Source organism: Arachis hypogaea, chromosome 20 (genome assembly GCF_003086295.3).
Source record: "Arachis hypogaea cultivar Tifrunner chromosome 20, arahy.Tifrunner.gnm2.J5K5, whole genome shotgun sequence".
NCBI classification, from domain to species: Eukaryota; Viridiplantae; Streptophyta; class Magnoliopsida; order Fabales; family Fabaceae; genus Arachis; species Arachis hypogaea.
Window position 1 is genome coordinate 3006546 of NC_092055.1, and position 71608 is coordinate 3078153.

The 71608-nt window shown below is 35.2% G+C and overlaps 9 protein-coding genes across 12 annotated transcripts; 3 read left to right on the forward strand and 6 right to left on the reverse strand.

Annotated features, from left to right (window-relative positions):
• Positions 1-387: 387 nt before the first annotated feature.
• On the forward strand, positions 388-1791 carry LOC112785249 (uncharacterized). Its single transcript, XM_025828705.3, has one exon. The coding sequence runs from the start codon at positions 687-689 to the stop codon at positions 1584-1586; it is 900 nt and encodes a 299-aa protein (XP_025684490.1). The 5' UTR covers positions 388-686; the 3' UTR covers positions 1587-1791.
• A 2306-nt stretch (positions 1792-4097) lies between these two features.
• LOC112782915 (uncharacterized) lies at positions 4098-7850 on the forward strand. Its single transcript, XM_025825586.3, has 5 exons — positions 4098-4570; positions 4883-5812; positions 6554-6754; positions 7034-7229; positions 7453-7850. Exons 1-5 carry the CDS (start codon positions 4457-4459, stop codon positions 7635-7637), a joined length of 1626 nt encoding a protein of 541 aa, XP_025681371.1. The 5' UTR covers positions 4098-4456; the 3' UTR covers positions 7638-7850.
• A 79-nt stretch (positions 7851-7929) lies between these two features.
• LOC112782914 (uncharacterized) lies at positions 7930-12205 on the reverse strand. Of its 2 annotated transcripts, XM_072230473.1 has the most exons (6): positions 10165-12205; positions 9929-10081; positions 9717-9842; positions 9534-9578; positions 8878-9425; positions 7930-8679 (listed from the first exon to the last, which is right to left on the reverse strand). In XM_072230473.1, the coding sequence occupies exons 1-6, from the start codon at positions 10670-10672 to the stop codon at positions 8017-8019; spliced, it is 2043 nt and encodes a 680-aa protein (XP_072086574.1). In that variant the 5' UTR covers positions 10673-12205; the 3' UTR covers positions 7930-8016. The 2 variants fall into 2 exon arrangements, with proteins under 2 accessions (XP_072086574.1, XP_029152137.1); XM_029296304.2 differs by lacking the exon at positions 9534-9578.
• A 70-nt stretch (positions 12206-12275) lies between these two features.
• LOC112783886 (heat stress transcription factor A-4c) lies at positions 12276-14360 on the forward strand. 2 transcript variants are annotated; one of them, XM_025826965.3, is made up of 3 exons: positions 12276-12533; positions 12776-13024; positions 13146-14360. In XM_025826965.3, exons 2-3 carry the CDS (start codon positions 12809-12811, stop codon positions 14121-14123), a joined length of 1194 nt encoding a protein of 397 aa, XP_025682750.1. In that variant the 5' UTR covers positions 12276-12533; positions 12776-12808; the 3' UTR covers positions 14124-14360. The 2 variants fall into 2 exon arrangements, with proteins under 2 accessions (XP_025682750.1, XP_025682749.1); XM_025826964.3 differs by having other exon boundaries at positions 12385-12533; positions 12721-13024.
• A 13615-nt stretch (positions 14361-27975) lies between these two features.
• Positions 27976-31196, reverse strand: LOC112782426 (U-box domain-containing protein 17). Its single transcript, XM_025824793.2, has one exon. The coding sequence runs from the start codon at positions 30301-30303 to the stop codon at positions 28159-28161; it is 2145 nt and encodes a 714-aa protein (XP_025680578.1). The 5' UTR covers positions 30304-31196; the 3' UTR covers positions 27976-28158.
• Positions 31197-43771: 12575 nt separating this feature from the next.
• LOC114926066 (uncharacterized) lies at positions 43772-44470 on the reverse strand. The gene has a single exon (XM_029296305.1). It carries the CDS (start codon positions 44468-44470, stop codon positions 43772-43774), a length of 699 nt encoding a protein of 232 aa, XP_029152138.1.
• Positions 44471-51788: 7318 nt separating this feature from the next.
• LOC112786660 (fasciclin-like arabinogalactan protein 11) lies at positions 51789-52920 on the reverse strand. Its single transcript, XM_025830024.3, has one exon. The coding sequence runs from the start codon at positions 52759-52761 to the stop codon at positions 51886-51888; it is 876 nt and encodes a 291-aa protein (XP_025685809.1). The 5' UTR covers positions 52762-52920; the 3' UTR covers positions 51789-51885.
• A 3991-nt stretch (positions 52921-56911) lies between these two features.
• On the reverse strand, positions 56912-58096 carry LOC112784877 (fasciclin-like arabinogalactan protein 11). Its single transcript, XM_025828212.3, has one exon. The coding sequence runs from the start codon at positions 57972-57974 to the stop codon at positions 57126-57128; it is 849 nt and encodes a 282-aa protein (XP_025683997.1). The 5' UTR covers positions 57975-58096; the 3' UTR covers positions 56912-57125.
• A 944-nt stretch (positions 58097-59040) lies between these two features.
• LOC112782277 (protein STICHEL-like 4) lies at positions 59041-65089 on the reverse strand. Of its 2 annotated transcripts, XM_025824623.3 has the most exons (9): positions 64816-65088; positions 64277-64542; positions 62028-64153; positions 61687-61906; positions 60849-61397; positions 60122-60504; positions 59952-60025; positions 59717-59780; positions 59041-59426 (listed from the first exon to the last, which is right to left on the reverse strand). In XM_025824623.3, the coding sequence occupies exons 3-9, from the start codon at positions 64074-64076 to the stop codon at positions 59334-59336; spliced, it is 3432 nt and encodes a 1143-aa protein (XP_025680408.1). In that variant the 5' UTR covers positions 64077-64153; positions 64277-64542; positions 64816-65088; the 3' UTR covers positions 59041-59333. The 2 variants fall into 2 exon arrangements, with proteins under 2 accessions (XP_025680408.1, XP_025680406.1); XM_025824621.3 differs by having other exon boundaries at positions 59952-60504; positions 64816-65089.
• Positions 65090-71608: the final 6519 nt, after the last annotated feature.

Genomic DNA, 71608 nt, shown 5'->3' on the forward strand with positions numbered 1-71608 from the left:
TTTGTGGCATTTCTTAGTTAGCTTAATTGTTTCAATTGATTTATGCTTGTCTGGATTCTAAGAAGATATTAACATAATCAATTTCTTGTTTAGACACATTTTCTGTTTCCTTATTTACGAAAAAAAAGCAACTTATATAACTAAGAAGATAGAAAAATTTTAAAATGTATTGATACATTTTTGTTTTAATAATTTTTAATTAATGATTAAAATTTATTAAAACAGCAGTATATTGATATACTTAAAAACTTTCAAAAAAAAGATATGGTTGTGAGAAGACACATAAAGCTACTTTAACAAAAGAAAAAACAAATTAAAGGTGACAACACAAAAGTGGTTCATAATAGTATAATACACTAATACAGTATAACAACCGCATTATAAAACCAAAAAAGAAAGAAGTAAATGTAGTAAGTTGTAACGAACGAAACAAAAATGATATCCCATAAGAATTATCCAATTAACAAACAAGAAAGGCAGTAATAATAAGCCCAAAACAACAAAAAGGGCAAGAAACGTAGCTTCGGTTCCGAACCTAGTGGTGACCGTTGCGCCGTACCAAGGTTTAAAAATCACGCTATCTAAATCAAACACATTCATCCCTCTCTTCTGTGTTTTCATCTCCAAAAGAAAAACAACCATACCAAGAAGAAGAAGAAGAAGAAGAAGAAGAAGAAATAAACACAATGGTTTCAAAGGCAAAGAAAACAACAATTAAATCGCTAAAGGACCTCCGCGGAAGCCGCCGTAGCTGGCGGAAGAAATCGCCGTTGAGAAAAGCGGTCACCGCCTCCACAGCCATCCTCGCCTCCATCCACCGCCGCATTTCCAGGCTACTCACCAAACTCACCCCAAACCACAAGATCAAAGACAACAACAAGAACGTTCCGTACAAACTCCTCAAGAAGACCAAAACAGCACCGGCGCCCAACGATTTGGACTTCCAAGTTTCCGAGGATCCCTTCGCATCCGTTCGTAAAACCTTATCCTTCCAAGACGTCGATAGCACCAAGATTTGCCACCTTCCGCCGCAGCCGTCCCACCGGAGAAGGAAGACGGTGTTCCTCGACCTGGACGAGACTCTGGTCCACTCCAAGCCCTCGCCGGCGCCGGAGCATTACGACTTCGTCGTGAGGCCGGTGATCGACGGCGCAGAGATTGAGTTCTACGTCCTTAAGCGTCCCGGCTTGGAGGAGTTTCTGTCGGCGCTGGCGGCGAAGTTCGAGGTGGTGATTTTCACGGCGGCGCTGCGGGAGTACGCGGAGCTGGTGCTTGACAGGCTTGATAAGGACAACCGGTACGTGTCGCACAGGCTTTACCGGGACTCGTGCCGGCCGGTAGACGGGAGGTTGGTGAAGGATCTGTCGGAAACGGGTCGGGAGTTGGATCGGGTTGTGATAGTAGACGATAACCCGAACTCATTCTCGAAACAACCCGAAAATGCGATCATGATAAAGCCTTTTATTGATAATCTTTGGGACACTGAGCTTTGGAAGCTTAGAAAGTTCTTTGATGCTTGCGATTGCTTTGATGATACGAGAGAGGCTATCAGTCACTACTATCCCATCAAATTGCAGCATCATTAGCAACTCCCCTTTTCTTTTTCTTTGCTTCGTTTGAGTGTCAGTTGAACAATGATTTGTTCAATGTGATTCCTGATTAGTGAGGTGAAAGTAAAAATAGGTATTGCCAAAGTGTTGTATTACCATCCTATATTTTTTCATTGTTATGTTTACTTAGCTTGTTCCATGTGTTTAAAGCTTGGAAATAAAAAATCATTACTTCGAATCATTGCAATTTATTTCAGATTTTTGCCATATTAAGTCACAACCACACTCATGACTGAAACCGAATTTGGCAGATTTTCTTGTCTATCACTGCTAAGTTGTAACTTGTTAATGTTAAGGAACATTAATCCTCTACTGTTCCGCATGATAATCCCCCAACTAGTTGAAACTGATAATCGAGTGCCTAAACGAAATTTCTTGCTGTCTTTCTCCATTGCATTGTTTTCGACTGCGCTCTTCTTGGTTGAAGAAACACCATAGCCTCCAGCACTGATAGCATAAGACAGGAAGCATGCAAAGTATTTCGTCAATGTATTAATAACCACACAGCAAGTTAGGGGGCAAAATCACACAAGTAACTATTTTGTACACTCAAGGTACCTATATAGCTAGTGAAGAAATTAAGAGGACAATTCGCTTTGGATTAGCAACATTATATTCTACCATAATGATCCACTTGGGAGGTTCAGTAAAATTCATCGTGAAGAGAGATCAATGTATCACAAAAGAGGGGAATCAGGATGAAATTCGCCAAATTTAAGTCGTGTCGAAATGTTGTAAGTCGTAACAGAAGTGATACAATTACAACAGCAGCACAGGGTAGGAGAAATATCAAGATCATAGATCATCTAAGAACTTATCCAAGAAACACGATTAGGGATAGGGATATAAGTTATAATTAGGTAGAAGCAAATATTGAACCTTCTAAGAAATCATAGACTTGTCTTAAAGATGACACATGAATAGAGAATTCTGGCACATTGATTCCAATATTGTTCAATATATCTCTGATTCTGTAACCCTGGGTTGTTGGTTTTTCATAACTTGGGACGAAGTTTTTTTATCACATGTCGCAACCACAACCTCTTTCTTATACTAACTTAAGATGAAGTTTAACAATTCGTTTACAGTTTAGACTTAACTTGAACTCCTCATGTTTACAATCATACCAAGCACTATCTGCATTCTGCACTATCAGAAAAGCAGACACTAAGAGTATGGATTTTATTTATTTGTAAACTTTAGATTACAACATATACTCACTACACTCATAGGAAACTTCACAGACTTGAATTCTCACTGCAATCACACTCACTTCAATCACGATGCACTCTCATCAGTTCACAACACTTACTATCACTTTACAGCGTGCACACAAACACACCCACGACACACCCAAATTTAGACTAACTGCACTTTCATTTACTTTTACACACATCATGCATTGTTGGTAAAGGTGTGTTTGGACTTGGTAAATCATCAGATCTAAATACAGTCAATTTCTTCTAAAATATTAAGATTTTACCGGCAACGAAATATAATACACAAATCAAAGATCAAATTTATACATCACTCCCATTATGTCAATTTGACAAATCATAGATTGAATGAATATACAACCACAATGATAAAAAATAGAAATACTGTTACAATTACAGTTACAATTACAATTACAACAAGTTACCCTTACAAATACAATTACAACAATATTTACTGTATCAATTAATAGAATAGAAAGGAGTTGCCACATCAATGGCACAATCTCGAAATGCAGATAGATAATAGGAAAAAACAGGAATGGATGTCTCACCGGATCAACCTACAAGAGTAAACTTGGTGGGGCAACCTCCACGCTTCAGCTTTAGTGAAGCACATGTCATCAAGAACCTCGCTGGTACACCAACTGCACCTTGTGTTCCGAGAACACTGAGACTGCACCACGTGCTCCCCACAGTTGCTGGTGTACCCTAATACCCCTCGAGTTTGGCAAGACGGTTTGTACATAGTACTGTGCAAGAGAAGAATAACAAGAAAAATTGAACATTGGTTGCGGTTCAAGAGAGAGAACAACGCCATGGATGATGAAAGATCAGAGCTTTGAACTCGGTGAGAGTGAGAGTATCACAGATTCATTCCGAGATTGATGGAACTGAAAAAGCTTAGTTTTCTACCGCTGGAACTTCGCTGTGTGTGTTGTCAACATCAAAAGTTGAAAACTAAACCTAACTAAATTTGTTAAACAAAAAAGAAGTTAGACTGTATCTAAGGTGAAAACTCAGGGGAAGATGGCTTGAGGTGAAGTTGATATTTAAGAGCAGTTTTATGAAAATTTAGTTAAATAAGTCAAATTATTTAATTGCTCTTAAATATCAATTTTAAGTGTGAAGTTGACTGCACTTGAGTTTTCACCAATATCTAATTGAATTTTAAACTGCTAAATATCTTATAAAAAATAAAATTACTAATTAAGATTAAATATTTTGAAACTATTTTAAATTTTTATATATTTTTAAAATTTTAAGTCAAACCAAACACACCCCTTATTTGCTAATCTCAACAAGTCAACAGAATCCTCTTCGAAACGGCGTCGTTTTGCTTGTTCCATTCTAATTGCTACGCGAAAAATAAAATAAACAGAAAGAAAACTAAAATTAGAATTGGGAAAGAAAGATTGAAAACGCAAGCAAAAGGTATCGTAAACCCCCGGGCAAATTCTCTATGATAATACTCCATTAGAGGAGAGCTCTAATTCGAGTTCTATCGGAAACCCTTTTCGTTTCTATTATCGAAGTTTCGTTCTTTTGACACGAAATTGAAATTTTCAATTCATTTTTTTTCTGGCCGATAACATGTATATGCCCTAGTTTGGTCCTGTTCTAGCTGTATCAATGGAGGGCAACGATTTGGATTCTAAGAATCAGGTTGAGGATGTAGAAACTTTATCTAAAAGGGTGTCGGGTTTTTCAGTTAGTGACCAGATATCCAATTCCAATTCTTTTAAGGTAAGTGTTCTCCTTCTTACTCCTGATTGATATGCACAAGGTACTGTTTGGTGAACTGGAAATTTTCGTAATTTGTGGATTTTGCGTTGTTTTGACTCTGTTATTTATTTGTGGGATTCGACTTTGATTGTCTTTGTAATGATTTAATTCGGTATGCTGGGATTGCATTTAAACTAGGAAATCATGGATCATTGAAAACATTTAATTAGGTTTCAATTTTTTAAATGATTATAGTTTATATTGAATTTTTTCTTCTTCTTAAAACTGGTTTATTTATGTTGTTTATTTGTTTTGATTTTATCATGATTACAGGATGATGAGGTGGATGGTAATAGGACAAATCATGTTAACAAAGAGTATTACGACTCTTTTTCCCCATCTGGCATTGAAGGTGATAGCATGAATTCATCCAGATTATATCCTAAATTATATGAGAAAACTTTGGAGAAAAGTAAAGACGAAAATGAACCTTCATCGGGTAATTTTCAGAAACGTGGAAAGTTCTTCTATTATGACACTCCACTGTGCGAAGATACTGGTGTTTGGATCCCGGTTTCCGTTCCTCCTATGTTGGAAGATGAGCACAAAGAGTGGGCCAAGGGTTTTCACTCAAATGGTGGCTACTTTCCTGATGATGACATGGGATGGAATCAATGCCTTGGAGAAGAAAGAGAATTGACTATGTGGGATGTTCTAGCAGAAATGTTACTTGCAGCTAGGGGAAAAGTGAATTCTTTAGCATCAGGAGATCTTCAGACATGTAGCTTTTCGTGGATATCCAACAATGTACTTGAACAATGTTGGAGAGAGATGGCACAAACTCTTACAGAGGCCAACTTTGGTAACGTGAAGGAATTACTTGAAGCAGAGCCCCCAAAGTGGTTGGCAGATAGTGCTGCTGCTTCTTGTATGTTGTGTGGCGTGAGGTTCCATCCCATCATGTGCACCCGACATCACTGCCGGTTTTGTGGAGGAATATTTTGTGGTGAATGTTCCAAAGGACGGAGCTTGTTGCCATCAAAGTTCCGAGTTTCTGACCCCCAAAGAGTCTGTGATGTTTGCTGTGTTCGACTCGAGTCTGTACAGCCTTATTTGATGGATCATGTAAGTAATGCTGCTCAGTTACCAACCCATGACTTGACAGACCTCAGCACTTTACGATCATGGGTTAACTTTCCTTGGGCACGGTCCATGGAGTATGAAATTTACAAAGCAACGAACACTATCAAAGCTTACAATCAGGTTGGTGCAAATTACATCATTTTTTTCAACCTTTTTCCCCCTGATTTCCCTCCAGAAGCAGAAACCATTAATAATGGGGAATGGATAATGCCACTCCTATTTTGATAATACACTCCTTTTTTTTAACAAGTTCATGCTAACTTACAATGCAAACAAATCATGTGTAGAGTGACAGTATCAAAAATAGGATTGGCAATATCATTATCCTATATAATGCATGCCTATTATTATGGGGTTTATGTCTATAATGAACTTTCTTCAATGTTGATCTGAATAAGAGTAAGACAAGCATTTTAAAATAGTCATTGCCTCTCTTTGTAAGATTCTTAGTTTCTAGAAACTGTATTCTTCTTAATTTCACACTGAACAACCGGATCTGTTGTAGTGTTGCTTTAATTAAATTAGTGATGGATGGCATAGGTTAAAGGAATAAGGCTAATCTTGCATACCGGTGGGCCAGAGTTTCTTTGTTAGCATTTGGTGACAGTTGAAAGTTATAGTTAGCCCAGCTCCCAGACTATTTGATCATATATGGTGCTATTCTCAAAGAAAAATTGCAAATCTCTGTCTCAGCCTGATTGCATATTTAGGAAGATGTTAGGTTGGACGACTATGTATATAGCTCAATGTTATCGTCATTTTATGTTTTTGAAGCTTTAAATTTTAAGCTCTTGGTGATACTATTTTTATCATCATGTCATGTCATTATGTGTTACTTAATGAAGAATTTCACGTTTGCAGATAGGTTCTTTGAAGCCTGAGAAATCAATCCCAGAGTTCATTCTAAGGCAAGCAAAAGGCCTTGCAATTATCACTGTGGTCAAAGTAGGAATGATGGTTACATATAATATTGGAACAGGACTTGTGCTTGCGCTTAGGGAAGATGGTTCATGGTCCCCACCATCTGCTATTTCCACATTTGGTGTGGGTTGGGGAGCTCAGGTGAAGTGTCTAATCTGTAACAATAGCTATGTCGTTAACAGTCTAATTAGTTATTGCTTTGCTTATAATGACGAATCAATGAAGAACCCATTACTGTTGATGTACATACTACATACTGTTGCCCAATTTTATTTTGTTGAATGAACGCTTACCAAATTAAAATTCATTCCTAGCCTCTAAAGTAGCACAGATTTTGATTTTCTGCTCCATATATATGGAGCATGCCTGAAGAATTTACTTACTGATACCCGTTTAATTGTGTAACCCCCCTAAATGTAGGCTGGAGGAGAGTTAACCGACTTCATTATTGTTCTGAGAACAACGGAAGCTGTCAAGACATTTAGTGGTAATGCGCATGTTTCTCTTGGAGCTGGTTTGAGTGCTGCATTTGGCATTGTTGGAAGGTCAGCTGAAGCTGATGTTCGCGCTGGTGATGGTGGCTATGCGGCTTGTTATACCTACAGCTGCAGTAAAGGTATATGTCTTATTTCGGTTATTTATGATCATATACTATTGGAAACCTTCATGTTTTTAACTCTGAAATTCAGAATAGAACTTCATATACTTCGACTGAACTTGTATTTACAAGATGTTAAATTTGATAGTCTAGGTAGGGTTTAAACAATCTTAGTACCACATTTAGCAGCGGAAGAGATGCCAATGCTAAGTGTTTGATAACTATATTGCTTTGCTTGCAGGCGCATTTGTTGGATGTTCACTTGAAAGCAGTATTGTGAGTACCCGTGCACAAGAAAATTCGCGATTCTATGGCAGCCAGTCCATAACTGCAACAGATATATTACTTGGCTCGTTGCCTAGACCACCTGCTGCTGCTATTCTCTACCGTGCTCTTGCAGATTTGTATTCGAAAATTAATGATTAATCGAATGTCTCAACATTGCATTTCATACCTTAATCTTTTTGGACAGTGTCATTGATGAAAGGATTATTGGATTTTCCATAATTTGTACAGCTGCAAAATCACTCTAGTGTGTAAAGGGTCCTTGTGTCATTATTTGTCATGTAAATACATGAAACGTGTAAATATTGTGTGGACCTTTGTTGAGGTTAATTTATCCAGTGGACTATTGTTCCCTCTCTCCATCTTGAAAATTTTTTAATATACCCTAAGCAAACAATCAAAATAATTATGATTAAAAATAAAAAAAGAAGAGTGAACACTATATAATGACAATATATTTCTACTCTCCAATGAAACATATGTTACATATGTTCTTGCATCTTATATTAATCTATCCAATTCAAATATCCCATATTTTCTTTCTCTTACTCCTTTTGAGGAGATTGCGGATGTAGCGAGGAGTGATCTTCTTAAGCCTCTTGAGGGTGCTCCTAAGACATCCTCTCATGGCAACATACAAAGGGAATTGCATCATTGCAAATATGCTAACAGGGAAGAAAGCTGCACTGTAAGTCAATGTTGAAGTCCATTTGTTCTTCTCCAACTTGATGTTGATAAGAACAGTTGCACTGAATGACATCATTGTTGTCGCCATTGAGAAGAACAAGAAGGCGAAACCTGCCATTAGTTTTCGCGGCAGAGAGCTCCGGAAATCCCACATCTCACAGGGAGATGTGAGGATTGAGAGGAACATAACAACCGAAGCCAATGAGCTTGCCAGAGACACAACATCCATGATTGTGAACACCAAGAAAATGGGGTGATGGAGGAACCTAGGGAGGCCATTGTCGTCTGTCCCTCCGGGGACAGTGTAGGCTGCTGCGAACACCACGGTGGCCACAAGGACAGCCACCGCAGAGCATGACTGAGCTGTTTCTTTTATCCAATTGCGAGCCTCCCTCAACAGGTCGTTATGCTTTTCCTGGAAAAGTTGCTTTGCGGTTTTGTTATCCTCCTTGTTGTAGTGGATGGTGTAATGGTAAGGCAGCCTCTTTTCTATGCGCTGTTTTGAGCATACAAAGAAAAATATTACAAACTCTCTAGTTTTAAGGAGAACAGAACCCATGTAAACACTTAATTCACTCTAAGTCTCTCACTAATTAGTGCTTACTCTGCCACTCAAATAATTTTTTCTTCAGTGATGTGTTTGATAATATCAAATAATGGTTGTATTCGTAAAGAGTCTCAAAAAGGTACTTACTTCAAACCAATGTAACTCCTCTTGTAATTGGAGAGCATAGCCAGGTTGGTGTCCCCCTTGAAACTCTGCAGTGTAATGTAGGACAGTGTTCCCTAACTTGTCTATTTTCCCTGCAAGCCTTCTCACCATCTTCAGTTTCTTCAACAGCCTGTAAACCTCCAGTTGCCGGTGTTTAACAGCCATGTACAATATATTCTGCTCGTCGTCACTAACGTGCTCGATTGACTGAGGATGAAAACGAATTATTACTTCCACTATCTCCATGATTCCATTGCAAGCAGCCATAAGCAATGGAGTATAAGCAGGTTTCTCAGCATGCTTTTGCTGATCCTTTGATTTCTCTTCTTGTTTTTCGGATGCTTGATCTTTTTTCTCTTTTCCTTTTCGTTCGTTTTTGAAAGAACCTGCGCTCCCTATGGAAACTGTCCTGTCTGTTGCAATAGAGGTCTGTTGCCATGATTTGTCTTTCTCTGCTAATAAGCGAACAAGTTCCTCTGCTAACTTGTGCATTTCTTTTTTCCTCCAAAGTTTTTCAATCCCCTTCCATTCTGAACAAGAACAGAACATGGAAGTAGCATTGGAAGAGATTATGAATGTCAAAACAGACTAAAGAGAAAATATTTAGCATTTGCGAGAATCATGATAGTTTGCACTACCTTTGGCCATAGCCTTCCACATAGAATACCACAACCAAAAGAAAGCTGTAAATTTGATTGACATAATGACATGTAACATGGTTAGATTAGATGTATCCATGTATCTAGAATGTGCACAACTTAATAATCCATATTTGTGTTCTTTGGTTGTGCATAAAATACAGTGTAGAGTGAAATAGATACCTGAGTGATTCCGTTGGTATGGGTGAGACCATTGATTTATGCCTTTCTCACCACTTTCTAAGTCTTCCCTTCTCTTAATAGATTCCTCATCTTGATAGAATTGATAATCTTGATACTTAGGAAGCACTAGGAGTCACAATATTGAATCTATCAGTGAAACATGCATGCTTGTTATTGAAATTCTAGATGGATTGAAGTTGTTAGAGACTTACTAGCATATATGAAATTTTTGAAGGCTCCCATCTGGGTTTGACTCCTAAATGTAGAAGGCATTGTTGCTAGCAATTGAAGAGTTGTTAGTCCATTGTCGTCCTTAAGATCAGCGAGCTGGTTCCCATACCTTTTCAATAGCCATAAAGCGGTGCCTGCAATTGAAATCAACAGTAGTTGGACATTGTTGCATGCATGGTGCACATTCCTAAACGAAGTTGAGGAGAGAAAGATATACCAAAGAATTGGTCAATAACAGCAGTGTGAAGAATGGACATACTATCATTTCGGTGAAAATGTGGGCTTAAGTCAATGTTCAAAACAAAGTGTTGAAGCAACTTGGTCTTGCCAAGTGCAGCAGCTCTATAAACAGGGGTCTCACCAAGGTTGTTCTTCATGAACAGCAAGGATTCAAACTGTTCACTATCATCATTGTACTTTAGTATGTGGTCAGTCATCTCCACCTCTCCGACAAAGGCCACCTCGTGAAGCGGCGTGTTCCCCATGTCATCCTGCAACCTCAGCACGTGTTGGATTCCTATTGGATCATCCACCATCTCTAGCATCTCCTTGTACATGCTTGGCATCCCGCAGTGTGCAGCATAGTGGAATGCAGTGCTCTTGTGCAGATCAATTTCCTTGTCCAATAGCTCCTTGTTTTCCCTGAAGAATTTTCCAAACTCTTCCCATTCATATCTCTTTGCCAATATATATGCCTTCTTCATCTTCTCTATTGATCCTGTCATCCTCTCTTTCTTTCCCTCACTCACTAGCTTCCCAATGTGTTAATTATTATATATTTGTGGAAAAAGAATCAGAAATGAGCAATGTGTTTGAGCATATCAGCATATGCCTTGCTTAATTAATTTATAAAGTGTATGTGTGTATAGTATATAAGCAAGAGAATAATTAAAGTTAGAGATTTGCTTTTGCTTTGGAACATGAGTGCTTGTGATTTATCCCATTTTGAAGGTTCTACTAATTCATATTCTTCTATCATCCTTCAAATCTATATGATTTGAAAGAAAATTGCATCGGAAAAGAGAATCTATCCCAGCATATTGTGTGGAGGATTAATATCTTATGTTGTGACTTGTGAAACATGCACATTTCACGAACCAAGACATAACGTGAGACTTGTTCCAAAATTTTATCCATAGTGCATCCCTTAACACCATCTCGTATATTACTCTTTAAATAATGTTACATCTACAAATGTCTGCAATGAGAAACATATCTCATTTTGATAACAAGGAAGCACTGGCCACTGTTATCACAATATATATGCTGTCCCTCTTGCTTAAAATATTAATCAACTGTGATTTGTAGTAAGGTATTCCAGCCTTCAGATTAAAAAATGAAAATTCTTCTAAGAAATTAATTTTGTGAGACTTCTATTGATGCTAATTTCCATGTGAATTTTCTATGTTGCTATTTTATGTGTTTTCAGAGATCATATTGTAAAGTGTGAGAAGATACTTGACAGCATCAATTGTTTCTATCATGCAACTACCCTTTCTTATTTTTTGTTATCACAATCTTTGGTTGCTGCTTGTATGCTTCAATGGCTTAAATGGAATAAACTTATGGAGAAGTGTAGTCATATATAGGTATTGAATGAATTAGCAAATAGAACAGAAATGCTTTTTTGTTTTAGGCTTTTAGCACAGCAAAGATACTATAATAGGTTGAAGAATGTAAGAATGGTTGTTTCTTATTTCTTTTTGGTTATATATGTTCAGATAATCAGATGAAGTATAATGATCACATTTGCTGATTTGCTTACTCATTGGAAGATTATGTTAAAATAATTTCTTATGTACATAAGCTCAAAACAATGAAATTTCTAAGGTCAAATAGTCAAAAGTACTGTTTATAAAATTTCTAAGCTCTTAAATGTTGTTTTCTCCAAAAAAAAAAAAAAAAGATATGTTTTAGATTTCCATATTCCAATTCCAACTAAATCAACCACAATAAATATGTCGTACCAAAAGGAAAAATAAAGTGAAAAATAAGAAAAAAAAATTAAATTTCCTTTTTGCTAATATGAATCCCAATTTAACATGAAATAAATTATTTTATTTTTTCTACAATTTTCTTTCTTTCTTTTAAAACGGTAATTGAGTTATTTTTAAAATTATGTTATGCAGTTTTAAAGTTAATTATTAAATTAACTATCTCTGTAAAATAAATATTATCTTTATTATTTAAGTAAGGTTTCAATATTTTATTTTCAATGGACATTATATCCCCAATTATTGTTTCTTGAACAGCAAGCTTATTTTATTTCTAAAAAGTTCTACAAATGACAAATAATTCCACCGTTGACACTATTGGTTAAAAAAAAAGGGGTCGGAATCCTTTTAGATTTTTAGCTAAACTCTGTGATAAACATGAAGAGTGCATTTTTGGATTGAAGAACGTTAAGCTGACAAAAAGTTTTTCTCTTTTCTTTTTTAAATATATTTAAAATTTTTTCCCTGTAACTATGGGTGGGTTTTGCTTATACCCACTTTCAGCTTTGGTGTGTTTGAGCATTTGAATCTGTAAAAGGTTTCACCTTTTCACCTTTTGGGTTGTAATTCATCGCCAGCTGGTACAGTGCAGGTAAGCGTATGAGCTTTATTTGCTTGAAGAAAGCGATTATTGAATTGAATTGCGAAAAACTGAATCCTCTGTTTGGTTGTGATTCATTGACATTTATTAGGATTTCATACAACCTAGCTAGAAACAAAAGGGGGGAGGGAAAAAAAAGGATTTTTTTTTTAATTATTAATTCTTGTGTGTGTGTTAGATTCGAGAATTGTGAATTGAGGAAGAGGGTGTTTGAGGATTCGGTTGTTTTTTAGATTTGCGTAACTGGGGCTTGGTGCTTGGGCCTGATGGATGAAGTTCAGGGAAGTTCAAGTTCCTTACCTCCATTTCTCACAAAGACATATGAGATGGTGGATGATCCTTCCACCAATTCCATTGTTTCATGGAGTGACAGCAGCAGGAGTTTTGTTGTTTGGAATCCACCAGAGTTTGCAAGGGTCTTGTTACCAAAATTCTTTAAGCACAATAACTTCTCAAGCTTTATCAGACAGCTCAACACTTATGTAAGAAAAATTCAATCCTCTAGTCTAGTTCAATTGGATTTGATAAGTAGATTTTGTATCGTTGTTGTTCCTCATTCTTATATTGATTGCTTGAACTGTATTATGGCTTCTGTATGATCAGGGCTTTAAGAAGATTGACCCTGAACAATGGGAATTTTCCAATGATGATTTTGTAAGAGGTCAACCAAATCTTATGAAGAATATTCATAGGCGCAAACCGGTTCATAGCCATTCTTTGCAGACTCTACATGGACAAGTGGCTATTCCGCTAACCGAGTCAGAACGGAAGAGTCTGAAAGATGACATTGAAAAGCTTAAGCATGATAAACAAGAACAGATTCTGGAGTTACAGAGACAAGAACAAGAGTGGGAAATTTTCAAGTTAAAAATAGATTGCACAAAGGAGCGTTTGGAAACAATGGAAAAGAGGCAACAGAATATGATTTCTTCTATTTCTCAAGTGCTGCATAAACCTGGGGCTGCATTAAATCTGTTGACACTGACAGAAAACATGGAAAGAAAACGAAGGTTGCCAAAAGGCAGCAGTCACTTTACTGATGAAGCTAGCATTGAAGATCCTATGGAAATATCCCAAGTGTTACCTAGTGAAAATGCAGAGAGTAGTGGCTTCGTCACATCATGCATAGAACGAATGAATCAGCTCGAGTCAACCCTGGTATTTTGGGAATATATTGCACAAGATGTGAATGAAACCATTGTTCAAAGTCATTCAAACTTGGATGTTGATGAATCCACAAGTTGTCCAGATAGTCCAGCGGTATCTAGTGTGCAACTCGATGATGAAGTTCAGCCTAAGTCATCCGGGATAGACATGAATTCTGAGCCAGCTTTACCTTCTGATACTGTTGCATTGAAGGAACAACCTGTTGGAACTACCCCTGCAGCTACTGGTGTTAACGACAAATTCTGGGAACAATTCTTGACAGAGAATCCTGGTTCAACAGAACTGCAAGAGGCACAATCAGAAAGAATGGATTTGGACAACAAAAAGAATGAAGGAAAGCCTAGTGCACATGGCAAATTTTGGTGGAACATGAGGAATGTAAATAATCTTCCAGAACAGATGGGTCATTCTTAGTTAAGCTGATAAAACATTGTGGAAATTGATCGTTCTTTCTATCTTGTGATGCTGTTGCCCCCAGAATTAGATGTAATAATTGTAGGTAAGCATGATACAATCTGCTATAGATACATGTTCAATATCTTAGGTTGGATGTTTTGTCCATTGTAGAACTTAGTAAATTATTATTTTACTGCTTGCCATTCTCTTCAATTTCTACTATGCCAAACCAGTACCAAAGCGTGATTTGCATCCCTAAGTGTTGTTATTTTTTCCCCCACCCTTTTTGACCCATAATTTATGTGCTGCAGAGAGATACTTAATATCAAGTGTGAATATTTGTTTTCGATCTAGGATTTCAGATGCCTCACAGGGATAGGTCCTGGAATTGATAATTGAAACTGATCTATAATGGCATTTGTATAATGCACATTTGATGGACTTGACTCTAAATTATGATTCCCCTCTGAAGTCAGTATTTTTTTTTTTTAATAGTTTGGATGCCTGCACTGAATTGTTTGCTAATAAGAGAAAGAATTGTTGAATAATAATAATGAATTTATTGAGACTTGAAGGTGTTACATTCAAAATAGGATTTGTTCATATTGGGAAATACAAGATATTATATTATATGTTGTTAAATTGCAATCAAACTGTAGTGCTGTGACATTACAGAAAGCTATATGTAAGGCAAGGCAACCACAGATGAGTACAGGATGCAAGACATGGCATGTTCTACCATGATGTGAAATCACTTTCTAGTTTCTAGTTTTATTACATTTCTTCTGCTTGGGTTATTAAAATATGTTGGAATGTCTTAGAAGATGCTGTGGAAACTGGGAACTTGCTTGCATGCATTGAAACTGTTTGGATGCAACCTGATTCTGCATTTTACATTTTTACAGTCTCTTTTCTGTTCACAAACAGTCATTTTAACAGATTTGTCTCTGCTTTTTCTTTGATTTTTTTATGTAACGTGAGATAGTAAGAGATTAACCACCTATAGATCAGTAACTAAGTAGGATTTACCAATCTATCATACAATAGAATTTACTAATCCAATGGTAGTTAAATAATTTCAGTCTTTATTGACTACACTATTATGAGCATATATGCCTTTGACTATTCTAAGTGGCTACTATTGAACTTGGGGTCAAATGGAATCTGAGATAATTCTTTGACCAAGTATCTGCAGAAAGAAAGATTGAAAGATTGAGGATGTGATCTTATAAAAATATTGCAAAATAGAAGAACTTTTTCTTTTCTTGGTATAAGGGAAGAATTTTTTATTTTTTTTTATTTTATTATTTCTCTTTTAATTTGATTTGATTTGATTTGGCGGGTGTTGTAACTTGTAAGTAAATGAGAAAATCAAAGCAATTTTCGTTTGTAAAACTTGGTTCTCAACCAACATATCCCATGGTTAATTTTCTCTTAATTGTCAAATTAAATAATAGATGTTAGTGAGTGATGACCCGTCAAAGACACAAGACCTTGGACTCTGACCATGGTGGTGTCATTATAAGTGATAAATCTCGTGACTTTGGTTCTTTATTGGTCCCAAAAGGCAAATAATGCATTCTACAATTAGATTGATTAATTATAACATAATAATTTTGTATTATTTATCTGTGGATATCATCTTAAACAAACTCTGAAAATAAGGTAAATGAAAATAATATATGCTATATTTTATAAGAAAGCTATACCATGTGCCTATCTAACTTTTTCCCTATTTTTGCTTCCACCTCATGCAAAGTATTACTGTGACAAGAAAAATCACATTATTATTACACATGATCACGGAGTTAGTTCTGCTCATTATATCAATATTAAATATGTATTTGTCAAAGGTGTAACTCAAAATATTAAGCTGCTGAGCAGAAGCCAGCTTGCACTACTTTGCAGCATGATTCAGGTGATCCAATGGCACCATTTGAGTCCCAATAAGAGAATGCAATTTAATTGCTTCTGATATCTATTATCATATATTATTCTTCATAAGATCATTCTACACTTTGTTATTACATAATAATATTATTGTTATCAAGTAAAACCAAAGCATGATAACACAATATATAACAAGGACTTACTCTCTTTTAAATACAAGAATACATGCTTAATGTAATTAATTAAGCACCATAGCTCATTTGAAACCAAACTTGCCTGAAAACTTGAATGATGAGATCATGATACTCATCAGCATTCAATGTCAGATAACATGCCAGAAGCTCTTCCATTTCTTCTGGGTTTCTAATCTGCTTCTCAATGATCATCTCAATCATAGAGTCTCTGAAATCTTTTCTTGGATCCAATGAACATTTTATAACAGCAAATCTATCTTCTGACCCTTTTGTGAGTAGTGCTTCCTGCACAATAATCTCCTCTCTTTCTTTCTTCATCTTCAGTCTTGCTTTCTTCATGTCTTCTATAGCCTTTATTCTGCAAACTTGATCAATCTTGGGAGAAGACATCCTTGGAGAATGTATTCTGATTCTGGGGCTATGCTTTGATTTCCTCCTCTGATGAATAATTTCTCTGCTGCTGTTTCCATCAACTACTGTTTGTTGCTTCTTTTTCTTGGTCTTCACCTTCAAGTTCAAGTTCGAGTTCAACTCCTCATCAGTAGGATTCATCATCAGTTTCTTCTCCAAAATATCATTATTCTTCTTACTTCTAACAGAATTCGAACTCTTGGAATCAGATGAAGATGGGAGTGAATAATGTATCCTTGGTGTGCATATTGTTCTTGGTGAATCCAACTGCATCTCCACATCTTTGATCTCTTGTACTAATTTTCTTGATTCTCTTCCTCTTTCTTTTTCTAAGTTGAAGAGTTGCTCTTGCAAAACCTTTTGAGCTTTCCTCTCAAATCTCCTCCTTAGGTTTTCATATTCCTTGTCATCTCTAGTGTACTCTTGCATCTCCATTTCAACCTTCCTATCATCCACAAATTTTCTTTCTTCCTTTTGAATAATACCACTCTCCTTTTTCTCCTTCTTCAACTTGTTCTTGTTGTTGTTGATGAGAGCACCTTCTCTTGCTGTGTGCTTCATAGCACTACTGTTTCTTCTAGCAGCAGCAGGGAAACTTGAAGAAGAGTCAATAAAATTATCTTCATCGTGAAATAAAGAAGAAGAAGCATCATCAGCAACAGTAGAAGAAGCAGTAGTAACAGCATCAGAAGTATTATTCTGGTATGGTGGCTTCTGCTTCTTGATGTTTGCATGATGAGTAGTAGTAGTTGGCTCGGATGATGAGTTGATTCTCATGTGCTTTAACTTAGAGAACCAAGAAAAAGAAGAAGCATGGTGATGAGAAGACACAGAAGGAGAAGAAGAACCAGCTTTTCTTCCTCCCCACTTCATCATCATTATCTTGCTTTAGGGTTTTTGCAAAGAAGATGGTAGACAAAGATACAAAGAACATAGAGCAGAAAGCTGTAACAATAATAAGGAGAAGACGGTTATGAAGAACGTGGCTTTCTTACTGTTTAATATTAATTCCACTGTCAAAAATCACTTTACCTGAAATTGATAATTGAGACTTATTAAATAATAATTTAATCAAATCTATTAAATCATTTAAATTTTCACTAGTTTTACTGTAAAAATTTTATAATTATCTTTATATCAGGTTAATAATTAAATATGCCAATGAGTAATAGCTCAAATGGCATAATCTCTCCATACTCAATTAAGAGGTTGTGGGTTCGAGTATTCTATCTTTGGTAAAAAAAAAAAATTAAATATATTTAATAAATTTTAATTACTAATTTTAAACGTGAATTTTTACCTTCATAAATATAATTATTCACACAAAATTGTCTTCTTCAAAAAATAAAAGTTAAAAATAATTAGATAAAAATAAAATAAAATAAATAAAAAAATAGATCATAAAAAGTATAATAATTTTTTTTGTTTATAGTATTTTCTAGTTTGACACGCCAATAATTAGTCTGTCGCGATGAGCTAGGTGTAATATATATTGCTATTTTGCAAGCATTATTTAAAAAAAAAAAGGGAGAGAACCCTCCACTTCCTGTGATCACTTACCCACTTTTGCTGCTTTCTAGTTTGGATTATTGTACTTTTAAAAAATTAAGAGAGCAACGCTATGTAGCACATACAGTAACCAAAATCTTTGTCAAATATACTAATAATAGTAGTGTACCTCTCACTCATTTCAATTTTTCCAAACGACTTACTAAAGAAGTGTTAATTGACAATTTGACACCTCCATATAAGGTCATACAGTGATACACTATAGTGGTAGTTAACTAGTTGGAAAATTTTTAAGTGTACCGATAATCCGATATACCGATGTTTCAGTAATTTTTAATCGTTGATCTTAATTATAAAAAATATATATAATATAACGGTTAAAATAACTAGAACACCGGTGCTCCTCGATGCACTTAAAATATTTTCTATAATATATATGATTAAGATCAACAATTAGTGTACTGATATACTTAAAAATTTTTCTAACTAGTTATAATTGGCAAATTAATACACCATTGATGAGATGGAGAAAATAAAGAAATAGATATAATTAATGACATCCACTTGACATAATACGAGCTTTGTTTATAGGCCAGGGTTCATGCAAGCAGTACTCAATCATATAATTAAGGGGTTGTCTTTAATATATAGCTAAATTTAGTGCAACAACCATGACAATATATGAAAGCTAAGCCCGTCTAAATAATTACTGTAACATGAATTTAATTATTAGCAATGACCTTTAGAAGTTGAGATGAATTGTAAGTATGGAGGCTGGCCTGCAAGATTATGAATGTTTTTACGGAGTTTATTATATTATTAGTATATTAATATGTACTAACGAGTCTATTATATTAATCTAGTTTTTTAACTAAATGTATGTAATAATAGCAAATATATTGTTAATTAAGATGATAAATATTTTATACTTAAATTAAAAAATCATGAGTTTTAGTTTTAGACATTTTAAAATATATTTTATGAATTATATATAATAAAAAAAGAGAAAATTTTACTCCCCTCTCCTGCGAGATGCTAAAATGACACTCCCTTCCCCTCTATTTTATAAATGTACATTTCTCTCCCTTCTAACTTTAAAAAACCTCCTCTTTAATCTATTTTAAATTTTTTGTGTTAACTAATATTAACTTTATCCATTTTTTAAGAAAAATAAATTATTTTTTGAAAAAATACCCATTAACAAAAATTTTATTTTTTATCATTAAATTTTGCTTACCAAAATACCTTTTAATAAATTATTTTTTTATTAATTAAATTGTATTTTTATTAAAATACTTTTTAAAAAATTAATAATTAAATTATTTTTTTCTAAGATACTTATCCTTCAATAATTTTTAATTATTAAATTGTAATTTTACCAAAATTTTTGTTAACAATTATTTTTATATTTTACTATTAATTTTTTGATATCAATATATATTATTTTAACATTAAGTAAAAAATCTTATCACTGTTAATATATATAACAATTAATATATATTGATATTAAAAAATAATTTTACTAAAATTTTTTATTTAATGTTAAAATAATATATATAGATATCAAAAAATTAATAGTAAAATATAAAAAAAAATTGTTAACGAAAATTTTTTATAAAATTATAATTTAATAATTAAAAAATTATTGAAAGATATTTAAAAAAATATAATTATTAATTTTTTCAAAAAATACAATTTAATCAATAAAAGAATAATTTATTAAAGGATATTTTGGTAAGCAAAATTTAATGATAAAAAATAAAATTTTTGCTAATGAGTATTTTTTAAAAAAAAATAATTTATTTTTTCTTAAAAAATGGATAAAGTTGACATTAGTTAACAAAAAAGTTTAAAATGGATTAAAGAGGAAGTTTTTTAAAGTTAGAAGGGAGGAGAATGTACATTTATAAAATGGAGGGAAAATGAGTGTCATTTTAGCATCTCGTAAAGGAGGGGAGTGGAATTTTCTCATAAAAAAATAACACTAACTTTTTTCATACTTTTAGTATATATATAGTAGAAGTAGATGTAGCTATTGTAGAGAAGAGATACAAAATTATCAAAGAACAAAAAATAATAATAATAAGAGGAGGCTTAGGTTTGCATTTTTTCCTAAATAAACACTTAGTCCACAAAACTTTTAATTTATTTCCCATTCTTTTGTATATCTAGTTACTTTTTTTTGTGTGGAAATTTTACATCAAAAAGACTAAAACTAACTAGACACTCCCTATCCTTATTACGTTTGGTTGGTAAAAAATTGAATAGAAGGAAGTTGTTATACATATTATATATATGCAAACAACTAAATAGGTGAAAATTTATGTAAAGTTAATAGGTAAGAGCTGTTAAATGATTTAAATAATTTTACTAAATTTTTATTTAACGAATTCTGAGTTATCAACTTCATGTGAAGTTGACTGCAATCGAATTTTCATTGACTAAATAATGAGTATGGAAATGTAAAGGAAGAAAAGCTTAAACCATTTTTCTTGCCGACATTAATTAGTTAATTTCTCTGTCTTTGTCAGATAACATAAATCAACTAAGCACACATTAATATTCTACTTCCGCAACCCATTTTGCGGTACAATCCTTTAAAATTCTGAGTGAGAGATTGATGGGATAAACTACTATTCATATGAAAATTCAAACTCACTTATAAAGATTATTTACATTGGTTTAGAATGGCTTCACAATAATTCTAGGACAAGCTTTGTTATCCGCTCCAAAAACTAAATTATTGTAGATAAAGGCCCCCTAAACTTAAAAAGATTACTTCCAATAACAATTAACTTGACCAATAATTTCTATTATAAATAAGTGATTCAAAAGTGGTTAACATTTTTTTCGATTTTCCAACCGCTTTCTTTTATAAGTTAGTTCTAATTAATTCCTAAAAAATTTATATAAGATTTTTATTTTATGGTTACATTAAATTGGACAACTCCCAACTCTAAGTATTATAATATCACAATATTCATATACATTACACACTCATATACACAACATTATGAATTTTCATTCACTATTTACTTCAGCCAAATCTTGAATCAAAATATACCTATTACAATGCAAGAATTTCACCACTAAATCAGACCTTGTGTACATAGAAGACTCTTCATCGGTCTCCTAATCATGAACATAACAACATTAGTATGTCAAGGTAACATTATGGTTTTTTTTTTTTTGGACATCAGGTAACATGATGTTTTAGGTGGTCGTGAGGGTAACAGTAGTATCTTTAAGGCCCATTTATTACTCTATTTTGAAACCCACAGTAATGTAGGCCCAACCGAACAGTGTAAAATAAATGTAATTAAAGTGGAAAACGAGTGTCATTACGGTTCACTCAAATATTCAATTAATCAATTAATATGCCGCTAACTTGTCTCAATTTACTTTTGAATAATTTTGCTTCATGCACTTTTAATTTGATCCCTAAAGTCCGCAGTATAGAAGATGACAGCAAGTTTTGTTGAACCACAAATAAGAAACGAGAGAACCATATATTCAATTTGACATCTATATATATTGTTAGGTAAAAATCAATATAACTTTTATTTAGATATAAAGAATGACCATACCTGCTTAAAGAAAAGTATATGGAACCAAGAGGATCAGTTTAAAAATAAACAATTTAACTAATTTATAATTATATTTAATTAATTTTATTTATTTTTAATTTATAATATTTTATATTAATTGTTTCTCATCCCTAAATTAAAATTTTGAATGATACGTTGGAGAAATAGGGGTCGGGATCACGGAACTTTCAACAATCCTGATTCTTAGTATATAAAAATTTTTTATAAAATATATAAAAGAACATCCATTTAGTATGAAAAAGAAACATTCTGATACTTAGTAGAAGAAACATCCTAATGCTTAGTATAAACACCATCCACTTAGAAATTTTAAATTCACACAAAAGCATTTGGCTGGTTTTTTGTTGGTACCCTCTTGGTTCCTAGCATTGTTGCTTGGTTAATTATATTGGAGTCATCGTCAGACTATTATTATTGACTAATTTAATTTGCCAAGATCACTAGGTAAATTAATTAATCAACTAGTTGAATTCAACACACACACATATATAGCATCTAAGATATTGTACAAAAATTTAAAAAAAAAAAAAATCATGGCACTATGTATCAATATATTCTTTTTCAACCGCTGATGTTGAGCAAGAATGCAAGATCCTTTTTTCTTTTCTTTTTTTATTATACTTGGTAATGAAAAAGCAATTTAGAAAGTGAACACATATGTGAGTATGTTTATGACTTGAAAAGTCTTAAAAGACAAGTTGAAGTTAAAGCAGGAGGGATCAAAATCCTTCACGTGTATCAAGGGGCGATGCTAAGGAGTAGTAGAGTTTTCAGGATCAGTTTTATTAATGAATTAATTGCATTATATTACTTGTTCAAGTTAAAACTATAATATTTATTGATATTTGATAGTCAATAGTGTTATTGTCATCATTAAAAATCTTCCTTTCTCCTCCTCTATTCTTTAATTTAACGGTATCATATCACATGAGATAAGCTCAACCACCACCATGCTCTCACCAAAAATATCCAATTGTTTTCCATATATGTGCGCTTTATGCCTCCACTTTCTCTCCCATCCATTTTTGTCTTCAAACTTAAATAAACTAATGAATGGTGAAGGCATTTTAAATAAATTAATACTTTAAAAAATTAATAAAATATGATAATTTTTTAATATACTATTTATCTAGATAGACCGTTATTTAAAAACGCACTATTTCATAAGCTGCAATTTTCCTAGGCAATGAAACATGCATATGTGTGTGTGTAGTTGATACCCTCAAGAGTGGTTAAGGAATGCCAATGACAGCAACTTTGAAAATACTAGTCAAGTGTGGCTCCAATCACTTCTCATTATGGGATAGTTGGTAGAAGCAATTAATTAAGGCAATAATGGTGACATATTTCTCCATGCATTCTTTGGATCATACAAAAAAACATTCTGAGGATTGTGATCGGTAAAGGCCCACGTCTAAATCGAGATCATATTTTTTAAAATAATAGAGATTCACGTCCAAAAAAAAATAATAGAGATTTTTCTGACCCAAAAAAAAAGATTTTTTTTGAATTTTTAGCTACTAAAAATTATAAATATTAGGGTGAGACGCGCAATGCGCAGAGAGATAGATTATTTATACTATATAATATATTTTAATAAATATTATATTAAAAATATTTTAGAGAACATATTATAAATAAATTTTGAATTTATTTATTTTTAAAAAAGACATAGGTTATTTATATTAGAGTTATACAAAATTATATTTTCATTTTTTTTTATTTTTTGATTTGCATTAATGGCTATACTTTGTCTTTTTTTGCGGTTTTTTTTTTTGTAAATAATTAAAAAAATAAATGAATGAGAATGAAAAATATATAAAAATGTTATATTAAATTTAAGAAATTTTTGACAATCAGTATGAGAGATTAAAAAATGAAAAGTAGTAAAAGTCTTAATATGTATAAGTTGTAGAATTTGAATATTTATAACTGAAATTTTTTATAATTATTATTATTATGACACTTTTAATGTTTGTTTATTGCATTTAATACTTGATGTTTCAATTGAATAATAATAAATGAAAGTTTTTTGTTTTAATTTTTTTAAAATATTTTACTAAATAGTGATTGGTTGATTTTTATTTTTCACTAAATCATTAGAATTACTGATGTGGTATCATTAGTAAAAAGAGAAGATGACTTAAACTCATTCCATATATATACAAGAACATTAGACACCCTAACTCTAATAAACATATTCTATCTAACCATTTATATACACCAGAGTACCTTAGAAGTACCTAAAAAATCTAACCATTTATATACACTAGAAATATCTAAGTCTAAGCAAGCAGCTACGGTTATCCCTAACAAACCCATTTACAAGTTTGGAGGATACTTGAGGTAAAGCTCCTTTTTATCCCATTTTCCATCTTCCCATTCCTAGGCACAGCTACGGTTATCCCTGACAAACCCGTTTACAAGTTTGGAGGATACTTGAGGTAAAGCTCCTTTTTATCCCATTTTCCATCTTCCCATTCTTAGGCACAGTAAATAAAATGTTCTGTTCTTAATTTTTTGATAATATATTTGTTATATATATTAGAATTGTTGATGTGACATTATTAGCAAAAAAAAAATGACTTAAACTCATTCTATATATATACAAAAATATTAGATACTCTAACTCTAATAAACATACTCTATTTAACTATTTATATACACCAGAGTACCTTAGGAATACCTAAAAAATCTAACCATTTATATACACTAGAAATATCTAAGTCTAAACAAGCAGCTACTGTTATCCCCTTGTCTTTTTTTGCGGTTTTTTTGTTTGTAAATAATTAAAAAATAAATCAATGAGAATGAAAAATATATAAAAATGTTATATTAAATTTAAGAAATTTTTGACAACTAGTACGAGAGATTAAGAAACGAAGAGTAGTATGAGTCTTAACATGTATAAGCTGTAGAATTTGAATATTTGTAACTGAAATTTTTTATAATTATTATTATTATGACACTTTTAATGTATGTTTATTGCATTTAATTAGTATTTGATGTTTCAACTGAATAATAATAAGAGAGTTTTTTGTTTTAATTTTTTTAAAATATTTTACTAAATAGTGATTGGTTGATTTTCATTTTTTACTAAGTCATTAGAATTGCTGATGTGACATTATTAGCAAAGAAAAGATTAGGGACAAAATTTTTGTCAATATCTTTTCTAATCTTAATTCTTATGTCTTTTGAACTTTAGACTAATTTGATCGTGAAAATTCTTAGTAGTTCTTGACTAAAATAGAATCCATACACTTCTGAATGTCTAAAAAGGCATTTCAAATTTATATAATAAGGGATTTACAATTACTGCTAAGTATTAGAGTGAACTACCAATTCGGCCCCTGTCCATTTTCAAGAATGACAACGCGATCCCTCAAAATAAAATCGATCCACTTCGGTCCCTGTCCCCAAATTTCGTCACACAACGCGGTCCCTGTGCATTATTCTCTGGCGAGACTTGACGGAAAACACCGAGCTGTCCCGTTTGAAGTGTGACCTGTCACATGGGTTGGATGACGTGTCCATTCAGTGGCTAGGTGGACAATCTCAAATGGACAGGGGCTAAATTGTCCAACTCCTTCACCCTATAAACGACGTCGTTCGCGCAGAAATTAACATTTCAATTGCTTCTGAAACATTGTGTTTCCATCAAACCTCATCCTCCAGCCTTCACATTTACAAGAAAACTCAGCAGGAAGCATGAGTAGCAGTAAGGAACCAGCGTCGAGTTCCATTGATGGGAGTGGAAGAGAAGTTCTTAAAGAGGAAGGTAGAATTGCTCTTAGCGTATCTGCAGGAAGTGTTGGTGCACCGAAAAAGAAGAAGTTCATTGCTCCACGATGCCGTTGTGTGGGGCGCATGCAATACTGTTTCTCTCCTCAACAGAGCAAAACCCTAACAGGTTATTTTATGGATGTCCACACTTCAAGGTAAGCTGAATTTTAATTTAAGTTTTTTTTATTCTAACTCCCTATGACATCTTCTTTACTGTGGGTATACTCTACAGAGTTCAACACCGCATTGCAAATTTTTTGCATGATTGGATGATTATGTTGCATTATTTAAAGAGTTACCCAGAAAATTCTCCTTTTATGGAGGGTTGGAAGCTAGATCAAAGTCAGATACCTAATGATGCTGTTGTTGATGCTGAAAAACTTAGGGAACTAAAGGGTAGAGTGACTGGGTTAGAGTTGGAAGCCAAAAATTGTAATACCAATAGTGGTACTAGTTGTGTTAATGTTAAAGTTATGGTTATTGCTTTTGTATTTGGAATTATGATATCCAATTTTGTTTAAGGCATTTGGCTAGCAGGAAACCTTATGTGATATTATGTTTAAAGTGTATGTTGTTTCAAAAAGTATATGTTGTTTAATTTTTAATTTGTGTTACTAACTTCAGAAGTATGTATGTTGCTTCAAATGAGATAGTGATTTGATTCAATGAAAATCGTCTGTTATTAATTTGATGCATTCTAGCAGCATGTAGTTACACAAATTAATCAACAAAAAATATTAGATAAAGAAACCAAAAAGATACTTTATATAAAACATGTACACAAAATAACAAATTATGTCCTTGTTCAGCATAAGAAAGGGACAACATATAGCCTTTTAACAACAAAAAGAAGGCCAACATGTAGCCTTAAACCTAAAACATCTTCCAATTCAGTCTAGTAGAGTTTCAAACTAACTTAAACATGCATACATACACGCTCAAACAAAGCAAAGTTTTTCCTAAATTTATAAACACCAACATCAAAATAATAACAAAAAGAGTTCAATTTGATATCATCTATGTCAACAGCAACACAACAGACATCAAGTCTGCCTCGGAGGTCTAAACCCAAGTCTAAATTGAGACACATAAACCCTTCACAATTTTTAGATGTGACTCTTAAACCCCTGACAATTTATAAAGTGATCCAATTCGAACCCTAATTACCTGGCCTCTGTTCTGGTTTGGGTCAAAGGGTACAATATGCAACTCCTTTCTCTTAGCAGCTCTTCTCTCCTTCTTTATCAATGGTTGCCAGCTTGGATCTTTTGGGTCATTTTTACAAGTCTTGTAGTAATGGATTTTTTACTGGTTCTTTACCACTGGTCATGCTTTCTGTTGGGTTTTCTTGTAAATGTGAAGGCTGGAGGATGGTGTTTTATGGAAACATAACGTTTCAGAAGCAACTAAAACGTTAATTCCCGCGCGAACGACGTCGTTTATAGGGTGAAGGAGTTGGACAATTTAGCCCCTGTCCATTTGAGATTGTTCACCTATCCACTGAATAGACACGTCATCTAGCTCATGTGACAGGTCACACTTCAAACAGGACAGCTCAGCGTTTTTCGTCAAGTCTCGCCGGAGAGTAACGCACAGGGACCGCGTTGTGTGACGGAATTTGGGGACAGGGACCGAAGTGGATCGATTTTATTTTGAGGAGTCGCGTTATCATTCTTGAAAATAGACAGGGGCCGGGTTAGTAGTTCACTCTAAGTATTATTTATTCTCCGGAGTAATTAATACTCTTTATTTCGTTAGAAAGTATATGGTAGAAACTTGAGCTGACATGCACCAGAATCTAGTTGGAACAAAATTGGTTCGGTCGACTGTGCCATTATGTGAATGTACAATTGGTGATGAATCTTGAATTAGGATTTAGGACCATCTTGCACCACTCACGGGTGTCAAATTACTTTTATGTTCCTTTTTCATCTAACTCGTTAAAATGAAGAATTTTCTACCAACGAATGTGTTGATAAGAAGATGCTCGAATTCAACTAGACATTTTCAATTTAGATTTCGAATATGTAGATGCACTAAAATTTTAAAGGAACAATATTATCAAATAAGCATGTATGCATGATTTAAATAAGATTGTTTCCAATAAAGAAAACATATAAAAGAATAAGAATAATTTTTGGGAGAAATCAGCTTTATCTTTTTGTGATCAAAATTTGGTTCTAACTTGTTGGAAGGAAAAAAATAATAAAAGGTGCTATGTTGAAGTCACCATGGACTGAGAAAGAAGAATGGAACATTCAGCCGCGTGGTCTAGATTCTTCTTGGAACAGAACTAGTGGAGTGTGCTAACAAGAATCGTGCATGCTTCAAATTCATTAGACACATGATGCTTAGTTTTACACTATATTAAATTACAAAGCTAGTGTATTGTATTTAATACTAATATCATTTTCTTTGTTAGACCTATAACCATAGATTCATTGTGGATAGTAGCAAAAAAGAAGAGAAACCCCATGCAGAGAAATGGTCTATATCTTTTTCTTTCTTCATATAACTCATTACAACAACACTCAGTGGACCTCATAAATACATATGGTATTGCTATAATTTCTTATCATTTATAAATTTCAATGAAAGAATCTGTAAAGACTTTTACAACAAAAATGGGGAATGTAACAACACTGGAGAGTATGACCACTATAAAACTGGGACAGAAATGGACATTGGCACTGAAACATCACCAGCAAAGCTTGTATCCCTAGTTGCTGCAGAATTGCTGGCAAATGCATACCCTACACCTAATCCACCATAATGTAAAGCTTCACATCTCTGAAACACTCTTGCAAGTGAAGCTGCCTTTCGTCTGGCTCGCTTTGTTCCGGTAAAAAGCAAGGTCTGAAGTAATCCGGCCAAAGATGGTGCCTTAACCACCCTTTCAGTTGCAGCTGCACCGCCACTCCGGCACAACTCCAACAATGCTGCAACTGCATTCTCTTTACCTCTTGGTGTTCCACAACGCATCATGCCAATCAATCCGGCAACTGCTGCCTCTTCCTTCACCACTGCTTTGGCTCCAACCGGCTGCCGGACGATCAAGGCCAAGGCACCTGCTGCTTCCTCCGCGACTCCTTCATTCCCCAAAGCTCCAACTAGAGCCGTTACTGCGCCTGCCTCTATCATTCTAACACAATTCTCGGTGTGAGTGGAAAGATTGAACAAAGCCGTTACAGCATCCTTCTTTCCTCTTGAAGTCCCCTCTTGCAACAATCCTGCCAAAGCTTCGACAGCTCCCGTCTTATCTGCAATCCTCTTCTTATAGTCATGAACTGCAGATAAGCTGAACAATGTCGCGGCAGCATTTTCCCTTGCTTCTGTTGTGTGGCCGAATCTCAAGACATTGACAATCGATCCAAGACACCCTTCCTCATCCATGATCCGGCTTTTGTTCTTGTCGAAAATGGATAGGTTGAGCAATGCAGTTACACAATTCTCCTGAGCGACAGCATTAGGAGATGACAGTAAATTTCGAAGATGAGGAATTGCCCCTGCTTCTGCAATGAAAGCGCGGTTGTCTTTACCAGTTTTGGCTAGCATTCTTATCTCCCTAGCAGCAACAGTCTTCCCGGCTTGCGACCCATTAGCGAGCTGCTGGATGAGAAGTGTTGCTGTGGCTCTGTTGGCTTCAAGGGAAGTTCTGGATGGACAAGCTGATGCAAAAGTTTCAGCCATTGGATCCATAACTTCTGGCTGTTCGAGCGGAATTCCATGTGCAGAGCACCACTGCACTATCAAATTCCTCAGCGCACGGTTCGGAACAAGGCGATTGTGGGCAAGCATTTGCCCTGTTTTTGGACAAGTCGTGTGGCCTTCATCCACCCACCTGGAAATGGAACTCCTATCATATGTTTGCCCTGTGGAAATTATCACCGGGTCTTGCATCAAATCCAATGATATTGGGCAGCAAAAGTCCTTTGGAACAGTCATAAATGTTTCGGCGATTTCCTGAGTAATCAATCTCTTCTTGATCTTTTTCTGACCCCCATTATCCAAAGCAAGTTCATCCTCCTCAAACCCAAAGATCAAGAACCTGCAATACCGCGTCATCGCCACAAAACCATTGAGCACAGAAATTGTAGGCTCAATGTCCCCTTCATGATTAACAATCTGCTCTTCCAAACCCTCAATTTCACTTCTACAACTCCTAGCATCCAAAATCCTAAGCTTATCAACATAGAAATCCCTCAATTCAGCAGAATCAGGAATCTTCCCACTCTCAAATTCATCAAAAAAAGCGAAAAATCTTATCCTAAGCGCATCATCATTCTTGTCTATAAACAACCTAGCCTTCCTTGATTGCTTCTGCAAGAGCTCAACTTGTTCCCTAACATCCTTACTCAACCCAATATCCCCAATTGGGAAAACATCCAAAAGGGTTGAAATTTCCTGGTTCAAATCATGGAAATGGCCAGAAATCGAATGGTTCTGAAGCAAAAGCCACAACTTACACGATTGAGCACAGTAATCAAGAAGAATTTTGGACCGATAGAGAAGCAGGTACAGCTCCTTGAGGCAGAGCACGGCGGTAGGTGGAAGACACGCGCCTGAAGAATCGCTAAGGTACTCCAGGAGCAGCTGAAAGACTTCGACTTTTCGGATCAGGGACCTGGAATTCTTGCGCTGGAAGAAGAAGGGTCGATCGGAGAAGCACGTGACGAGCTCGGTGGCCACGTGAGCGAGCGTTTGGACGAGTGCAACGTCTGTCAAGTCAACGGGGGCCAGAAATGCTTCCAACGACGGTGACCTTCTCCGCCGCAGCGACGAGAATATAGCCCCTGAAGCCATAGAAACCGACGAACTAGGGATTTTAAAATTCGAAAACACGAAGCCAAACAGCTAGAATCTCTCACTGGTGTGAAACTTTGTTCGAGACCCAGATGGTAATTGGAGGAGACGAGCAATTCGCACAGGAAAATGAAAGAACTTGGCGAACCTTTCAGATCTGTGGGATTTTCCGGGAAAATAAATAATTTTCTAGGTTGCCAAAGGGCATAAAGAAGAAGGGATTATGAAACAGTTGTTGTTTGGTGAGAGTTTGAATGTTGAAAGGGTTAAGAAGAAGAATGATGAACAAGTCGGAACTCCCAAGAGATATCAAGAATAAAAAAATTCAGCCGAATCCGCGTATATGAGAAAGATAAAAATAGGGGAAAAACAAAAGGGACTGAATTTCCAAAGACTTTTTATTTTGTCTTCTCACTTCGATTTCTAATTTTTATTTTTTCTTTTTCTTTTTTTTTTTCTCTCTCTCTATAGCTTGCAGGTTGCAGCCTTCGTGAAAATGACTTTCCTATGTTTGACGGATTGATTTTTGATTATATGCAGATTCTGGTCCTTTCGTTATGTTTCGCTCCTTTTCTTTATCACCTCATCTTAGCTGCAATAGATTTAAAAGGAACAAAGAAGATTAAAGATAGGTTAGCTTTTGTATGAAATTACAATTATGGGCTCGTAGGATAGACTTAGGCAGAGTGTTACTTTTGTCAGACACATCACACATGACCTAAAAACAGTACAAAGGCGAAGGATGGATTGGGAAATGTATGTGTGTTGTTTTGGTTTTGACTTTGTAAGTGAAACATGGTGTGTGGTACCCTTTGATGATGCCATGTTACTTGCTTTTCTTGGGCTATGACTTCAGACTTGCCTTAAAGTCCACAGTGTTTGCAAACTCCTAGATATGTGTGTAACATGCTTGCTTTCTTTGGGTTAACTACAGCTCCAATCCAAAAGAATAGTGGTTCACAAAAAGATGTTTAAAATATATTATTAATAAAATAATTTTTAATAATTTAAAAATAAGATAAAAATAATTAATAAATATTATATATTTTATATGTAATAAAAAAAATTTATATTTAACAAATAATTTACTATTTTATTCAGGTTTTTTAATAATATTTGAATAGATATTTAACAAGTATAAAAAAATTAAAATAAAATTTGATTTTTAGATTTTTTTAAAAAATATGATCATTCACATTAAAAAAATTTTTAAAAAATTTATATGATATAAAATTATCAAATTTTAAAGATAAAATTTTTTTTAATAATAATTACAAAAATATACATCAAAATCTAATCTTTAAAATTTATTTTTAGAATATATATTTAATATTTAGTTTTTTTGGTCTCTTTTTTAAATTTTTTGGAGCCATATTTATCAATAACATTTGAGAAAAGGACAAATTGATTTTTGACTTTCTATCTTGAAGACAAATAAGTCATCGAGGAATTAAAAATACAAAAATGTCATTCACTTTTTAAAAAGCAAGACATCTAAGTCCCTCTAGAGAACCTATTTGTTCTTATATTTTAGATGGAAGGACTTATATATGTTGTATTTTAGAAGGTAAATGATGTTTTTATATTTTTGATTGATTAAGAATTTATGTATCTTCAAATTAAAAAATTAGGAACCTATTTATCTTTTTCTCTTAACATTTTTTGTAAAAAAATTTATCAGCAATATAAACTTTCGAATATTATTTTAATAGTTTACTTCCTTTATTATTTTCTCCACAAGGTAAGATAATAAGGATAGATTGACCACCGTTTTATTTACGCTTTTGATGTAAATATCAATTCGGTATCCAAAAGATTCTGACGCTGACAAAAATGGTACCTGATTTTTATTATTAACAAAATGGCCCCTGAATGATTTTAAAATTTGATAAACGTGTCCTTGAACTCGTCGGAGCACATCTTCGACAAAAATATTACTAAGCTGGATACCGTATTTTACTGAGATGACAACATCTCTAAGCTAATTACTCAGGTGTTATTAATAATTAAATTAAAACAACAATAGGTGACAATTCTCCAAATAACACTAAGATTACCCTAATTTTTTCAAATTTTCAATCCCCAACTAACTCTCTCACTCTGTGAATCCTGAAAAATTGTCTCAAACCTAAAAATTTTTCTTGAATCCTAATCTAGTGAATTACAGATTGAAAATTTTTTTGAACTCTAATTGTCCCAGATTTATAGATTGAAAAAAAATCCATAATTTCAAAATTCAATTTGTTAAAAATTGTCAATTACAAATTAATTTACAATTAAAGAAGATTAATAACAATAAAACTCATTTTAAAAAGAAAGCAGAGAGATTCATATACAATAACTCAAGAATCTTGTTGAGAAAGTTCTTAATAACCACCACTTCTCCTCTCTAACCAACCCCAAGCAGCAACACAAGTCTGATGAAGAAGTTGTAACTGCTGAGAAAAAAAGTGAAAAGAAAGAGAAGGAAAAAACTTTTGAAACCGAATCTGAACCTGCCACAAAAATAGAATAGGAGGTCGAGGAGGGGGAAAAAGTGAAAGAAATCGCAATGGTTGAAGTTGAAGAAAAGGTAGTGATTGTTCTATCCATTGATGATGATGGTGCAAAAATCGTTGAGGTTATTGAAGAGATCGTTGTTGCTGCCTCTATTTCAACAACGAAAAATTTATATCTACCAACACAAAAAAATGAGAAAATGACAAATAGGTCCCTGACTTTTTGCTCCGCGGACATTTTCGTCCATGACCATTGAAAAATACTTCTAAGTCCCTGACCTTCACAAAATTTGGACAGATCAGTCCCTGACGGAGGCATTTGGACAGATTAGTCCCTGACGGAGGCATTTGGACGGAGGGACTGATCCGTCCAAGTTTTGTGAAGGTCAGGGACTTAAAAGTATTTTTCAATGGTTAGGGACGAAAATGTCCGCAGAGCAAAAAGTTAGGGACCTATTTGTTATTTTCTCAAAAAATTTGCAAGAAGCCAAAAAAAACGTGCCATTACTATCGAAAGAAGTATTCATTTTGGGATGATTTTTTAAGAAATTTTTTAAATTTGGAACAATTTTTTAAAGTTCTAGAGAATGAGAGACAGAGAGTACGTTGGGAAAGAGAGAGTATGGGTCAGAAAGGAAAAATTTGAAAAAATTAGGATAAAGTTAGTTTGATTTAGGAAATTTTTACCTATTATTATTTTAATTTAATTATTAATTATACTTAAGTAATTAGTTTAGAAATGCTGTTATTTTAGTAAAATACGATAGTCAACTCAGCAGTATTTTTGTTAGAGATGTGCTCCGACAAATTTAAGAGCATACTTGTTAAATTTTAAAATTATTTAGAGACTATTTTATTAATAACAAAAATTAAATATTATTTTATCAACACCAAAATTATTCGAATATCAATTTAATATTTATCTTTATATTTTTTTATTATATATTTGTTTTGATCCAAAAACTCTAGATTTCTTATTTAGACCTGCATATGGTAATAAACTAAAAATAACTGGGTTCCGAAATCAAAACGGATAATTTTAAACAATTTCAACATATAACTATTTATATTTATAGTAATGTTAAAAAGATAATAAATAAAATTATTTTATTTAATTTAATATTTATAATTTTATATAAATAATATTTATAATTATATATTTATTATATTTAAAATTATTTTTTTATTTAAATAATAATTAATTAATACAAAATAAAAAATTTTAGTTATTTTAGACTGAATTTTATTGCATTTCAAACATTTTTTATATTTATAGTAATAAGCAACGTTGCATGTCAGTCATTAATGATATACGTATGATGATATGAGTGGTAAATTAGAAAGAGAAATAATAATAATGTAAAATTATCTTATTTAATTTAATATATATAATTTTATGTGTATAATATTTATAATTATATATTTACTATATTTAATAATATGTATTTTTTTAATAATAACTAATAAATATAAATAAAAGAAAAAATAAATTATAGCTACATATAAATTTTAAACTATATATCGTCCCAAACATTTGTTATTAGAAAAATGTAATTTCTGTTTATTTAAAAAATTTTGATATTTTTGTTTTTCTTCGTATTTCCGTAAATTCTCTATAACTCTTACTTTTAGGAATTTCACTAATAAACTAACTATATTGATTTTTTTTCTAATTCCATTAATTTTAATATGATAATTATATTTTTAACTTGACCGAAATAACTCAAAAGTCCTAAATTTACATTACATTGGTACGTAAAAGTTTGGATAGAAGATACATAGAAGAGTCCAAGAAGGGAAGAGTTGACTTAGAAAGGTAATGGGGCCACCACGCCATTTAATATGAATGGGTGTGTGGAGACTGCAGACTTCAGACTTAGCTTTGCTGTAATTTCTGGGAATATATACATACATACATGCCAGTGCCAATTCACCTCTTTCTTTCTTTCTTTCTTTCTTTTTTAATTTTAATTTTTGGTCTGCCCATAATAAATTCAATATCATAAATCGGCTTTACTATTCATAATTCGGCATTATTCACATCATTCCTCAAAAAATCAGTGTTACAGTTCAGCATTACAGTTATTAAATCGGCATTGCAGCCACTAATCGACAATCAATATCATTTATTGAAAAGTGACGTTACAGATCAGCTCAACGGACTGCTTCACAAATGTGAAACGTCCAACCTGACATTTACCCTTATTATTGCTCTTTAATACAGACAATAAAACAGGAACATAACCGATTTATACACTATCACCTATAAAAAGGTATGATCTTCCATTTTAAGGATATATTGAATTCTCAATACTAACTTAAGCTTCGGAGTGCCTTTGCAGGTACACTCCCCCCTGTTTCTTGCTCAAAGCTCTACGCGATTGGACATCCTCTTGGAGTGGAGCTCGGATTACCATAAGGCCTGAAGGTCGGCACCGAAAGTAATAGCTCGGCGTCGACTCCCAGAGACTGAGCTCTCCCCCCAGGTATCCATACAAGAACAATTGGCGCCCACCGTGGGACCGAAAATATAAACTTCTCTCTCTATATTATCGGCCTCGAAGTTCCCGTTTTGAAGTCATGACTGAACAACCTCCACATTCGCCATCCGAATTGCTCCGGATGGTGACCGAGTTGCGGCAAGTCGTGGCTGAGGAGAACCAAAGAATGGCAAATCAAATCGCCAACTTGAATAACACTCGAACCGAAAACAATGACCGACGAGAACGGACAGAAGAAGCCGAGCAGCAGTCAGGGCCAACACATGTCTCAGACACTGCTCGACAGGAGGGGGAGCAGCCCGAACATAATGAGGACACTCAGAAAAACATCGACAATGACGATCAGGAAAGCTCCCCTGGACCATTCACGGCGGAGGTGATGAACTTCGTGCTGCCCCGAAGGTTCACCTTGCCGACCACCCTAACTCCCTATGATGGGTTAGGTGATCCGAAGAAATACATCAAAAAGTTTACCTCCATAATGATAGTAAACGGTGCATCTGATAAAGTTTTATATCGTTGTTTTCCATCTTATTTAGACGGTCCTGCACTTGATTGGTTTTATTTTTTGCCTGCAGGTTCCATTTCTCGATTCCGAGACATATCAAAACCCTTTGAGGAGCACTTTGCTGGATCTACCATCTACCTTCACGACTCCGATTACCTGAACACAGTCAAACAAGGCCAGCACGAAAGCCTTAAGGACTACATGACGCGCTTCACAAAGATAGCCATAAGCATACCTGACCTCCACCCCGAGGTAGAACTACACGCCATAAAAAGTGGATTAAGACCAGGAAAGTTCCAGGAAACTATTGCTGTGGCCAAACCAAAAATTATGGCCGAATTCCGTGAAAAAGCTAAAGGAAAAATTGACATCGAAGAGCTTCGACAAGCTCGGAAAATAGAAAAGCCTCACTATAAAAGATGACGACAAGCCACGGGACAGCAAGAAGAATTTCAAACCGATCCCACGATATGAGACCTACACCAAATTCAACACCAAGCACGATGACATCATCAAGGAGATCTTGAATTCAAAGTTAATCAAGCCACCACGAAAAGCTGGCAATTACCTAGATTCAAAAGGCACTGATCGATCAAAGTACTGCTCTTTCCACCAGAAGCATGGACACAATACCGATGACTGCGTCATCGCCAAAGACTTGTTGGAGCGATTAGCTCGGCAAGGTCATCTGGACAAATTCATCAGCGACCACATGCAGCGGCGAGCACCTCCTTCAGGAGACCAAAGCTCGGCTACACAACATAACCGAAATAGAGACCGACCGAACAATAACCATCCTGAACTACCAACACGTACAATTAACTGTATTTCCGGAGGTTTTGCAGGTGGAGGAGCCACAAGTTCGACAAGGAAAAGATCTTACCGAGCTATCCTTTCCATCAACACCGATCAAAGTCAACAACAGCCGCCGCCTACATCTCCACAAATAACATTCCATACAGCCGATCATGACAACAACGTAGCAAATCTGGATGATCCCATCATAATGTCCCTACAGCTCGGAGATCTCCTAATTAAAAAGGTGTTGCTCGACCCAGGCAGCAGCGCCGACGTTCTCTTTTACCCGACTTTCCAAAAAATGAAACTGAGCGATAACATCATCCGACCTTCCACTGGTGATTTGGTAGGATTCTCAGGTGAGCGAGTCCTGGTTATGGGCTCAGTGTGGTTACAAACCACACTCGGTAAGTTCCCTTCGTCAAAAACTTCAGACATTCAATACTTAGTCGTTGATTGCTTCAGTCCCTATAATATTATACTTGGCCGACCTTTCTTAAATAAGTTCGGCGCTATAGTATCTACAATTCATCTTTGTGTTAAGTTCCCTTTGCAGGACAACACAATTGCAACCATTCATAGTGATGCCCGAGAAGCCAGGGAATGCTACAACAATAGTCTCAAAAAACCTCACCGTAACACAAATGCCCAGGTCCACAATATCGGCAACACGAACAACCAAGACATGCTGGCCGACCTTGATCCTAGAGCAGGAACACTGGAAAGGCCGACTCCAACAGAAGACCTAGATAAAATCTACTTCATAGAAAAAAAACGGATAAGTTCACATATGTCGGCTCAACATTATCTTCAGACGAAAAATCTTCATTCCGAGCATTCTTACAACAAAATGCCGACCTATTCGCGTGGACCCCAGCTGATATGCCAGGCATCGATCCATCCATCATATCACACAAGTTAGCACTAGATCCATCTATCCGACCTGTGGCACAGAAAAAGATAAATCTCGGGCACGATCGAAAGCAAGCTTCCCTAGAAGAAACCAAGAAGCTCATCAACGCGGGCTTCATCCGAGAAATCAGATTCACAACATGGTTGGCAAACGTCGTCATGGTTAAAAAACATAACGATAAATGGCGCATGTGTGTTGATTTCACCGATCTCAACAAAGCATGCCCCAAAGATTCATACCCTTTACCCTCTATTGATTGTTTAGTTGATAATGCCTCTGGATTTGAAAAACTCAGCTTCATGGATGCCTATTCTGGTTATAACCAGATCCAAATGCACCCATCTGACCAAAATAAGACAGCCTTTATTACTGAATATGGAAACTATTGTTATAAAGTCATGCCATTTGGCCTTAAGAATGCAGGTGCGACATATCAGCGTCTGATGGACAAATTTTTCGCCAAACAACTCGGCAGGAACATCGAAGTCTACGTGGACGATATGGTCGCCAAGACAAAGATCGGCAATAATCACCTTGAGGACCTCACAGAAATCTTCGGACAGCTAAGAAAATACAATATGCGGTTAAATCCCGAAAAGTGCGCATTTGGGGTTCAAAGTGGTAAATTCCTTGGCTTCATGCTTACTAGCCGAGGTATCGAGGCAAATCCTGAAAAATGCCGAGCTATTTTAGACATGACAAGCCCACAAACCATCAAAGAAGTCCAGCGGTTAACAGGGAGACTTGCTGCACTTTCTAGATTCTTACCTTGCCTAGCTTCTAAATCTTCATGTTTTTTCCAATCTTTAAAAACAAAAAAGGCTTTCCAATGGACTGATGAATGTGAACAAGTATTTACAACTTTAAAAGAAACTCTTTCAAAACCACCAATTTTACACACACCCCTACAAGGGGAGCCATTATTCTTATATATGTCTGTCACTAACTGGGCTATAAGCTCTGCTCTTGTTGCAGAAAGGGAGAAGAAACAGTTCCCAATCTATTTCACAAGCAAGACCTTACAGAACGCCGAGCTTCGTTATCCGAGCATTGAGAAGCTGGCACTCGCGCTTGTCTTTTCAGCCAGAAGACTCCGACCATACTTTCAGAGCCATGAAATCCATGTTAGAACAGATCAACCTTTGCGACAAGTGCTGCAGAAGCCTGAACTGGCTGGCTGACTAGTAAAATGGTCGGTAGAACTGTCAGAATTTGATATCAAATACGAAGGCCGAGCATCCATCAAATCACAGTTTCTGGCCGACTTTATCGCCGAGTTCTCAGTACCAAATATAACTGAAGATTACATCGAATGGTCTTTATACGTCGACGGATCTTCCAACCCACACGGGTGTGGCGGAGGTATTATACTTGATGATGGCCACGGTAATGTCATCGAACATTCTCTCAACTTCTCATTTAAAGCAAGCAACAATCAAAGTGAGTATGAAGCATTAATTGCCGGCCTTAGACTCGCGGCCGACCTTAACATCACCGAACTTAAGGTATATTGCGACTCCTTACTTGTCGTCCAACAGGTAAACAATCTATACCAAGTAAAGGACCCTTTGCTCTCTAAATACCTGGGTGTCGTACACAATTTCCTTTCAAAATTCTCCAAATACAAAATACAGCACATACCAAGGGAGAGTAATGACCGAGCTGACATTCTGTCTAAACTCGCCAGCACTCAACCAAATGGATCCTCACTTTACCAATCAACACTACTTAAGCCGAGCATTGAACTAACACATGTCTTAAGTGTAACACAGGAAGTAGATTGGAGATCCCCATACATACAGTATCTCCAGACAGGGGTCTTGCCAGGCGACGCCGAAAATGCTCGGCATTTCCGCCGACAAGCCTCCTTTTTTACAATATATAATAATTGCCTATATAGACGGGGATTCTCCTGTCCATTACTAAAATGTCTTTGCAGAATAGAAGCCGAGCTTGCACTTGCTGAGGCACATGAAGGGATCTGTGGTACACACCTCGGAGCCCGAAGTCTGTATTCGAAAATCCTCAGAGCTGGATTATATTGGCCGACAATACGACAAGATTGTCAGGCAAAAGTCAAAAGCTGTAACAATTGCCAAAAACACAGTCCAATTACACATCTCCCAGCCGAACTCCTACACTGTTCCGAGGTTAGTTGGCCGTTCAACCAATGGGGCATAGATATCCTCGGACCCTTTCTAACAGCAGCAGGTCAGGTAAAATTCCTCGTGGTAGCAATTGATTATTTTTCCAAATGGATACAAACACAGCCTCTAGCCAAGATTACATCACAACAAATGCTTTCCTTTGTTTGGAAATATATTATTTGTCGATTCGGCATTCCTCGGCACATTATCACAGATGATGGTCGCCAGTTTGCCGATCAGAATTTACATCTTTCTTGCAGAACTTGAAAATCAGACACCACTTCTCATCAGTAGAGCACCCACAAACAAATGGGTTAGCTGAAGCCGCAAATAAAGTAATATTACATGCTCTAAGAAAGAAACTGGATGATGCAAAAGGCCTCTGGGCCGAGCTTATCCCAGAAATCCTATGGGGGTACAATACAACAATTCACTCAACCACAAAGGAGACACCTTTCCACTTGGTCTACGGCTCAGACGCAATGATACCTGTGGAGATCTCCCAATCTTCACTACGCACAGAGTTGGCCGACCAAACTACACAAGACATAGCCCGGCAAACCGAACTTGATCTCATTGAAGAACTCAGATCGTCCACAGCAATCAAATATTTAGCCATGCAACAACACATTGCCCAAAGATATAACCAACGACTTCAACCAAGGTCTTTCCAAGTCCACGACCTTGTGCTCCGAAAAATAGAACAAGCTAGGAAACCACCAGCACATGGCAAACTAGCAGTTAATTGGGAGGGCCCTTACCGCGTCACAGAAGTAATCGGCAATGGAGCTTATCGACTACAAACACTAGAGGGTAAAGATCTCCCTAACACTTGGAATGTATCTTCCTTAAAGTTATATTACAGTTAATACCAGGGACAGGCCAGTACTCTTTTTCCTACTACCAAGATTTTTCCCACAAGGGTTTTGCTTGGAGAGGTTTTAACGAGGCTAGCCTACCTGGGCTTTTAAATTCAAAGGTCTTACATTAATAAAATCCCTTATCCAGTCAATATTATTTGCATTTTATACTTTTCAATTTGTCAAAATTCAAACAATCGATCTTAATTGGAATCCAGATAAAATCATTCAAATCAGAATCCTATCATCAGACAACAATCCAATCTTACTCAGAATCCAATAATTAAATCAGACAACATTCCGATCTAACTCGGAATCTGACCATTCAACCAAACACGTATCCGACTTATCTCAGAATCCGACCATTCAAGAAAGCATGAGCAACCCATCTCAGAACCCAATAATGCTTAATTTTGCCAACTCAATCAAATACCCGATCGTAGTCAGATTCACAACATTATGGTATCTCAATTCACAATCAATGCCAAATGACCATAACAGTTATTATCATGCCTATGAATCGGCATCCCAAAATCGGCCTACTCACCTTTTTTAAAGGCAATTCACCATTACAACAAATTTTAACCACAAAAATCTGGTCTCAACCAGATAAAAACCAACTTATCATACATCAATAACATTATATTATCATAATATCCAAACAGAAATAACCAAGTTTTTCCTCTACCAGAAAAGTAGCAACATATAAGCTACAAAAGCCAACTAAAAATGTCTACACATTGACAAGTCAAAAGCTCAACTTAGGAGCAAAACAAGTCTACAAACAAGAAACAAATTACACATTCTCATCTCCTTGCTCCGCAGCACCATCATCCTCAACCATGACACCATCCTGTACTATTTTGCCCGGATCCATTGCCAATAAATCAACCTTGGGAGCCAGAAACCTCGCCTGAAGAACAGCCCTCTCAAAACCTTCAAGGAAGGAATCCAGAATCTCTCCTTGCTTATTCTTCTCCAACTCCTTCATCTGGGCAGTAACCTCAATCATACGGGTGCTCAAAGAAGATAAGTCAGCTTCTTTCTTCTTTAAATCTTCTACATCATTGGCATAGCTCTCCTTCACCTCTTTTAAATATTTTTCAACCTCAAATAACTTCACCTCAAGTTCAGAAACCTTAGCAACTTTTACAGCCAACTCTTCCTTCCAAACTCCCTTCGCCCGAAACAATGAGAAGAACAGCTCCACTGACAGATTTTCCTCCAAAAATTTCATCAGAACCTCAAACGCCCGAAGGAAAGTCCAACCATTGGGGTGAAGTTGTGAAGGTGCACAGTTTAACTGCCTCAGAACTTTACACTCAAAATCACTGAAAGGGATTCTCACCCTCAGTTCTTCCAAAACAGAGCTATACATAAAAAAATGCTCAAAACCCTCCCCTCTATGAAAAACCCTATCATCCACAGTACAGGGTAACAGTTCCAATCGAATCCCAGAATTAGCCCTAACAACCTTCAACTTATCTATCTGATTCACAGCACCAACATCCAGAAACAAAGAGACACGATCCCTTACATCATCATTCACCCAGTCATAAGACCAATCTATCTTCCCTTTCGTTTCTTTCTCATAACCCATTGAAAAATCAAAAGCAGAAAAGGAGAAGAAGAGGCAACGGTTACGCAGAAAAACAAAAAATAACCAAGAGTAACTCACCTCTTTTACTCATTGTTTGGATGATAACACTTGAGGAAAATAAAACAGCAAGCATGCAACCCTTCAGAATTCCCAAAACTTTAAATTCACTCACTTTAAACCCAAAATTTCCCTTCCCATCAAATCAGTCGTGTCAAAACCAATAAACCCACCTTGGAAACATGCAAACTCATTAATACCTTCATTTAACTATTTCTCTTTCCTAATCATGCATGCTTATAGCCTCAGTAACTGTTCAATAAAGCACCTTGACCTGGGGGCTACAAGGTTAAACCACACGCCGAACTGTTCAGCAACCAATTCACACATCATTAAAAGCTCAACCTACTTCATTAAACATTTTCCCAGGCCAAGCTTGGGGGCTATGGTCCGGCCATAATAAATCCAATATCATAAATCGGCTTTACTATTCATAACTCGGCATTATTCACATCATTCCTCAGAAAATCAGTGTTACAGTTTGGCATTACAGTCATTAAATCGGCATTACAGTCATTAAATCGGCATTGCAGCCACTAATCGACAATCAATATCATTTATTGAAAAGTGATGTTACAGATCAGCTCAACGGACTGCTTCACAAATGTGAAACGTCCAACCTGACATTTACCCTTATTATTGCTCTTTAATACAGACAATAAAATAGGAACATAACCGATTTATACACTATCACCTATAAAAAGGTATGATCTTCCATTTTAAAGATATATTGAATTCTCAATACTAACTTAAGCTTCGGAGTGCCTTTGCAGGTACACTCCCCCTGTTTCTTGCTCAAAGCTCTACGCGATTGGACATCCTCTTGGAGTGGAGCTCGGATTACCATAAGGCCTGAAGGTCGGCACCGAAAGTAATAGCTCGGCGTCGACTCCCAGAGACTGAGCTCTCCCCCCAGGTATCCATACAAGAACAATTTTAATTTTGACTATATTAATGATTAAAAATATAATTATTCATATTTTTTTATTAAATTAAGTTTTTTTAAAAAATAATTTCATAATATGATAAATTCTAGGGTAAAAAACCTAAACAAGCCAAAGGGAGATCAATTTGACACAAATAAGCCAAAGCAAAATTTGATTCATCAATCAACCAATGGACATTTCTATATAGTTCGAACCAAATAGGTTCGAACTCACTTTCCAAGTAATTCGAACCAAATAGGTTCGAATTACACGTATAGAACAAAGCAACATAATTCGAACCAAATTGGTTCGAACCCTAATAGGTTTGATTTACACTGAAGAAATATTTACAAAGTAATTCGAACCAGCTTGGTTCGAATTACTCAGAATTCGTTCCAGCAAGCAATTTAAGTTACGAACATAGTTTCCGCATCATGTTTTAATAAAACTCGTAAAGTTATTTTTGCCGGTGTGCATTAGACATACATTTCATTTAAAACTGCGGTGACAGAACTTATTCATTAACTAAAATCCCATTCAAAGTACATCGCACTAACGTTAACAAATTCTATCAGTCACCAACTACAAGCAAGAAAACCGATAATAGTGGAATCTAAACGCGAAATTGAAATAACAAAAGTACCAAAGCCACCAATACACCTAATCATGTCTCCGTGTGTGCTCTGCTCCTCCGAGCTGCGGGCAACTCCGACGTGTGTGGTTGGGCTGCCGACAAAGCCCACATCTCTTTGGCCGGTTCGGATCTGCCTCGTCCATATTGGTCCGTATCCAAGTGGACCTGGGACGACCCTCTCTCGCACGCCTCTTATTGGGGTCAGGGATGACAGTCGGCCCGTCATATGGTGGCCAGAAACCCTCCGGAATGGGAGGTGTGAAACCCATCTGATACACACTGAAGACCGAACTAAGACGATACACCTGGTGGACGTAAGGCTCCCATGTAAGCCGTGAGTAGGCACAGCATGCCAGTGCGTGGGGACACGGGAAATGAAGTGCCTGGAAGTATCCGCAGTCACATGTGTGAGATGCAAGCGAGACTTTGTAGGTACCCAGTGAGAAAGAACCAGTCGGAGTTGTCTCTGCGACGGTGAACTCGGAGTTATCCCTGTCGTACACAGTTACCGTGAAGCACCTAGCCGTCTTCAAGTTGGCCTCGATACACTTCACCAAGTGCTGACTAAATTGTTGTCCGGTACCCATCTGCGCCTCAGCCTCCCTCCCTTTGCGAACAAATAATTCGGCCAACCTTCCGTATGTTGCCTTGACTAGCGAGCACACAAGAAGGTTTCTGACACCCTTGAGGATCGAGTTCACACACTCAGATATATTCGTCGTCATGTGTCCGAATCTACGCCCCTCATCACAATGCTGTGTTCACAAGGAATACTCAATCCGGTTAGCCCAGTCACACATCGCCGGGTCTTCGGTCCTAAGAATATCAAACCAGTACTGGAACTCGACCTCGGTCTTAGCGTATGCCGCATTCACAAGTAGCCTTCTTGCGTCTTTGCCCTTGAAGGTGAGGGCGAAATTTGCCGCAACATGTCGAATGCAGAATGCCCGGTATGCAGACGGAGGTAACCAGCCTCCGTCAGGAGCCTCAAGGGCGGCCTTGATGCCGTTATGCCTGTCCGAGATAACCAGCAGACCCGGCTGCGGTGTCACATGCTCACGCAGGTGGGAGAGAAAGAAGGACCACGACTCAGCATTCTCACCCTCGACTAATGCGAATGCAACAGGGAGTATGTTGGAGTTCCCATCCTGTGCAATCGCGACAAGCAACGTTCCCCCATACTTGCCATACAGATGGGTGCCGTCAATACTAACTAGGGGCTTGCAATGACGGAATGCCTCGATACATGGTGGAAAGGTCCAGAATAGTCTGTGAAAATAAGCTCGAGACTCGTCCAACTGTCTACCGACACGAACAGGGCTCGTCCTTAGCACTGCAACAGTACCAGGCATCGTCAACTGCACTCCTAACACCCACCTTGGGAGATCGTTATACGACTCATCCCAGTCACCATAGATGAGGGCAACAGCCTTCTGCTTCGCCAACCAGACCCTCCTGTAAGTTGGCCTAAACCCAAAGTGTGCGGTGGTGGCATTTATGAGTACTTTGATGCTGACGGATGCATCAGCCCTCACCATTGGCATAATGAATGCCGATATGACATGGTAATCCAAACTCCTGTGGTCGCTGGAAATGGAGGTGGCGAGACAAGTATGCGGTCCGTTGTAACGTTTGACCTCCCAAATCCCCTTGCGCTGTCGGAGACTGAGCCGAATCAACCATGTGCACCCATTGCTGAACTCAGAACACTTGCCCACATACCGGCGATAGTCAGACTCCACGACCTTGTACTGTACCCCTCGCCGGATGCTGTAAGTCTTGACACTTAACAGGGCCTCTTCTTTATCCGGAAATTGCTGACCAACCTGAAACTCTGTCAGACCTGCAGACCCTTCAGCATCTATAGCGCCAAATCCAGCCGGCTGCCCAGCAACCCCCTCCTGCCTCATGGCATCCAAGTCCAAAGAGAAAAAATGTGGAGGATACTGCTGCGTGCCAGAGCTAGAACCACCGCCCGGCCTAGCAGGCTCACTTGCTCCAACATCATCGCCACTGTCATCAGCAATCATATCTGGCTCGACATCATCGTCCTTTGGATCATCCAAGAATCCATCTCCAACCCCAGCCGGTGCAGCACACTGTAAAGATGTCGGCAGATACCCACCTTCACCGACCTCGTCGCCTACACTGCCGATGAGATCAACAGCGAACGGAGGGGAGGCGACAGGTTGGATGGGTGGCTCGTACGCAGGGACGGAGAAAGATGCAACGGCAGGTCTGGAGCTAGAACCGGCTACCGTGGCTAAAGTGGTGGTATTCCAGTTCGAACCCACCGAGCTGGACACCGCATCAACCAACTTTGTCAATAGTTCTGGTACGGTGTCCTAACCTCTGGAAACTGCCGGCGACAATGAAACATGATCTGCAAGTCCTCATCACTCCCGACCGTGAAACAATCGTACTTTACGGTGTTCTGGAGCACCGTGATTGGAAATCGATAAAAAAACTTCTTAACCCGTTTCACACCTTCCAGACCGAGTTTCAGCAGTACAGAGCTAACAAGGTCCTCATACCTCGTCGTAGGCATGACGATAATACAGAGAGGATCCTTATCAGTGAACTTCACACTGGAACGAGTTTTCTTCTTAATGGATCCTCTGTGGTGAACCAACACAGCGAAACTCTCCTCACTAGCCATGTAACCCCACTCTAATGATATCAACCCACCTTCACACCATATATATACAGCTCTCCTCCTCACTAATTCGAACCATGCTAGTACGAAATATGGTCTGTGTAATTCGAACCAAGCTGGTTCGAATTAATTTACGTGTAAATCGTACCTATTTGGTTCGAATTATGGAGGTTGAGTTCGAACCATGGTGGTTCGAATTATGTGGCTATGGGAACATGTGTAATTCGAACCTATTTGGTTCGAATTACTTGGAAAGTTAGTTCGAACCTATTTGGTTCGAACTATATAGAAATGTCCTTTGGTTGATTGATGAATCAGATTTTGCTTTGGCTTATTTGTGTAAATTTGATATCCCTTTGGCTTGTTTAGGTTTTTTACCCTAAATTCTATATCTAAAAATTTAGAGTTTAATTTTTAATAAAATTTAAAAATAAAAAAATAATATAAAATAAATAAAAAAATTATGCAAAAATCAAACAGATCTAATTAAAAATGGATTATTGCTTAAAAAAATTTAGAAATATAACTATTTATATTATCTTCTCCTATTAATTTAAATTTTGAAGAGAAGTGATTTCACATGACATGATAAGCTCTATGTTATAGAGTTTAATATTCTTAGTAAATCTCAAAAATAAAAAAATAGCTTAAGATAAATAAAAATAAAAAAAAAATGTATACAAAAATCAAGCAAATTTAAAAAGAATTGAAGTTCTTATTTGAAGAAGAGTATTAGAGATATAATCATTCATATTATATTTTCTTATTTTTTTAAATTTTTAGAATGAGTATTTTATATCGAAAAGGTTTAGATTTCGATCTTTTGATGAATTTTAAGAGTGAAAAACTTAGCATAAGATAAATAAAAGAGAGAAAAAAAAAGATCTATATAAAAATTAAGTAAATCAAAAAAATATTTAAAATAATATTAAAAATATAACTATTTTTTTATATCAATTTTAGAGAGTTTAAGAAGAGTGATTTCATGATGGTCGCAATATTAAAACTTTCTAATAATCACATGCTTAAATGAATAATGAATATATTAATTGAATATCCTTTCGCTCTTAGCCGACTAATTAATTAATTAATTCATATATTTATACTCATTATTTTTCACCATTAATTTTAACTGTTCAAACATGGATAACAACGTAACAACAAAAGCACGTTGTGGAAGAATAACGATAACGCATGCTGCTTATCACATACACTTTAAAATTAATATCACTAATAGAATAATATGCGTTCAATTTTATTATCAAGGCTATGCATTTATTATTTTTTTTTCTTTTCTTTTCGTTTTATTAATCCGTGACTGCTGGCGAGCCTATTGCTTGGTGGCATTTGGCTCTTAATTCGTTTACCTCAAGAACCCTAAACACCCAAAATCAGGGGACACATTCGAAGTTTTTAGCTATGAAACTGTTTGTTATTATATGCACATGCAGCTATTATATTTGTTGAAAAATTAAAAAACTGCCGAACTGATTCCGGTTATTACTTGGTATTAGCTTACCCGATCCGCCGACTAAAACGTCATACACACTCAAAACCACGTGAATTATTATCTCTGACTATGGACTATTCATCTCTTTAATAGTTCATCTTTAATAAATAAATAAATCAATAAGTCACCGCATTGATACGAGAAGCTAATATATATATCTACGTAAGAAAACCAATTCAAAGCATGCAGGGTTGTTGTTTGGTGTCTTAAATCATTTTCATATATATTTTTTTTTAAGTTATGAAAAAAAAAGTTCTTTAGTGATGACATTTAAGACAATTACAAAATTAGGTTTAACTTGAAAAAGATTTATTTTTTCATAAAATTTTACTAATTTTCTTCCAAAAAAAATTGAGCTTTTTATGCTTGTTCAACCCACACGAAGGGTGCATTAAGATTATCTGTATGCGTGAAATTTTGCCATGTGGCAAGCGTTGGGACATGAAGATTCGGGGTGCTTCTCCTTATTTTAGGGTTTTGGGCAAATATTAAGCACATACTGATACGGTAACAAATAGTATTAGAATTGTTCTTATGTTTTATAAGAAATAATATCATTAAGTTATTTGTTTATTTATCTCTCTAAGATTTATACGCATTTTATAAGCTGGAAAAAAAAAACAGAAATTTAGTACTGATCCAATCCGTTAGTAATAACCCAACTCTAATATATTTAGAGATGACAATACTATCCAAATTTGTGGGTATCCACCCCGTTCCTACCCATTCGAGACGGGTTCTTGGAAAGGGGCGGAGCAGGGTCGGGTTTAGATAATGACCGCCCCTACCCGCCCCGCTATATATATAATATATGTAAAATAATTAGTAAATGATCAATAATATTGTATCATATTTAAATTTTTACTTTAATTTATGTTATGTATGTGATGATAGTTATATAAATTTTAAAATTTAGTTTTATTTATTGGATTTTAATAATTATAGAAATGGATTAGAGTTCAATGTTTTACTACCTGCGGATAGAAATGGAACAGGTTTTATGCTAATTATTGTATGGCGGTACGGGATCGGGTAGAGCAAAAACCCGCCCCTACCCGTCCTGTTGCCACCCCTAAATATATTTATAAACTGAAATCTAAATCAATTAACATCTCATGAATAAAATAAAAATAAACTACTCCGTTTTAATACTTAAAAAAAAAATAAAAATGAACAAAATCTATTCGTCCAAAGTTAAAAACTGCCTACTAAAAAATCAGACTAACTTTATCGTAGATATTCTAACTTTCTATAAGCATTAACAATTTCATAAATACAAGTGACTCGTTAAGTTACCATACGTTATTCACTCTAAATATTATCTTTATTATTATATATTCTTTTTAACTTGCGCATTTGATTGTCTTTGTAAGTATTTACCGCTACTATTTTTGGAAAAGGCAACGTATAATTCTTTTTGTAAAAAAAAAACAAATTTAAATACCGAATAGAACGAGCTAATTTTTGGAATCAACTACTCAAATAATTTGCGACGAAAAGATTAATGAGAACGTGTGGCGGCAGGCAATGCCTCTAGAAAACCAAACAAAAACAAAAACTTTGTCATAAAATATAGAAGGAAAAGGGATTCATTTGTGTGGTTGCTGTCTTCTTCGCGGCCAATAAAATGACCGACCACGCAGATTTGAGATCGTTGCTAACACACAATTTTCTTACCTATACCCGAAGGAATGCCAAAGTCAACTAGTCAACAATTTTATTTCAATAAAATAATATAAATATTGCTGCTATACGCGCTATAATAATAATAACGATAAATTAATTAATAATATATAGCGCTAAATCAATAAAATCAAGGAACCAAATTGGCCACAAGAAGCAAGAAGGAATGTAGGGTGGGAAACTAGTAGTGGCTAGCTGTTTTGCTTTGTCTTTTCATGTGGCTATAAACTCTGAACTACACGCTAGCTTAGTGTCTTTTTCTACCCTAAATAACGGTTTGATTAATCTACAAGTCTACAACCAATTAATGGAGATGCATGAAATCAATATGTTTTTAATTTGCCATCATAGGAACAGTACTGAAGTGAGAAATGCATGTATCTTCTATCTTGGACTTGGAAGTGGTCAATGCAAAATAATTAAACTAGTGTTAAAGTTGTACCTCTGGTGTATATATATATATATAACTTTCAAAAGGAGTTACACAAATAATAAGTTGGTTTAATTTCACTTGCTCTTATGTGTATAGTGTGTCCCTACTTTTGATACGGCAAACTTGTATTTACACCAATAAAATATTTCCAACTCCAAAATTATGATTAGCAAGGATTGGGAAGAAATTGGTTTAATTACTCTTTCGGTCCCTATAGTTTCACCAAATTTTTAATTAGGTCCTTATACTTTTTTTCCTTTCAATTTAGTTCTTACACTACTTTTAATTTTGTAATTACGTCTTTTTCAAATTAAAAATGTTAAAATTAACATAATATTTTTACCAAAATATATGCGGTCGAACATTAAATTAAGTTTTTAATTATAAATACCTTCAATTTGCGAAGAAATATTCAGTTAACTCTAATATTTTTTATACTAGAAAGGACTTAATTACAAAATTAAAGCGGTGTATGTAGGGACTCAATTGAAAGAAAAAAAAATATAAGAACCTAATTAAAAATTTGATGAAATTATAGGAACCAACAGAGTAATTAAACCGAAGAAATTTTATGGCATGATGAATGATTCTATTTATTCATCTACTAAATAGAATTAAGTTGATCTAAAAAATAAAAGCAATGTATTACTACAAATGCCGTCATAAAACCCTAATGAAATGAAATGTGTATCTAATAGTTATCGGATTTTAAACCTTGATTACATAAGCTAAAAGATAGAAGCCTTTCGTCTGTACTCTATTATTATAAGTATATCAAAAGAATTGGTGTACAATTTTTTTAAAATATTTTTTTATCATATATAATTCATAATTTTTTTTTTCTGGTTTCTGACACTTGATTCCAAAATCTCTTAACTAAATTATAAATTACTTATTAAGTCAACTAATTTCACTTTTATCATTTTTATATGTTTAAAAAGTAAAACCATAAATTAACTTTAGCTAGTATACATAATTTGGTCATGAGAATAGAAGTGTTGGCAAAGATTAGTGATCTAATAAGTTATTGGGCTGGCAAATGAATAATTGATCCAAGAAATAGTAGTGGACTATTGTGTGGAAAGCCCAAAACTTCAAAGCATGACTCATAATTTTATCAGAACTTTTTATTGGTCATGTTAATTAACGTTTTTTATTGCTATTTTGAAAATCTAAGACTTTAAAGTTTATAATCTAAGAATTTAAAATAAAAAATAATTTAAAAAATTAACTAATATTAAAACAAAAAAATAAGTCCAATGTATACAAGAGAACACAAAAAAAGAAAATTTTGGTAGAAGAATAATTTATTACTCAAGTATTTGTTATAATTATTTCATACTTATGACTCACACCAACTCTTAACTCTTATTTATAGCCATTCATTTCTTTAATAGATGGTTAGGATTAAATCTAATCATCGATCTAGATTAATCATCTAGAATCTTCACTATAAATATCTATCCTTTCATATTTCTCTAAATACTTATAAATTCTTTCATATTACTCTTCATACTTTTATATACTTCCACACTCTTCTAGAATAATTTATGACTTTTCAGAATCTTCTAAAACTTTTTAGGGTATTTTGGAACCTTTTAAAACATTTTAGAACATTCCAAAACTATTTAGAACATTCTCAAATAGTCCAAAAAACTATATAAACACAGTTAAATATAACCTTCTAAAATTTAATTTAGGGGACAACTTCCTCTGAAACATGAAAAATAAATATGATGTATAAATGGATGAAGAAAAGCATAAAGGAAAAGAAAATATATATCACAACTTAACATACCATAAACAACATAAATTTAAAGAGAATCGAATCACAACAAAACCATTGAATCCTTCATCTTCAACCTATTATAGTAGTCACTCCAACAACGACAACAAGAACAACACCCATCCACATTCCCTTCGATTCACCACCATTTGATGAACCTTCTGTGGGCGAAGCCTTCCCTTCACCGGAGGATGACGACGACGACGAGGATGGCTTGGTTTTGTCAGCCTTAGCCTTCCCTGGCGCCGGTGCCGGAGCCTTGGCGGGAAGCACTACGTCCAGAGGGAGAAGCACTTTGTCCACCTGGTATATGGCGAGTTTGCTGTCTGTGTAAACGGTTCCGGTGATGGAGGCATTGACGGCGCCGGTGGTCATGCTGACCTGGCTGCCGCCGTAGGTGGTTACGTTGAGCTGAAGCCTCTGAGGGTCGTCGCCGGCCTGCGTCTGCACCGGGTTGGTTAGCGTGTCGAAGTTGGAGATAGAGATGAAGGAAGAGAGCGTGTGGAACTGCAACAACTCCACCTTCTTTCTGTCACTCAGGGAGTTCAAGAACCCTGGTTTGAGTTTTGAGAAGGCGGTATCTTCGGGTGCAAAGAGGGTTAACCCTCCAGAACCAGAAGTTACGAGCTGCGAGTTGAGCTGGTTGATGAGTTGTGTGGTTTCCAGTAGGCGGATGAGGACGGAGAATCTTTTTGCTTTCTTCAGGATTTGGATTATATCAATGGTGGGGGCTTTTGGGGCCGCTGCGATGGGTGCGCCGCTTGGTGAAACCGGTACAAGGGGGACTGTGCTGAATCCTGGGGATGGTGCGGTGGTTGTAGGCGGAGATGGAGCGGGCTGGGTTGGGGGGAGTTGGGCTAAGGTGGTGGTGGTGAGTGCTAGTGATAGCAGTAGAAATTTGACAGAAAAGAAGAGAGGTTGTTGTTGTTGTTGTTTTGTGATCTTCATTTTTCACTTTTCAGTGATGAGAGTTAGTTTCTTTTGTGTTACTTATTAGTAGTAGTGTTAGTGTTAATTAATTTGTGTGGAAAGTGAGAGAAGGGATTGCCATTATATAATGAGGAATGAGGACAGATGCATGTAGTAATTAGCGAGATTAATTAATTGGATATGTTAAAAGGGCTTAGTTATAACTACTTTTTCAGATTAAAGAACTTATGTTGGAACATTTCTTAGCTGTGAATGATGGTGCATTAGGATTAGGATTAATATGCATGCATGCAACTATTTTGCTTTCACATCATATATATTTTGATATGCTATGATGTTTCTAAAATGCTTTTGTTGTCAACTTATTTATATATAGTTAGATATAATGATTTATCATTTTTTTAATATTACAGTGCAGTTGGAAAACTAATATAATTCTCAACTCATGATTGGTGTGTGTATAGGGTGAGTTAATTACTCCGATCCATCCATCAGGGAAGAAAGGGAAACCGAATCAAATCATTAGATAAGTGGCACCCTATGAAAGATTATTTAGGAAAGGATTGAGGAACTAAGAATCACACTTTGGACCTACTATACCTTCTCAGATGTATCCACCTAATTCTCTCTATTTTAATATAATATATCCCATCCTAATCAGATTGAGATTGATGTGTTGGGACTTGGGAGATATATCAACAATAACCATAACGACATATATTTTCTTTGCAATTTTATTTCCAGTTTGTTCAAAATATTTTATGGATGTTAAATAAAATAAATGAAGCATTACCATGTGTTCATAATACGCAGCAGAAGAAAAAAAAATAATCCTAAAGATCTATTTTGTGTTTAAATTTTATTCCAATAATTTAATATATAAATCAGATCTAAATACTTCTAGACGCTTTAGTAAAAATCACTTTCTCCTTCGATGGTGCGCTATGCGTATCCACACCGAGACCAACCTTTGCTGTCAACTCCTTGACCAATGGATATCTGATCTAAATTGAGAAACCTCTTGCAACTCTTTGCACGCCATTAAATTCTTCTCCAAGAATCAGACTCACATACATTTATGTATGTAGAGGTAAAGGAATAAAACTCTTGTGTTTTATTCTCGTCTCTTTCACATTCCTCTACTCTTGGCATACATCTATATAGTATGAGATTTGTTACTGATTTTAAATTTGATTCTCAATTCAAATTTAAATCATATCTTGTTATTTATTAGGGATAAGTACGATTTTGGTCCCTCACGTTGAGGGTCAGAATCGAACCCGTCCCCGATGTATATTTTGATTTAAAATCGTCCTTAAAGTCGCATTTAAATTTAAAATCGTCCTTTCTAATAAATTTTTTTAATTTATTCCTAAACTACCCCTAAAATAAAAAAAATTATAAAATTATAAAAAAAAAATAAAACGCGTACGGGAGGGGGAAGGGTTTACGAAGGGAGAGGGGGAAAGGGGGAAGGGGGAAGGGGGGAAGGGTTTACGGTGGGGGGATGGCGCCGGCGGCAAAGAGAGGGAGGAGGGGAAGTGGAAGAAGCCGGAGAAGAAGCGGGTTTAGGGTGAGAGGAAAGGGGAGAGGGGAAGGAGGACGGCGGCGGCGAAGGGGGAAGGGGGAAGAACGCGAGGTGGGGGTGGGGGTGGGGGGAAGGGAAGAGGAAAGGGGAGAGGGGGAGGACGGCGGCGGCGAAGGGGAAGAACGTTGGAGTCCGCCTGCCGCCTCGCCTCGCCGCCTCCGCCTAGCTTCTGCCACCTCACGCCTCGCCGCCTCCGCCTCGCCGCCTCACGTCGCCGCCTCCGCCTCGCTTCTGCTTTCTTGTTTTCTGTTTCTGTTTGTTTCTGTTTCTGTTTCTGTTTGGTGGTGGTGGTGGTTGGTGGTGGTTGTGGTTGTGGTGTTGTTTCCTGTTTCTTGGTGGTGGTGGTGGTTGGTGGTTGGTGGTGGTTGTGGTTGTGAGGGTGGGGGTGGATGGTGGTGGGAGGGGGAGACCGGGGGTGGGGGAGGGGGGAAGGGGAGACCGAAGGTGGGGTGGGGTGGGGGTGGCAGGAAGGGGAGACGGGGAGGTGGAGGGGGAAAGGGGAGACCGGGGGTGGAGTGGGGGTGGAGTGGGGGTGGGGAGAGGGGAAGGGGAGGAGGAGGGCGAGGGGAGACCGGGGGTGGGGTTGGGGGTGGGGGAGGGGAGAGGGAGGCGGGAAGGGGAGACCGGGTGGGGGAAGGGTATTTTTGTCCAAAAAAATAAAAAGGACGATTTTAATACGAAAAAAACACGTTAAGGACGATTTTAAATCAAAATATACATCGGGGACGGGTTCGATTCTGACCTTCAACGTGAGGGACCAAAATCGTACTTATCTCTTATTTTAAACTTGAATCTTTCAAATTTATGAATCATATCATAACTCAATTTAAAACAGAATCAGTTAGAATCTCATCCAAATTTAGAATTCAAGTTTAGAAATAGAATATCTAATTATTCTCAAATCTCGTATAATATTCTCAATTATCATACTATTATTATATTCTTGGTGCTAGCAAAAAATATAATAATATTCCATTTGAATTAATATAATTATTTATTTGATCAAATCAAATTAATAATTAAATAATTCTACAGCAAAGATTAGAACACTCGTTAGTGTGTGACCCCATAGGTTCAATACTAAACGGGTAGTAAATTAGTCATACCAAATTTATTAATCAAGGTTGGCGTCTAGCAACACTCCTCAACGACCCGATAGTATGAAGTAATATATTTTTACTAAGAACCTTAGAAGAACAAAGTATAATTCCTTCCATCTTTCCAGCTCTTGGTTAACCCTTAGAGTATGGTTTAATTGTCAAACTCTAACTTGTTACCATTATTATAATGAACTGTGAATGACCTAAGAAACTCATTTATTCATTCATTCAATCCCCTTGGCCAAGGTTTTATTCATCTCAGTCATTATAATCATAGAGCTCAAACTCTTTACCGAGAGTTGACGGATTCCTTATTAACTAATCATTAATTCTACAAGTATTTAAATCATACCCAATATCCATTCAACTAGCACCCTATGGTATTAGGTGTCCGGAATCAAAGTATAATAAATACATTGTTAATTACTATGACAGTCGCAGGTCAAAGGAAACTCTATTACTGTGTTCATCTTGAAAATATCCTATTGACAAATATACGGTAATTATAACCATTAGGAATTCTCAAAGTGAGTCAGTTCAATGGTCATATCTCTATATGCACCATCTATATATATAATTTAATAAATGAGATCTATTAATATTCATCCAATGAAGACCATTATATATATATTGATCTTTTCGGATTATTAATGTTCTTTTTAATAATCCTATGACCAAGAACAATTTATATTAAATTATAAAAGATTTATCTCTCAATATTGTGATCACTATCACAATGATAAATCTCTAAATTTAATCAAGGACGTTATTATATTAACATTTTAATATAATAATAATAACAAATTATTTGACACGTGATTGATTGGATTGTGGTCATACTACTTATTCTCAACAATAAAATAATTACTTTAGTTATTATATTTCTAGCGTTATCGATATAATAACTAGAACGCTAAGAAGGATGTATCAATATGTATATACATGGAACAAAATTACATTAATGTACTCTGTAAAATCATTTGTTTTTTCTCCAATCATTGTTGCTAACGTTACAAGGAGTGATTTTTTTTTGGCAGCGACATGAAAGGAGTGATTGATGTTCTTATTTTTAGGTATCATCAATTGGATATAAGGAAGTAGCTATTTCAATAAAGATATCCTTTCAATTCACACCTAAAAAAGAAAGCAATTTTGCTTCATTTTATGCAAAAACACTTGAGAATTTACGCAAACTCATTGTGAAAATAAGATGGACCAGTTTGTAAAAGTTATTCAGATAGATCAAATTATACTAACGAAAATCTTATAGGAAGAAATAAAAAATGTTATATATACATTAAAAATTGTCAATGAGTTATAATTCAAATGGCATCATTTTTCCATACTTACTTAAGAGGTCACGAATTCGAGTCTCCTTATCTTTTTGGTACCTTAGTAGCAGGTTTTTATACTTCATTACCGCAAGAGCAAGATTGATTTCAATAATAAGATTAAACGATTGAATGCATAATTCAAAACCTTTTACAACAAAACAATCATTTTTTCTTTTCAAATTATATTTGAAGACAAAAGAAGGAAAGAAGCCAAAGGGATTCACATACAGCTTTCAAGCACTCTTCCTACCCCAATGCATGCAGACAAAGCCACCAAAAGAGAAAAAGAAACAAACAACATAGAGAATTCACAAAAATCATGCACAGTTCTTGTTCTAATAACTTCACTTCAATCCTTCATCAACTGAAAATCGTTAGTGCTGCAGCAAAAGCAACACCAATTGACACCAACATTGTTCCTTGCACACCAAGCAACTTCAATGCCCCAGAATTCTCCTTTGTTGAATCTCCCTGATCAGTATCTTCTGCAGTGGAGTTATCCTTATCAGCTTTCGGCGATATGGCCAAAGCCGGTGCCGGAGCTATAGGCTTAGGCTTAGAGAAATCCAAGGGAATAAGCACCTTATCAACATGGTAAATAGCAAGCACCTTATCAGAGTAAACAATCCCTGTGAGTGTTGCATTCACTACCCCAGTTGAGATATTCACACTGTTACCATATGCAGTCACATTAAGTTGGTAACCATTGGGGCTATCACTGGCCAGAGTCAAAACAGGGTTGCTAAGAGAATCAAAATTGGAGCTTGATACATAAACTGGAAGAACATGGAATTGTATCAATGCCTTTTGTTGGCGATCGCTTAGGGAGTTGAAGAACCCTGCTTTGAGATTAGAGAAGGCACCATCGTCCGGTGCGAAGATGGTTAAGCCTCCGGTCTTTGATGTCACCAGTTGTGCATTGACTTGGTTGATGATTTGGGTGGTCTTGAATAAACGGATCATTGTGTTGAAGTTCTTCGCTTTCCTTAGGATCTTGACGATGTCTTCGCCCGAAGAAGTATCGGATGTAGGTGACTGTGGAAGTGATGGGACTAATGGCTTCACTGGCGCTGCAGCTGGTGCTGCTGGTGCAGGTTTTGGTTTTGTTGGGGGTTTAGGAGCTGCAGCAGGTGATTGTGCTAAAGTGATGGTGGAAAATATGGGAGAAAGTAGTACTAAAAGAAGTGAAAAGATGATACTTTGCTTCATTTTCTTATTGGTAATTGAAGCTTGAAAGTTTTGTAGATTGTTTTGCTGCTTTTGGGGTAGATGCAATATGCAAATGATTAGGCTAATTGTTATTGCAATGAGTGTTTGCTGTGAGGAATTGAAGGGGAGGAAGTGGCTTTTATAGATGGTATATTGGACAGGGAAATGATGGGTTAGGTAAAAGGTTTTAGTTATGAAAATGACTTCTATTATAAAGGGGAGTGAGGCTATGTATCTTATCTGTCATGACAGTTTTGCTTGGAAATGCAGGGAATGGATTAGTGAATGAACCCCAATTAGTTGTGAGATGATACTAAAAAAGATGCCAGTTTTACAGATAAGGCAGCATCTCCTTTTTCTATTGGGTAGAAAGATGTTAGATCAATTCACTTGAGAGAGATATAATAAGCTTATTGTAACTGTTTGTGCTAAAATGTTTGTCATATTATATGATAATTTTCTCTTGTTTACATACAGAAAATTTGAATAGTCATTTTTCTGTACTCATTTAAGATTCATTCCTTTAAAAAAAGTACACAAAAAAAGTTATTCTATCATCACCGTTTAGCATAATTTTAGTACATAAATAATCTTGGTATTGATTGATATCTTTATATGAATTACACTCATTAGTCATTGGTTCCTCTCTACTTTCAATGTTTCATCTTATGATGGTTTAAATTTTTTTTCTCTTTAGGAATCATTTGTTCATTAGCGAGTTTAAGTACACAACTACACATGAACAATATATATGGACTATGTTGTTTCCCTCTAAATAGAATCAGAAAAGTATATGCTTCCTTATATACATGCATCAGATCTTGAAATGTATTGTTTACCATTCACTATTTCAAAACCCTGTTTATATGCACGCTTTTATAGTCCTCTATCATTATTCAATATGATACAAAACCAAATTAACAAAAATGGGTTCAAGACACAAGACTGAACTCACAGATTTGTCTTGAAATAAGACAAGTTCTTGCTTACATTTTCTGTTCAACAGAACAACCAAGGCAATAATTGAGACCAGTTAATAGAGCTCCAACAAAAGATACTGCCACAGTAGTTAATAAAATTTTGAATTGAATCTAAATTTAAATTTCTCATCAAATTTATGCCTGGAAGGAAAAATATACAACATCTTATCGCTAAAATGGAATAACTACATCAACTACATTCCTAATTTTTCTTCATTAGATATATAACTACATGCTTTTTATTAGATTAAATGAAAATAAGGATTGGCCTTATGAAATTGGACCCTATAACATCAGGAGGAAAAAAAAAACCGGCCTAAATACAGGCAAATACAAATTACAATGGCAGTGGGATGGATCTTCTCAGAGATTCCCAAAACTATCTTGGAGATTTTGAAGAGAGACATCTCCCACATGAGACTAACTTCAGCAATGCTCTTGGTTTTCGGGTTCGAATTTTCAAGCGGGACAGCTGCCAATGCAATCAAATAAATCAATAATGTGTATAGTAATCAAAGCAAATGCAAAACAAAATCTAAAAATATGCACTTTCACCAACAAAAATCACCACATATGAAGCTGAAGCATAAAAACTACAAACATATGCATCAACACTGCTGTATTTCTAGTTAACAGTCTTGCCTGAAAAGTTTGAATATATTCTTGATGGTGGATAAAATATTATTATTCTTATTTACTTCAAAGAAAAAAGGTTCATGTATGAATTCTAACATTAAATTAGATCATGCAAAATATGATTACCTTCTGACGGGTTGCTCTTGATGCTTTCCAGCAAAGTAAGCTCCTTGATCTTGGTTCCAGTTTCCTGCAGAGTAAGAATTTTAGAATCAGTAGGCAGTTACAAAAGAGACACTACTAGTTTACTGAAACAGAAAAACACTACTAGTACCCAGGCTAATGGAGATTCTAAGCAAGCTACCATCCTTGAATTACAAAGTTTACACATAGAAAGAAAATGGATAAAGAAGCAACATACAGATTCTCTAGTTCAAGCTTTTCAGCAATGGAAACTGCTTTGCGTTTCGACCACCCACTTCGCTGGCTTTCCGCCTGCTGGATTACATGAGCAAGAGATACCTTAGTTTTTACAATACTTTTACTTTGACCTTGTTCCCTAAGCTTTCTGCGGTCCAAGTGAGACTTAACTATTGGATTTCTTTGGGAAGCTGATGCTTGCCCTATACTTGAACCTTCTACACTTCTGTAAGATGTTGCATGAGCATCAACTTGCTGTGCATCATTCTTGTGCTCTGCTGGAGAAGCTGCTTCTTCTATGATTTCACCCCTTGGATGAGCTCGAGCGACACTGACACCACTTAATTCTCTAATTTGTGACGAACTATCATCAGTAGCAGGCAATGTAAGAGGAAGTTGAACAGCTGAGCCTGCATCTCTAGTTGACTCGCATCTAATTTCTATCGTTACAGATGTTCCAAGGACAGATTCAAATGCTTGTAAAATGTGACCTGTGAACTTCTCAGCCGTGGATTTGGTCATTTGAGAACTAAACATTAGCTGCACAGTTGGAGCTGCACAATATTGCATCCACTAACATTAGATAAATGGTAACTAATTGTCAATACAAACAACAAAAACAGGAGGGAGACACATAAGCAACCTACCATAATAATAACAGCAATATCAACACATTAAACCAAAAAGAAAGCTACTTATGAAAGCAAATAAAAAGCTGCATAACTGGATTAAAAATCACTGTTAACTTTATGACGAACCCAAAAGCAAGTTTTCAATGCATTTTGCTACAAGGCCCTTCAGTTGACTAACATTAAGTGTAATCAAATACATAAACCAGTTTACCCTAATTCTTCACAAAGCAACATGCAAAAATGAACAGCGAGGAATTGATGTTTACCTGCTCCAAAACTGACAGAGATCAGCTTGCCTTCTTTATACAAAAATTCTCTCAGTCCAGTAACTTGAATCCTCTCAAGAACCTCTAACCACATCTCTTCAATACCTTTATGGTTTTTACTCAATATCTGCCTTTCATTCATTCTACTCTTGTTGGCCATATGGGAATAAGTTTGTTGAGTGGCAGAAGCAGACACACTGAGTCTTCTTTTCTCTGTACTAGGATCCTTTGTCATACCATTAGCTGAGTGTCCCGCATGGAAGTTTTCTAATCTAGAATCTACTGATAATTGCCTTGCTTTGCTGGAAATTTCAACAGGGTTTCCATTTATTCTGGTTGCTTCTCTCACACCAGAATTGTTTAGATCTAGGGGACTATGGTTGAAGCTATTATCAGATGAAGTAGGCATCACATATTGTTGGTCAGGAGCAAGTTGAAGCAATGCAGCTGTCAACCACGTAAGCTTATCATTGGACATCCTCAACTGCTTTTCAGCCTCAGATAATGTTTTTAGTGCTTGGCGAAGCTTTTCCATGTCTTCTTTAGACACTGATACATAAATCAACATCATCAGTTTGTAAAAGGATAGTAATGAAATAAATATCTTTCAACATGAAAACAGATTAAGGCTCTCCCAGTCTCCCTTCTTCTGTCTCCACACCGACAAGTGTATAAAACCAAAAAGAAAAACATTTTTTCAAGGATAGCCAGTTTTGGAATTGTTCAGCATTAAATTTTTGCATTTGTTTCAGATATAAGAACTAAGTCTAAGATTATCAGTATCATCTCAGCTTGCAATGAATTTATGACTTTGATAAAATCTATAACTTTTACTCACACGGCTGTCTCCGGAAGAACTTTCTTCTTCGCCTTTCTTTTGTGAAGTCATATGTCCCAGCAAGTATATCAGTTATTACTGTGGCGAGCTGTGACATTAAAGCTAATGGCTCAACACCAGTTTCCATGATCACCCTCAAATTCTTCACAGTATTGACTGTGTCAGCAGATAATGCCAAATCAAGTAGATCAATCAATTTCTCATCAGAGATAAGCCCTACCTGAAGAAAGAATTTAAGTCCAAAGCAAGTTATCCATAGCAACAAAAAATATTAATGCCAGTTGATAGCAGAATATAATGATCAATGAAAAACAGAATTGTGCTAACAGAAAACAACTTACCAGTTCCTGAACAAGAGGAACAGATATTCTCTGCCCAAGCAAACTAAGTTGTTCAAGGGTCATCTCAGCATCTCTCAACGATCCATCAGATCTTGATGCGATGAGTTTCAAGGCATCCTTATCAATATCTAGACCTTCCTTGGTTGCAATCAACTGCAATGTATATATAATATCTCCATCCTTCAGCTTTGGAAAAAAGAATTTTTGACACCTGGATATTATTATATGAGGCAGGACATCAAGACTAGAACTGACAAGGATAAAAACCACACGTCTAGGTGCTCGATCAATGACCTTTGATATGGCATTCCAACAATCCACTGATAAAGTATCACAGTCATCAAAAATGAACACTCTGTACTGTGATGGGAGCTGGGATACAATCATATGGTCAAGAAGATCCATGATGCTCTCAAAGTCAAAATTACTGACTGGGCCAACTTCCCTTATATTTCTACTCTTGCCCATATCATGTGCCATGCAATAATTGCAAAAGCCACAAGGTTTCGGGTGTTCCGAAGAGTTACAATTCAATGCTCTGGCAAATATGCGGGCACAGGAAGTTTTTCCGGTGCCATGGGGACCATAAAACACATACAACAATCCAACTTTTCTCCTCATTACAGCATTCGAAAGAGCTTGTGACACTAAACTCTGTCCAACCATATCTCTGAAGGTTCGCGGCATATACTTTTGTGTTAAGCTTTGATGTCTACCATGACGACTCCCTCTCAACTTATGTTGGTCACCAGATCTAGCTTCAGAAGCAAGGTCAGAATCAATATCACGGTTGAACAAGTTATCACCAAAAAGACCAAGTTCCCCGGAATAGTCATGGGACCAACAAGCATTTTCAGTGCTCCCAGATGCATCAAGTAATAAAGGCATTGCCTCTGCATCAGATTTAGTAGATGATCCTGAGTGCTCAGATGCCACAGGCATTTCAGAAATATTTCTTCCATTGCCATTTAACCCTTTCCTTAACCTTGAGTCAGATAAACCACAAGTAAAACTTCTCCCTGCCATGTCAAGGAATGTTTTACCTCTATGATGAATCCTGGACCAATTCCATGGAATACCACAACCATTTTTTGGAGCCCTGGTAACATTTCCATCTAGGAACTCATCAGCCTCCTCTGAGTGATATCTCTGGTGGGCTGAACCATGAGCTAATGAGTTGGAGGCCACAGACAATTCATTCTCAGCACCAGTATCTCTTGATGCTGTAGCCACCCGAGCTCTTCTTGCACTTCGAAATTTACGCCTCTTTACCCGACTTCCATGACCACGCACACTGGCTTCTGCCTCCTCAATGATTTTCTCTTGTCTAGGAAACCTTCCACGAAAATGGATGTTTGATGATGCTAAATCATCACTATCCAACGGAATATCATTAAGCTGTTCAGAAAGGGTCTTAACTTGAACATCTCGAACATTTTTCCCTTTATGTTTCTTTCTCCCTTTAGATTCAGAGTGCCTTGAAGCAACATCTTCAGACAAAGTTTTGGCAGCTTGACTTAGATGCTGTTCTTGACTAACATCCACATAATCAGGCCTATCACTCTTTCTACCAGATTCTTCTCTCCCAACTCTCTTCCCATCCCCAATTCCACTCTTGCTACTACGCTCACTAGTTGCTGGCACCCCATCATTGCCTCTACTAGCATCACCTGGAGCAACTCTTGATGTACCTATGCTCACCAAGGGTGGCGAGGTTCCGGACAACCTCCTCCCTTCCTTCCTGCGCTCCCCGCCCACAGACCTTCTTCCTCCATGGAGCATGACATCATTTTCAACCTTTTTGAAAAGCATATCAACCACAGAAGGTGAGTTCCATGATTGAGGGCTGGCCGAAGGGTCCCTGAGTGAACGTGACCTCTGAAGCACAACAAGGTCCCTCATGAGGGACCTATCAGCCAGGATAGGGCTGTTCTTGTGCATGTGGTTCTTCAAGTGAATGCAATTTGTTAAATGTATGTGATTGCGTAGATGATCACTGACATCACCATTCGCATCCTTGAGTACCCTATTGCGGACAGCCCTAGTCATTATCAGAACACCAACCTTTCTGACACCAATATCTCTTCTAAATCAAAGACATAAGATAAAAAATCTCGCATTTTCACCTGTACATGAGCCAATTTTTCACAAATATTTCAGCAAAAACAATAGGGAAACATAAATGCACATTCGTGAACACCCCTTAATTACTTGCAAAAATCCAAAAATGAGGTTAGAATTGAACTCACCAAAAGGGGGAGAAACACCAGGTCTTGCAGCCAATTATCCCATTAAGCAAACTTAACTCCACAAAGACACAAGAAACACACTTCAAGTGGAGGAATTATTAATCAATACTCAACAGAACTTCCCTGTTGCTACACGGCACACTCCATAAACAAAACCAAGTATTCCTCTAACCCCATTGAGCTAAACGAAGGTAGAAAAAGCTAAAAGAGTGAACTTTGTGCTGGTGCAGCAAAGAAGCCAGCTTGGAAGTTCAAATTTCAAACACCTAACAAGGAACAATTTTGGGGTCAAACAAGCATGCAAAAGAGAAGAATCTAAGACCCCGTTATCCGAAAAGCTCAAAAGAAGTGCATAAAACACAGAAAGCACCAATCAGGCCAGTGTTTGAAGAAATGAGAGGCGAGAATTAACTAAGCAGCAGGAGCATAAAGAAAATGATGTAACATTTCCAACAGTGGGAAGCAAAAAAAGGAAAGAGAGAGAGAGAAAAATAAAAGCTAAAGGTGGAAGTAGAAGGGAGGAAGAAGAGTTGAATCACCTGAATGAGAGAGAAAGAAGACCTTTTGGATTATTAAGGTGTCCAGATCTCTCAGCAAGGTTCACATGCACTTCACGAGGGAAAGAAAACGATAGTCCAACCCATATCTCACTCAAACACTCACTCAGCAGTGTAGAGAGAGAGAGAGAGAGAAAGGGGTGGTGAGTGGTGAGGGTTGAAACTTGAGAGGGAGGTATGGATCCGTTGTGGACAGAGAGAGGACAGTGAACACAGGACACTCTCTGCAAATAAAGCGGTGTGTCCATTTGCTGCTAAGCATGCAATTTCAATTTTCATTTTATATTTTTTTTTCCTTCAATTACATAATATTAAAAAATAGGTAAAAATTCAGGTGAATTTTAAGTAAAGTTGATATCGTTAGATGAAAATTTAGTCAAATCAGTCAAATCATCTAACAGCTCTCAAATATTAACTTCACGTGAGATGAAGTCGACTGCACCTGAGTTTTCACCTAAATAATAACAAGATGTTTTATCAGAGTCGTTAGATGAAGTCGACTGCACCTGAGTTTTCACCTAAAAAATAAGTCAATATTTTAAAAGTTAATCTAAATTTATGCTATTTAAGTGAAAACATAGGTGGAGTACAATTAACTTCATATAAAATTGATATTTAAAACTGGTTAGAAGATAATTTAATTAAATTTGTCAAATTAAATTTTACTGGTGAGTTTCTCCACTAAAATAAATTTTAAAAATATTTATTATGAATAATTAGAAAAGCACCATTTTTTTGGGGTGAAATAAGGTTTAGTTCTTAAATTGTGTGATTGCCAATTATTTTAATTACTTAATTTGAGTCTTAAGAAGATCCATTCTTATAAATTCAAAGTTGTACTAAATTGTTATAGAAAAGGAACCTCCTAAAATTTGAAATGGCGTCTTTTTAGGATTTAGGGTTATTGGTAAGTATATATTAGGCCAGCATTTTGTACGTACGCATCTTTTTTACTGATTATTGTTGGCGTAGGATAGGAACAAAATTAAATTATTTTTGGAAGTTTGTGGATGCTGAAATTTGGAAGGGGCCAATGAACCCGTCCCGTTGAAATTCTTGGTTGCTTGTTGCTTTAGAGTTAAACACTTTCTTATTTCTCATGCACTTTATAATAATTATATCTGCAGTTTAACAGAAAGTCTTTTAAGATGAGATTCATATAAACAAATAAAAAAATATAAACAAGAACTAAAATATGGTAAAAATTTAGATGCAGTCGATTTTTCGTAAAATTGATAACCAAAAATCGTTAAATGAAAATTTAGTCAAGACAATCAAATCATTTAACGGCTCTCATCAATTATCAATTTTACGTGAAATTGCCTATAGTTTTCACCATAAAGTATACTTCATATATAATGTATGTGTAGTATGTAGAGTATAAATTATAACCGTGTACTAAAAAAATATTAGTATTGATTCATTTTCAATGCAACCAGTTGTTATTACTAGCTCCAATAACTGGCTACTAAAAAAATGTATGTGCAGAAACCCGTACACTCATTATTGATCTAGTGGTTTTGGTACTTGTTCAATTTTCATGCAAGAATTTACAGCGGTGGATGCTCATGGAAGCAAAAGCAAGTATGCATTAATGGCACTTTAATTTGAGTTAGTTCTTACTAGCTAGCTCTTTCATGGTAAGTGGTAAGTGCATGGATTATTTTTTAGGAAGATTTTTAAGTGTACCGTTATACCGGTGTATCAGTAATTTTTAATCGTTGATCTTAATTATATATATTATATATATTTATTATAATTAAAATCAACGGTTAAAAATCACTAAAACACCGGTATGACGGCATACTTGAAAATTTTTCTATTTTTTATTTGATTATATGTATAAGAAATTGGAGTATCTCCTTGTACCGTTATAATGTTACATATGTATTGCATTGGATACTTTCCCAGCACATGACATCTTGTCCCATTAAGACGCATATAATATAAAATATTACTTGGAGTAACAAAAACTCATAAGTTTTCACCATAATTGATAAATGTATATAATATGTACAACGGCATAGTTGCTCACACTAACAATTATTTTCCAACACATAAGGAAATTAAACCTACAAACTTTGGATGATTGAATAACTAACACTCATGATGATCATATTGATCTTCGTCATAATCTCTGAAATTGTTGCATAACTGACGAATAGGGGGATCGATGACAGAGGTTACAGGAAATTTTCAACGGATCGGAGGATGTCGGGCATAAATGATGATGACATCATATATCCTACTCTCCTGTGCATTATTACGTCATGGGTCGTACTAGAATTTGACCAGGTCCATCACTGGAAAGAATCAATCTCTGTAAATCAGCTATGGATTCCTGTAGATTATTATGTTGCAAGTTTAAGTATAATTTGGCCAATAAATTATATCTCAAATCACATCATTTTTTTATACTTATTTAAGAAGTTAAAAAATAAATATTATTAATTTTAAATTAATATGATATTTACTTTAATTATTAGCACAAAATATATGTCTACAACAAAATTTTATTAATTAGGAGTAATATTATCATTTAAAAAATAATAACATTCACTTCCTATCTTTTATTGTAATTTATTAGTATAATATATAAATTCTAAATCCTAAACTCTAAACTCTAGGGTTTAGGGTTTAATAATAATAATAATAATAATTGATCTATTAGCAATAGTCCGATCCAAATATATCTATAAACTGGAATCTAAATCAATTAACACGTGCTGAATAAAGTCAAAATGAACCAAATTTTTTAAAATAAAAAAACTCAAACTTACAATTTTTAGATGAGTATATGAAGACTATATTTATAGTTTGTTGGCAAGTTTAATCTGCGATTAATATAAATGAAGATAGAATAGTATATATTGACAAAAATGAGTATTTTTATTAAAAAAATATAAAAAAACAATGATAATTTTAAATAATATAAATAATAGAGTAAAAAAAAATTAAGATTTTAATGAAATAAAATAATTTGAGAATAAAATATTTTTTTATTCTATTAAATTAAATTTACAGTCCATTATTCACAAAAATTATTATGTCTAGTAAAATAAAATCGATTCATTAATCATTATACAAAACCATTAAAGCGCGAACTTTCATTTGTGGTCCAAATACCGATATATTAAAAAAAATGTCCCAAATTAGTAGTGCTTGAGATAATAAATTATTAGTTGCATTGATAAAAGGAGGAAAATAGATGTAACAAGGAAAACTAAGGAATATAAAAAAGAGTATCTCATGTAAAAACGTTAGCGGATATATCAACTAATAACGTCGCCATCATCATCATCCATCACTTGTCATTTGATCAACGTTTTGGAAAGCAGCAATGAATGATTCTGAATGTCTTCATGCATGCTAACAAACCAACCATTACTCCATATACGGAGAAGATAAGATAGCCTTATATTCGGCAATCGCCATTACATAATAAACAAGTCTAGTCATTTCATACAATACACCACATACATATTTAATTTTCTCATATTATTCTTTTAAGTCACGCTAGTACATTAGTTTTTTTAACCAATACTAATCAATTTTTTTTAAATTATTTTAAATTTTAAATTTTAAATTATAAACTTTAAATTTTAAAATTAATTAATATTAACAAACTAAAATATTTCGTTCCATACACTTTCTCTATTCACTTATTCACAGCATACATGCATGCATCTTTGGTTTCAATAGTATACACTAACGTAGCGTTTGTTTTGAAATACTGAGACAGAGACTGAGAGACTGAGATTTAGTATCGTGTTTGTTAGTTAGAGATTAGTACTAAAATTTCTGTCTCTGTCTCTAAAATTTTAGTATTTCAGTACCTCCAAAAAGTAAGGATATAGGGGACTGAAATTTTTAGACATGGAGACTGAAACTTTAATAACATTTTTTACCTAAAATACTTTCATTTCAATTAATTAATTCAAATTTTACCCTTTGTGCAAATTAAATTAGAGTTTCATTCTTATTTCAATTCCTGTCTCCCATTTTGCATCAAACAGAATACTGAGATTTATTTCAATCTCTGTCTCTTAGTTTCTGTCTCTCAGTCTCAGTCTTTCCGTCTCTGGCTCTCCACCAAACGCTACCTAAGGTAACGTTTGTTTTGAGGTATTGAGACAGAGATTGGGAGACTGAAACTCAATATTATGTTTGTTGGTTCAGAAATTGGTACTAAAATTTTTGTTTCTATCCCCAAAATTTTAGTATTTCAGTACCTCTAAAAAGTGGGAATACAGGGACTAAAACTTTTAGAGATGAAGACTGAAATTTTAATAACATTTTATACCTAAAATACCTCCATTTCAATTAATTAATTCCAATTTTACATTTTGTACAAATTAAATTAGAATTTCATTCTTGTTTCAATTTCTGTCTCCCACTTTACAACAAACAGAATACTGAAATTTATTTCAATCTTTGTCTCTTATTAGTTTCTGTTTTTCAGTCTCAGTCTTTTTGTCTTTGTCTATCCACCAAACGCTACATACCTAATAGTGTAATTATTGGGATGGAGTTTTACCAGCTCTATATATATACTCACCATAATAGAATCCTTAATGTCATTATTCATATATATGGTGCATGGACCATGTTATTACTCACATGACTTTAAATTAATATCCAACACTCTGCGTGAACTATGTTGCCAATTCAACACACAATGTTCAAGTGTCATGTTTTAAGACAATATATATGATATATGATATGATGCTTCAAGTGGTCTAGATTCTAGAAGATTGTCCTCAAGTATGCCATGCATCCGCTTTTATTTTATTTTCATAAGTCTTCTACAAAAAGAAAAGGAGAGAGTGATATGATGATGTATTGTTATTCTTATTAGATCTTTTATTATGACGGTGGTCCAATTCAAAGTGTGGTGGTGCAAGTCATAAAATCTCTCAAGTATAAAATATAATAACATGAGATAAGACAAATCATAGTTTTTTATTTTTTTTTTATTTTCCACTTCTATAAACACAAAATGAATGGACCACACACAATGAATCGAAAATAATAAAAATAGCTGTAGTGATAATAAATGCTTTTAAAAATTGAACCAACTTGTACTCGTTGAAACCACCTGCTATATAGTAGTGATTTCGTTTAGGGTTTGGTGGTGATACCGTGCGTCTTTTGATTAATTTTATAATTGTAGAAACTCAAGTCCAGTTGAGTTCACGTGAAGTTGATAACCGAGAGCAGTTAAATAATTTGACTAAATTTTTATCTAACGGCTCTTGGCTATCAACTTCACGTGAAGTCGACTGCACCTAGAGTTTTCACCTTTTAAGATTAAAACTTGAGAATCACTTAAAAAACAAAAGACTTCATCTAATCATATTGATCAATATTAAATTAGAGCTTAAGTAAATTTATCTACATACCAAATGACAAATTAAACTAGTTAATAGAAGAGCCTCCTTGTTAATTATTTATAGTATACACAACTATACTTGAATCTTATTGATGAGACTTTTTTTTATTTTTTTTGTTCCACAGCTAAACTCTAGAGACCCAATTTAATTATTCCAATGTAACAATAATGCCGAACAGTCTAATAAAGTTGTATTTATTAACCAACATGGCCAAATTAAAATCCGACCTATGCATTGAAACTTAGGACCATCCTCAAGTGATTGTTGTATATATAACTATATATTGAGTTTGAATAATATAGTCCAAATATATAGGTCCAAACTTTAAAGAGTTTGTTTCTCTTATTAATTATTATTATTATATAGGATAGGGGAAATAATATTAATGTGTGTACGTGGAGAGTGGTGAGTATGAGTACAACACGTGATGCAAGAAAGCGAATAACACTGGGGTCTGCCTCTATTCATTAATATTGGTATGGTATATATATAGATGAAAATGGTGGTGCCATAAAATGGGAATAAGGTTGAAGTTGTAATTGAGAAGGTGGTGGTTGAAAGCAGTTTTCTTGTGAGGGATATATCTATCTCTACTTCACTAGCTAGAACATTCACCATTGAGTTGAACATTCACCTATGCATGACCACCAAGCTGTAGTGATTTTCATTAAAATTTATACAAATTATATATATATATATATATATATATATATATCAAATAATTTACTTTTATATAATTTATTTTAAATTTAGTTATAAATTTACTCATTATTAAATTAATTATATTTTTATTTAACAATAATTATAAATTTATTTATTTTTTTATAATTATATAACATCTATTAGTATTATTTTTTAATAAATATTTGTAGTATATAATAATATAATAGATATAAAATAATTAATAAATTATTAAAATTTAAAATAATAGTTATTTTAATATAAAAATAAAATAAAAATATTTATGATAGAATAAAAATAACAAAATACTTATTATTTTTGATCCATATTATTTTAAAATAGTTTGATATTCTTAAAATATTAGTAAAAATATCTATTTTAAATTATAATTTTAAATTTTTGAATATTTTTATTTTTTATATACATAGTATCGAGTTAACCAGTTCAACCAGTGACCCACCGATTAAACTAATGACCCAATAACCCAGTAACCTGACCGATTTGATCACCGGTTCGATTCTGATAACTATGGTTTTAGTTCATGAAAGCGTACAAGTTTTTTAATTAAGTTCTCAACGGAAGAAGGAAGAAGATATCATTACTCATTATCACAACAAATCTTAACTACTACTTGACCACTACTGCCTTTTACTTTTTCTTTTATGATTTGGCCATATAAGCAAATCGTTTATTTAAACAAT

Coding starts and splice junctions, on each gene's coding strand:
- LOC112783886 (XM_025826965.3), top strand. CDS start 12,809: ATGGATGAAGTTCAGGGAAGTTCAAGTTCCTTACCTCCATTTCTCACA. Junction 13,025..13,145: donor TCAGACAGCTCAACACTTAT/GTAAGAAAAATT, acceptor CTGTATGATCAG/GGCTTTAAGAAGATTGACCC.
- LOC112784877 (XM_025828212.3), bottom strand. CDS start 57,974: ATGAAGCAAAGTATCATCTTTTCACTTCTTTTAGTACTACTTTCTCCC.
- LOC112782277 (XM_025824621.3), bottom strand. CDS start 64,076: ATGACTAGGGCTGTCCGCAATAGGGTACTCAAGGATGCGAATGGTGAT. Junction 61,907..62,027: donor TTCCTCTTGTTCAGGAACTG/GTAAGTTGTTTT, acceptor TTCTTTCTTCAG/GTAGGGCTTATCTCTGATGA. Junction 61,398..61,686: donor GTTCTTCCGGAGACAGCCGT/GTGAGTAAAAGT, acceptor TTTATGTATCAG/TGTCTAAAGAAGACATGGAA.
- LOC114926066 (XM_029296305.1), bottom strand. CDS start 44,470: ATGACGACGAATATATCTGAGTGTGTGAACTCGATCCTCAAGGGTGTC.
- LOC112786660 (XM_025830024.3), bottom strand. CDS start 52,761: ATGAAGATCACAAAACAACAACAACAACAACCTCTCTTCTTTTCTGTC.
- LOC112782426 (XM_025824793.2), bottom strand. CDS start 30,303: ATGGCTTCAGGGGCTATATTCTCGTCGCTGCGGCGGAGAAGGTCACCG.
- LOC112782915 (XM_025825586.3), top strand. CDS start 4,457: ATGGAGGGCAACGATTTGGATTCTAAGAATCAGGTTGAGGATGTAGAA. Junction 6,755..7,033: donor GTGTGGGTTGGGGAGCTCAG/GTGAAGTGTCTA, acceptor CCCTAAATGTAG/GCTGGAGGAGAGTTAACCGA. Junction 7,230..7,452: donor TACCTACAGCTGCAGTAAAG/GTATATGTCTTA, acceptor CTTTGCTTGCAG/GCGCATTTGTTGGATGTTCA.
- LOC112785249 (XM_025828705.3), top strand. CDS start 687: ATGGTTTCAAAGGCAAAGAAAACAACAATTAAATCGCTAAAGGACCTC.
- LOC112782914 (XM_072230473.1), bottom strand. CDS start 10,672: ATGACAGGATCAATAGAGAAGATGAAGAAGGCATATATATTGGCAAAG. Junction 10,082..10,164: donor TGTTATTGACCAATTCTTTG/GTATATCTTTCT, acceptor TTTCAATTGCAG/GCACCGCTTTATGGCTATTG. Junction 8,680..8,877: donor AGGAGTTACATTGGTTTGAA/GTAAGTACCTTT, acceptor TGCTCAAAACAG/CGCATAGAAAAGAGGCTGCC.